The sequence below is a fragment of the Peromyscus californicus genome, unplaced genomic scaffold (genome assembly GCF_007827085.1).
Source record: "Peromyscus californicus insignis strain IS unplaced genomic scaffold, ASM782708v3 Scaffold_20__1_contigs__length_68692818, whole genome shotgun sequence".
In the NCBI taxonomy this organism is placed as follows: domain Eukaryota; kingdom Metazoa; phylum Chordata; class Mammalia; order Rodentia; family Cricetidae; genus Peromyscus; species Peromyscus californicus.
In genome coordinates, this window is record NW_026294503.1 from 4311943 (window position 1) to 4384031 (window position 72089).

The window sequence follows — 72089 nt, forward strand, 5'->3', positions numbered from 1 at the left end:
AAGCTCCTAATGTACCTTGGCATTTTCATATCCCTTACCACCCTCAGTCGAAATGCACCAACCGCTCTTTAAAATCTATTCTTATTAAGATGTCACAGAAACTTCACCTTGACTGGGTGAAATTATTGCCTCTAGCTCTTTTCAGGCTCCGGACCCTTCCCAATCAACGCCTTTCAATCGCTCTGTTTGAGCTCACGTATGGGAGGTTGGTTCTAATCCCGGGGCCTCCTCTTACAACCTCCACCTCTCCCTGAGCACTTGCTTACCTCTCTACTCCATCACCTCTGCCCTCTCTGTGGAACTTCGCTGACCATTCCTTGCCTCAGCCATGTGACAATTCTTGCCCACCCTCAATCCACACTGGGGACCAGGTTCTTCCTTCCCCTCCAGGCCAGCACCCCTCACCCCTTTCCCCTAAATGGCAGGGACCCTTCAAGGTAATTCTGGTAACCCCCACAGCTGCTAAGCTCGAGGGCTTTCCGCACTGGACTCACCTGTCTCACCTGAACCCTTTTGCCCTACCCTCACCCCAGGGGAGGCCTTTTATCTGACCCTCACTCCTCACATGCAGTGATGCAAACAGGGCCCTGCTCTCTAAAGTTCCAGAGGACATGGGGATCAACTGCCTTGTCACCAATTCTAGAAGAATGAGGTTTCATCCCCAACCGTACTCAGTCCCACTGGATTGGGAACCCCATGTTTTTTCTTCTTCCTGATTCCCTCTCCAAGTTTTCTGTCTTTACTGACCTTATTTTGCTTCATCAGCTTTCCTTTGTGTCTCTAATAACACATTCAAATTTCTAATTAATTACTCAGCTAATCGTTCCGGACCACCATCAGCCATAAAACCAGAGACACAAGGACCATCAAATATACCCAGGTGGTAAGAAGCAGTAACAGTCCAGAGCATTCACACTCCCAGACACAAAAGGGTCTGGACTCTGCAAAAATAGACTGTTAAATGCCCTCAGCAATTGATCACCTGTGTCTCCTGGATGCCAAAATAATAAAGGAAATAGGGGCCTTAAGGTTTGTCTCAGATGAAGATAAAAAGCCTAATTGATAATAATAAAAAAAGGCATGTTCCAGATTTCTCTCTCTCTCTCTCTCTCTCTCTCTCTCTCTCTCTCTCTCTCTTACACTAACCAATAAAATTCTGATAGCAGAGTACTAAACATTATAATATCATGGCTACCAGCTCAAAATTTTAAGTTCCCTATGCTTCTTAATACACTTAAAATTTGTCTCCTTCATAAAGTTAAAAATTCTTCAGAGCTCCAGAGCCAGCTTGGATCCACCTGGACAGGTCAGATCCACTTCAAATAAGTATCATTCAAACTTTCCTGGTCCCGGGACCCCTCAGGAGCCCCTTCAAGGTAAATTTTTTCTAAACTTCCTTTTCTGCCTCACCAGCCCCTTGTCAGATCCAAACAGCCAGATCCAAGTGGCGATGGACGGTTCCACAGGGCCCAAAGCAGCTGAAGGGAATCAGCGACCTAGAACGTCCGATTACCTCAAAAAGCCCCCTTCCCTACCCCTCAAAATCAACCAGTGCCCACCGAATCAGCTGGAAGCAGTTCCAGGAGACATGGTGACCCCATTCCCGCTCACCTGCCCGCTCTAACTCCTAATTTTTACAATAACAAGAAGTGTGGAATGTTATAATTCCCAGCCACCCCCAACCCCAGCTACATGACCGCACATTCGCTGTCCATCAGTCAGGCAGAATGCTTAGTCATCCCAGGGCCTGGCGTCCTACGTAATCTGTGTGCTACATGACCACATAATCTGTGCGCAGTGTGATCACATAATCTATGTGCATGTGTGACGTAGCTACGTAAGCCCATATGTTAGGAGGGGGACCTATAAAGGCAGATTCCACCTGTTCCCTGACCCTTTTTTCCACATCATTCATTTCTAGTAGGCCTATTGCGCATTCCCTCTTTACCCTCATCTAATAAAAACTCTTACAGTGGGTTTCGTAGTACCTCGCATTTTCTCTCACATGGTAAATAGCACTGAAAATAAACAACACTTGCTGCTTGCAAAGACTGAAGTTCAAGTCCCAGACTCCATGTCAGGCAGTTCACTCATTAATCACCTCAATCTATCACCAGGAGATCCAGTGCTCTCACTGCCTTAGTGGGCCTCTGCACTTGTTTTCTCTCTCTCTCTCTCTCTCTCTCTCTCTCTCTCTCTCTCTCACACACACACACACACACACACACACACACACACACACACACACACATGATTTAAAAAATGAAATGAATCTTTAAAATACGTGAACAAACAAGAAGAGATACAAAGCCATGCACTGGTAAGGCATTATTGGAGACTGAAACATTGGGCACATTTCATTCTCAACCGACAAGCATCTGTGCAACAGCAAAGACTCAGTTGTTGTGGGGTATTGGATCACACTGTATGAAAATGTGTCGCCGTTTTATTATGACTGGTTTAATAAAGAGCCATTTTATTATGATTGGTTTAATAAAGAGCTGTGTGGTGGTATTTTACTTGTACTGAAATGTGATTTTAATTGTATGTTAATAAATAAAGTTGTCTGGGGGTCAGAGCTATTAGAGCCATAGCAAGTACATGGCGGTGGTGGTGCACGCCTTTAAGGACCTGGAGGGCGGTACATTCAGGCAGTGACGAGGCAGTCACATGTTTGGGTTTACAACCAATGAGAAGACAGAACAGCTAGACTATATAAAGACACACACAGGAAGTAGGTCCCCCTTTTCGGAGAGCTCTCTTGGCTGAAGAGGATCCCTGAATCAGGAAGGGTGAGGCTCTTAGCTCTGACCTCTTGGCTTTCTTCTCTGAATCGGCTCTGTGTTTCTTATTTAATAAGACCGTTGGTTACATCTACAGAGCTGAATGGCCAACAACTAGGCAGGAGGGTTTAGGCAGAGGGAGGAACTCTGGGTTAGAATCTGGATGCACAGGAGACGCCAGAAATACATGGAGGGAGTCGGACATATAGAATGAAGGAGAGGTAGAGAGCCGTACGGCAGAATGTAGAGTAATAGAAACAGGTTAATTTGAATTATAAGAGCTGGTTGGGAACAAGCCTAAGCTAAGACCAAGATTTCATAATTAATAACAAGTCTCTGTGTCATTATTTGGGGGCTGACGGTCCAAAAGAAAGTCCAACAAGAAAGACCCACTGCACTCAGTGATGTTGGGCTGGGAGCTGCGAATACAAGATAGAACATAGAGAGGGACATCGAAGCAGGGGACACTGAGTGACACAGGAAGACATGACAGGGGCATGCGACAGAGCTAGGCGTTCAAAATGGAGCACAGGGGGACATCCAATCTGGGTTTCTTTCCAAGGACAGCGTGCTGACCAAGGTTTTTTGGTTTTAAGGAATAAACATGTGTAACTTGGGTGTCTTACTGTGAGGAGCCAGGGACTGGGAAGACTGGAGAGGAACAGCGGGCACCCCCCTCCTCACCCTCTCCTTCCCTTCCCCTCCCCCACCTTCATTCCCCAAACCGTCTGGCCTCCTTGGCCAGCTCCTCAGCATGTGAATGACCCCAAAGCGGCTGCCATGGCCTCAAGCCTAAGCTGACAAACTCAGTTCGTCCTCTTTTTAGTTTTTGGTTTGCTCACTGTCTCACCACCGTTTATGGAATCAACACACACCCTGGAAACGGTAGATGGATCAACACGGGTCTCCGGTCCAAGCCACCCAAGTCATTAGCCATCCAGTGGCCACTGCTGGCTCGAGCTCAGTGACCATCTCTGGCTAATCAGCAGAGTGCTTTGGTCCATGAAACTCTCGTCTCCAGAGGTCAATTTGGGTCTGGCACGTTACAGGGCAGTGTTTTCTGCTCTGGTTTTTGTTTTGTTTTGTTTTTGTTTGTTTGTTTGTTGTTGTTGTTTTCAATCTGAAGAAGAAACAGCCACTAGAGAAAGGAGGGGCTGGAGGGGCTGGAGGGATGGTGTGGCGGGTCACACAGCTTGCTGCCCAAGCCTGAGGTCAGGAGTTTGGATCCTAGCCCCACATAAAAAGCCCAATATGAACCTAGTGGTTCATGCCTTTACTTCCAGCACTTGGGTGGCAGAGGCAGGCAGATCTCTGTGAGTTCGAGGCCAGCCTGGTCTACAAAGTGAGTTCCAGGACAGCCAGGGCTATTACACAGAGAAACTCTGCCTCATAAAACAAACACACAAAAAGCCCAGAGTGGCTGTGTTTGCCCACTACAGGGCTTAGACAGGGGGATGACCTAGCTCCAGGTTCACAGAGAGGGAATAAGGTGGAGTGGTGGAGGACACCCAACATCTTCCTCTGCTTGCTCTCTCTCTCTCTCTCTCTCTCCCTCTCTCTCTCTCTCTCTCTCTCTCACACACACACACACACACACACACACACACACACACACGGAAATGCAGAAGGTAGCAGATACCACGGATTACCTGGAGTGTGAAAGGAAAGTTCGTGGCAGCCCGAGGCACCTTGAGAGGTTCAGTAAGGGCAGGGCCTGCAGCCAGAGGCGCTGTCGGAACAGTAGAGTGGCAGGCTGCAGCGGGCACCAAGTACGATGGCAATGTCCAATGCCAGCCAGCCTCACTAGAAAACTCCGAGGTCTCATTCTGTGTGTGTGTTCTCTGAGGGGTCTCTCCCAGGCCTCCCTGGCCTTTCTTTACTCAGTGAACAGTTCTGAGGCACTAGGAGAGGTCGGGCCAGGTTCAGGGGGCACCTCAGGCCCCCTGTGAGGGGTCAGCCTAGTTTTTCTGTAGCTGCTGCTCGGATCTTAGGGAACTCAATCCATCTGAGGGGGTCCGGAAACTTGTGTTGTCCTTCTTGACCCTTCTGGATTCAGGGAAAGGAGGAAGCAGCTTGAGCCTGTCACAGGGCTGCAGAGACTTCCAGAGGAGCAGGCACTGAGAATGGGGGTGGGGGGGGGGGTTCCGACAGGATTTCCCAACGGCAATGGTTCTACCCTTGGGGAGAGGGACCGCTGCGCCTTGTGTGCAGATGACTCACTGAGCACCTCTCCATCAGGTCTGTCTGCAGCAGTGTGGGTATGGGACGGGGTGCAGAGGAGGAAGGCTGCTTATCAAGCATCTCATGAGTCCTGCCACTGCTCATACTGTCTTATTTAATTATATCAAGTACTTCCCAAGGCTTGGTCGCCAGATGCTCTGGTTCCCTGGTCCACATTTGGATCTACTCAGTGATCAGTTCCCTTCCCACTTAGTCCATGGAAAGCTCTGTCAGAAATGAGCAATCAAAGAATGGAAATAAAGCACTCAGGGTAGCTAGCACATCCTCCCAGCAGGTTACAGGCTGTTGTAGGCGTGCCCAGAATCAGCATCGGGCACCTCAGGCACCAGCTGTGTGGTCTCTGAACTCCTGACATATGCTCAGAACCATGAGGTAAGCGCTGCATTTTACAGCTTTACTGTAGCAAAACTCTAACATTTTAATATTGAGTATGTGTCAAATAATATTTTTATTGCATTTATGTGATGAGTCAAATAATATTTTTATTGCATTTATGTGATGATCAATCTGAGTTTGTCAACTGGATTGGATCTGGAATCAACGAAGAGAGGGGTCTCAGGCAGGTCGGCAAGGGCATTCGCAGAAGGATTAACTGAGAGGTCAGGCCTCTCCTGAGTGCATGACTTCCGGCTTTGGCCCAAGTGTGTCTACCCCAGCTGCTGTGCTGTGCCCCACCATCAGAATGAAGCTCGTTAGCCCTTCTAACACTAACTGAAGACCAGCAGTGCTCCGGAAATCCTCCAGGACTTCCATGCCAGAATGGGGCCACCGAGGCACTCGGCCTCATACACTTAGCAGCTCCCAGGTTGTCTGTTGCACGAATCCTAAACTGGTTTTAATAAAAACCCGGAGCCAGATATTGGGGTAAAAGCTGAAAGATCAGAGGAAACAAGCCACAGCCGCTTCTCACCTCACCAACGCCTCAGCCAAAAAGAGAAGATCCTGTCTCCATGACTCCTCAGACTCAGCCTCTCAGTCCTCAGCCAAAAGGAACTAATTCCTGTCTCCTCCTGTTTATATTCCTTTCTCTGCCCAGCCATATCACTTCCTGTCTGGTGGTTGGGATCACAACCTTCCTAGTGCTGGGATTAAAGGCGTGTGACTCCATGTGCTGGAATTAAAGGTGTGTACCACCACTGCCTGGCTGTTTCTCTTTTAAACTGGATTAATCCCATGTAGTCTAGTGTGGCTTTGAACTCAGAGATCCAGAGGGATCTTTGCCTCCCCAAGTGCTACAATTAAAGGTGTGTGCCACCACTGCCTGACCTCTGTGGCTAATTCTGTGGCTGGCTGTCCCCTGATCTTCAGGCAAGTTTAATTAGAGTACAACAAAATATCACCTCATTTTCCCTTTTTTGTCTAAAATAATAAAAGAAGATTTTAACTAATATAAGAAAAACTATATACAATAAATACAATAACTATATACAATATATACAGTCAAGAATTACATTAACAATGTCCAGTCCATTAACATTTGACAAATTCAGAGAAAATACTCCATTATTTGGTGAGTCCAAAATGTTGGACCTAATTCACTTTCTAACTTGTATTACCAGTTGTATACTATCTTCTGATGTCTTTCAAACTTATACCCTTTACACATCTTTAGTGACTTTCTGAATTTGTTAACAAGGAAAACTTTAACTATCTAATCTTCATTTCCCTCAGAGACCTGAGAAAGAAGTAATATTACCTAAGTAAACAGGAAGTGCAAGCAAGTGACTTCCAAAAAATGTGAGAAATGACAGAAACAGCTAGCTGCCTGGACAGTCACTCAAGGTTCATCTGCAACGTTGGGGCATCCATCTTTGACCTACAGGCCTAGCATGTCTGACAGACTTATCTGTGGAGCAGGATATTCTGAAGGACTGTCCTACCTTGTCTTGGCAAGGTTTGGCAGTCCTTTCTTTTGTGTCCTGCTTGTCCATTTGGACAGCATACTGTCAGCAGTCGATGTAAGGACATTTTCTTGTCCACTGGCTAACTTTTGCCACAAAGAAAGTAAACTCAGTAAGGAGTTTCTTTGATGCCTATCATCTTCTCTGAAGTAAATTGGTGCTGCCAGGAGCAGACATGTCTCATTGTCATAAAAAAAAAAAGAATCTATGTTATTAAAACATCTTAAATGCCATAGTAGTCACCTCTCCAGTGTGGAGGCTGCTATTCATTAGTGTTGAAAGAGAACTGGATAGTGTGATAGAACACTTCCCCAGATGTTATGTGAATGAATGACGCACCAAAGGGTTGAATTAATGGACTGGGCAGTTCATGAACAAGTAGATAAACGAATAAATACATGATCCTTATATCAGACAGGTAGTTGCACTTGGTAATTTCTTCTGGGAGGCAGAACAGTTTACTGACAGAGCGTGTGAGCCCTTCACAAACGCTGAAATCTGGAAGTGACAGTTGCTTTTTCTGACATTTCTTCTGAGCACACTGACCAGGGTTCATGAAACAGGGACCCCCTTCTTTTAGTGGTGACTTCCTGGAGCTTTCTGTTGACAGAGAAGATGGGGCAGAAGTGGCAATGATGCCATCTGTCACACCAGAGCCTTTCCATCAAGCCAGTTCCCACTTGTCACATCAACTGTTAAGACTGACTTATATACAAGAGCTATGGAGGACCCCTGGGGGCCAGAGCTCATTCTCCTCTGGGACTACTTTGATGGTTTCTCTGTGCATCATTACCATCTTGGTACTCATCAGCTAAGACTGGCTGGGTGGGAAGGGACCACTGCAGGATGTGCTAATGATGGACTCCGCCATCTTCCTCTCTGGACACCCCAGGGCACTGAGCCCTTTCTTCCCCAGAGCAATGTGGTGTCGGTCATTCCTTTCGGAACACCCAGTGGCCTCTGTGTCTCCCCAGATCTAACCCTACCTGTCTCTTCATGCCCACCACCTTCTGACTCCACACACACACATCTCTGGTTTGTCCAGATGTGCCTTTTCCATTCCACTCCCTGGGCCACTATGATCCTGATGGAGCCATCAGAGGCTGCAGGCTGTAAACTGGGGTTTTTCAAGCCTGTCGTCACAGCCAGGGATTAGGAGTTTGACTCATGGGATGTGGGTGGCAGGTGCCATGCCTTCTCTTGGTGCAGCTGTCAAATGTGAAGGGATGGGCAGGCTTTGCTGTTTCTCATTCTGCTTTTATTAAAAAGATCCAACTGCAGTCCTCTGGACACTAGTGGGCATGCCCATGGTGGGCCGTTTTCTTCCAGGCTAAGAGTCACTGAGGTAAAAGACACTGGATTCTGGGGCTTCGTCAGTCTTTTTATTTAAGGTGGATGCCTTGAAACAGAGGCCTCAAGAACAGTAGCCAAGGCAGCACCTGCCTGGCGTCCCAGCCCCCAGGTCTACCCCTAGTCTCAGCTCCTACAATGCGGTGGAGGACGCCCGTTCCCAAGCTGTCCCCAGGGTCCTCTCAGCAGCTGAAGCAGAGCTTAGAAGGAAGAAGTTGTCACCTGTGCCAGCTCCAGGTGTCAGCCAGCAGGGGGAGAGACTAAGGCACGGTCTTCTCTAGTGGCCATGACACACATTTACCATCGTGCCATAAGCTCTTCAGAGAGAGCTCATGGAGACACAGCTCAAGCTGCAGAGTGCTTGTCTAGCATACTCACTGATGGGCTCGCTCCCCACGACTGCAGAAATGGGGTGTGGCAACACACGCTTATGATCCCAGCACTGCAGCCCGTGTGGAGGTCCGAGGACAGCTGGCCGGTGATGGTTCTCTCCTCCCACCATGTGGGGCCGGGACAGAATTCAGGTCAGGCTCTTTAGAAAACACGCTTACCTGATGAGCCATCCTGCCAGCCCTCTTACTCTATTTGTAGACAGATTCCCACTGAGGCCAAGGTCAGCCTTGAATTTGTGGCAATTTTCCGGCCTCTGCCTTCTGAGTGATAGAATCACAGGTTTGTGACACCTCACTTGGCTAAGTGTTTTTTTTGTTTTTAAATATTTTTTATGTATTCTGAGATTGTCATACAATTATACGATCAAATACATTTGACCACATCGGCCCACCACCATCTCCCCCGACTCCTCTCTACTGCCCCCATTCCCTCTCTTCTTCACGTCACTTTTAGTTATTAGCAATTCCAAATCCAACCAGCACGCTAGACACCATGAGGACACTTAGTTTCTGTGTTTATTTCCCCTCATCTCTGCACAATACCCATCTCCCCCTCGAAGCCCTCCCCGCTCCCCGTTAAGATTCCCCTTTCCTGTCCCACATGTCCTTTCGCTCACCCCGCCCCCCATCCTGCCTCCTCACCTCCAATGGCCCTCCCCAGTCTCCTGTCTAAGAGCATAAAAAGCGAGTGAGATCACTTCCTGGGTAAAATGGCTTGCCACAAGCCTGCCAACTTGAGTTCAATCCTGGAGTCCATGATAGAACCAACTTCCAAAAGTTGTCCTCTGACTTCTACATGCCTGCTGTAACACACACACACACACACACACACACACACACACACACACACACACACACACACACACACACACATTTTTGAAAGAGTGAATAAGAATTACTCTTTTGGAAAAAACAAAGCTACTGTTTGCTATCATCAGGCATGAAATACTTCCTTTCCTAAGAAAGTAAGCTTCTTTGTGGTTAGTGTTCTGCTTTAAAGGCCTTTGAAAGAAAACAGGGAAACAAATTGAGTGGGAACGGGGATGCGTTTTCTCAGTGGAGTGGGCTAACTGAGACACACTGCCCGGTTTCCCCAGCGAGGCAGCCGTGGCCGGGCAGACGTGTATCCAGTGACCTTTGTTCTTGTTTGTGTTCTCCGTCTTCCTCCATCCCAACCACACACAATCTTGTAGTTGAAGCTCTCCACCTGCTCAGCTGAGAGACTAATAAAAGTGGGGACCAAATCATGGACTCCACACAATCCCGCTGGCACAGTCCAGTCCCCAGCTCACTTTGGTCTACAGTTCTCTCTCCTGTGTGGCGCAGCAGCTGCAAGACTGCGGGCAGCTTCATCTCCAGGTCCTGAGCAGCCCTGCTCCTCCCTTACCTGTTACCCTGGAAGCTGTGAGTGAGAACAAGACTTATCTGAGTGGAACCAAAGAGACCTGGGCAGTTTCTCCTGTGTGTGTGTGTGTGTGTGTGTGTGTGTGTGTGTGTGTGTGTGTGTGTGTGTGTGTGTGTAGGACAGAGTTTGATGTTGTCTTCCTCCATCACCTCCATCTTATTTCACAAGCCAAGGTCTCTTTCTTCAGCCACACCACCATGGGCGTTCCTGATTTCTGGAGACAGGTAGGGTCCAGCTTGGCTAGTGCTTGGATAGGAGACACAATCTCACTGAACTGGCATAGTGATATGTTTTTCGGAAAATATCTCTTGATTTCATGGAGACTGAATTTTTCACAGACCTTGCCACCAGGTTAATAATATACCTGGAGATCTGCTAAGGCTATGTATTTAACCTGCTGTCCTACTGTGTGCTCTGCCTGTTTTAAGTTTAACCTTAAACTTAAACTTGCATTCCAACTTTTACACAAGCTCAATGCAGGGCTTTAATATTAAATTGTGTGCTCTTCCATACCCTTGACCCAGAATAATGAGTATGTTGTAATTATTTGCTGAAAGCAGCCAACAAATTGGAAGCAACTTATACAGCAAATGCCCACCACAAATGTTGAAAGCAACATGTAGATTATAGGTTGATAGAGTTGTTTGAATGTTATTAAGTCAGTTGGCATCAGTAATTTCTTCCCTTGTAAAATTGTTAAGAGATTTCTATTTTTTTTTTCTTGGCAGACTACCTCACCCAGGCATCCCGCAAAGTAGGTGGGTCGCCTTAGGGGGTAACCTTTACCCGCTCAAAAATTCTTCTCACATTAGCAGTGAGGACTCGGGCATCACCCCGAATCATTATTTTCCTTACTCATAAGTTTAAGGCATGAGATTTCTATTTAAAAAAAAAAAACCCATTCTTTTTCTTTTTCTTTTTTTCTTTCTTTCTTTTTTGTGTGTGTGTATGTGTTTGCTGTTCAATAAACAGAGCAAAGCCCTTTGCTAGGGGCCTGAACTCGTATGCGCGCGCGCACATACACACACACACACACACACACACACACACACACGCACACACACGCACGCACAGACATAGAGGTACAATGCAAAGACAACAGAGACCGAGAGATCAGACACACACACAATATTCAGACAGGCTGGTCTAGATACTAGACTACAGACAGATGAAGACAGGAGAGAAGTGGAGAATTCAAATCTGGGCTTGCTCTTGGTCAAATTAATGCAAAGGGAAGTTAGACGCTTCGTTTGTATTCCTTACCACACCACTGCTGCAGGGTTGTACAGTGTCTGCCTCGGACACCTCCATCTTATTTCATGAGGCAAGGTCTCTCCTCTTCGTCCATACCACCCTGGATGTGCCTATCTAATCTGAGCCCTGGAGCTAAGCTAGGTTGGGCCTGGTTAGTACTTGGATGGGAGACAAGGTGTCTCACTTAACTAGAAGACCAGTGGGCCCCAGGGACCCTCCTGTCTCTGTCTCCCCAATTCTAGGACTATGTTTTTACTTGAGTGCTGGGGATCTGAACTCAAGTTCTCATCTTTCAGAGGCAAGCACCTCACACACACCGAGTCATCTCCCTAGGGCCCTGGCAGATGTTTAAGCCAATCTTCTTAGTCACTTTCACGAACTGGTTCACCGATTTCTTGCTGATTCTCTTGGAAGGCACCTCCACTAGCTCCTGTTGACTCTCGGACCCTGCTGGGACCCCACCCCAGCAGCCGGCTCAAACCAAGCCCCTGGAAGACAAGTGCCAGTTGTCTCGATTCCAGGCTATTCAACCGGCACACATGCTTTGCCAACTCACATCTGGAAGGTCTACACTTAACCACTCCACCAGTGGCACAGTCGTCTAGCCACCATCAGTTTCCCACCAGCCTGAGCCCCACGGTTGCACAGGATTATGTCCTATGCTACTTTGTAAGGTGGTCCCAGTGGGCAGACCGGTGGTGGGGAGACATGTCTACCACGATAAAGCTTCCTCTCACCAAGTTCATTTCCAATTTTATGAACCCTTCAACCTTCCAGCCAAGACTCTTAAGGACTAATGTTTCCAAAAGTAACTGTCCATACACCTCTTCCAGATCTGGGGAAAAGTAAAACCAACAAAATGCTACCACACTTTGATCTGATCTGAAATGTTCAAGATGATGTACTCTTAACTCTCTCAAGTCAGACTTAAAAAATACAACAACAAAAAAACCCAATTCTGTTAAGTACAGATGTCTTAAGTGTTAAGAAGTCGATCCCAACACAGTGTGATAGGAGATAACTGTGATTTGGAGTGACCGCTTCCTCAAAAGGTTCAGAAGGGAAGAACCTTAAGATGGGCTCAATTCAAGCAAATGGTCTCCTAGTGTGCTGGAATTCCTCAGGACCACAGGAATAAAAACTCACTCTGCACCACCAGAGGTCCTTAAGGACCTTTCTGCTCCATCTTGAAGATGGCTGGGCACTTTTCACTCCAGGACTGTTTCATGAACCCATCTCAGTCCTCCGTCTGCCCACATCTCCAGTTCTTGCCGCCTGCCCTTCTGGAGGTAACCAGAAGGAGGGTCAGGACAACTGTAAAGTGTAAGGAGCAGGTTGGCAGTTTGTCAGTTTCCGTGAGTTTTGCATGTTCATTTTCCTGTCTGAACAAACTCGTTAACTATTTCTCCCGTTCTCTCTTCCGATGTTATTCTTAAGCACTCAAGCAAGCTTTTGCTTCCTCCTTCCTGTAACCTGCAATGCCTGGTGCTGCATTAATCATAACCATGTATCCTCTCTGGCTTTGTGTTTGGAAGCCCTCAGCACAGCCCCAATCACAAGACATTATTACTCATCACTCATTATCTACCTCTGACTCTTGCCTTAGCCTGCTCCTTGCTTCTTGTCTAAGTAAGGCATTCTCTATTAATACTATGCTTGCATTTCACGTCGTTGGTGGAAGAAACACACACATGGATAAACAAATGAATCATTCATTTAAAACTTTTTAAGATTCATGATGTACAGTCAGCTGAAGTTTTTAATTAAAAAATGTTTTCCATGTTTGGTCTGCAGGTTTGTCTAGGAACCACTTGCATGCCTGGCTCCCTCAGACACCAGGAGGGGTTATCAGATCCTCAAACTCGCTACAATTGTGAGCGGCCATGTGTGTGCTGGGATTCTAACCTGGGTCCTCTGGAGGACTAACCAGTGTTTTTAACCACTGAAGCATCTCTCCAACCATAGCTGCATTTTATAGAGACTTACTTTAAATGTTTCTTTAAATGGCTTTTCAAGACAGGGTTTCTCTGTGTAGCCCTGGCTGTCCTGGAACTTGCTCTGTAGACCAGGCTGGCCTCGAACTCAGAAATCTGCCTGCCTCTGCCTCTCAAGTGCTTTAACTATTTTTAATTCCGTTTGTGTATGTACAGGTGCTGGAGGACGCCAGTGGTTGTCGTCCTGGGGCTGGAGGTACAAGTAGTATGAACTATTAACTGCTGAGCTACCTCTCCAGCCTCAGAAGCAGTCTTTGCACACTACATTGTTACTAATATTTGATCATGTGTGGTTATAGTTGATTCTTGTTCACCACTGAAGATTAACAGAGTTAATTCTATTCTTTCAACAGGCATTTGGATGTTTCTAAGCTTTTCACTAAACCAGTCATAGTAGTTGTGAATGTGAACATGGAAGGTTCCTTGGCTTCTCATGCACACACACCAGGTTTCTAGGAGGCAGACCAACCAGCGGATTACTTGTTTGGAGTGTTCTAAATGTATTTTTAAACAAGAGCTGAACATTTTCTGTTTATATAAATGGTAAGACAGGGTTTTGCTATGTAGCCCAGGCTGTTCTCAAAATCTCCTGTCTCATCTTCCAGGGTGCTGGGGTTACAGGCCTCTCCTTCACCGAATGTATCTTACACGCTCACACTAACATATGTTTATATAAGCCCAGTGTTGTCTTTATTCACACTTCTAGATACTTTTTCATGTACTTGAAGGGCGACTGCTTTCAGATTCAAAGTACATTTCTAGCTAACACTTCTAAAGCTTTCCTTACACATCAGAGTCAGCAAGAACTGAACTTTCTGGCAATTTATTGCATGCATACAATTTTTAAAACGATGTCATACATGTGGGCAATGTATTTTGATTTAATTCATTCATTACTTACACCCTTCCCTCCCGCATTGAACCTCTTTTAAACTAGTCCCACCTCCCAGGTTCGTGGCTGTATATGCAACTGAGTTTAGTTAGGGTTGGTTGAATACTCACAGACAGGAGTCAGGCAACTTACCAGTGACTACACCACTGAGGAAAATCACTCCTGCCTCACAGCAACCCATTGCCAGTAGTGGGGCTCATAAGCCCCACCCCTTGACAAAAAGCTGGGGGCTGTTGTGCAGGTAACCCCAGCCGCTGCGGCCTTGCAATTGGAACCACCATGTGTCCAGCAGTTCCCGTCTTCCCTGCTCTCCAGCTGGAATGTATCATCTTAGTTTGTCTGCCCTACCCTCACCCTTTTTTGTGCCTGGCACAATGGAAGAAAACCTTAAATATCATTGCTGTTACGTTCCCAGACCTGTTAGAACTCCTGTCCCTCCAGCACAGAAGCAGCAGTGTTCCTCAAGTAATTCAGGGCCATTGACAACAAAGTTATTAAAGGTAATGGTAATAACTTTTACCATTACTCTTGGGGGAGAAACAACCCACTAAGCAAGTTTACAATTTCTTTTATGGACTATAGATTCTTCTCTCTGTAGAATTAGCCTTCCTTTAGCTCAATATACCTTATTTTCCCCCGAGTATCAGCTGCATTCCCTCAGCTCCTGAAGACTTTACAGCTATTTTTGACATAAATACCCACAAGTTTCACTAAAAATAACTTCCTGGGCTCTTACAAAAATTAGAAACTATTGAAGTGCAAGGAACAGGAATCTAATGCAGGTCCTCAGTCTGGAGCATTAGGAACCTCCACACCAGCATTTACGACGTTGAACATGAGCCTTGGTTCTCCTTTCTATAGCCACAACCCCAAAACTGGAGTACACATTTGTTTAAATTGTTTTGCTTTTTCAAGACAGTGTTTCTTTTGTATAGCCCCAGCTGTCCTCAAGAGATCCACCTGCTTCTGCCTCCCCAGTGCTGGGATTGAAGTCAAGTGACGGGGCCACCAGCCAGGAGTACACTCACTTTGCACGTGTACTTGTGGAGGTCAGAATCCGAAGTTCTCTCCTTCCACCATTTAGATTTCAGGGGTAGAAATTGGGTCATCAGGCTCAGTGCGCAGCACCTTTATTAACTGAGCCATCTTGACCATACAAATTCCTCTCATCTGGATACCATTCACTCCACCATACATCTCACACTGCTGACCACCGAACAGCAGCTGGCCCAAACCAACAACTGTTAGAATGCCTGGTGGGGACACTGACAAGAGGTTTTATGATTAGGGTACTTAAGCTTGGGTTTTCAGAAGTGTTCTGAACCAGATTCAACTGTAAAATACTTCCGGCCCTGGCATCACCTAGTTAAGTGTGAACAGACTAATTTCCGCACCCCCCCCCCCCCACATTGCTCCAGTAAACCGGGGCTTTCTGCAGTATCAGGTGGTGAGGTATTACCACAGGGCAAGCACGGTAGCTTCCCAACAGCTGGCTTATCCAGTCCTGACTAGTCCAGTAACACCATTTTAAATCACGTACCAGTGACGGGTCTTCTATAGACTACCGAGATCAGAGTACCCTGAAAGGACCCAGACCCATGCAGGCACCAGCGTCACGGAATCCAGAACAGCTTGCACCTGGTAGTTTCCCAAGGCCTGCTCAAACGAAACCCTTTCCCACACCCTAGTGTGCTCCCCTGGCAGTGCTAACGCACCACATACAAGTATCCCAAGAGCACTCCTGGGACACTCCTGCCACTGAATCCTTGGGTCAGTGTTCAATCACCGAGTTTCACTGTGAAGTTGGGGGTTAAGCTTTAAAAAGCGGTCTTGGCAAATCGCCAAGTATGCTTTAGAACTACTCTGTGAGACATAAAACACTTATTCCCCCGACTTTCTCACCCCATACCTCCTCTTCTTGGTAGTATGAGGAAGTAACAGCTGCCAACTGCCAAGGCCAGAGATCAAAATTCCTTTTACCTTAGCACAGAACCGCTGCTCCACTTCAAACAGTCCAACTCTGTCTTTTTAAAGGTATAACTCTGGTATCACACATACACACACACAAAAACACTGCTGGATTCCACAACGTCCTGGCTTTATGTTATATTAACAAAACAGACATGAAGCCTTGATTTGGGACAATTAGGGAAATAAGTTAAAAACAAATTTATTATTCAAATTCCAAGGGGTGGAAAATTTGAAGTTGCAAATCTTTCTTCATCTATTGGGCACTATTCATAAAAAACATCAATAACTAATAGCAGGTTAAGTATCACAATTTCAGAATCAAACTAATTTAGCAATGTCTAATGCATATGAATAGCCAATTAGGCAAACGTGACAGATTTCAGGTATCATTTGTAATTTACTTGAATGAGATGACATCCTGCTGTCCATAGCTTAATTCTCCTTGGCCTGGGAGCTGAGGCAAAGTCAAGGTAACTGAGTTGTGAATGAAGATGCACCATGGCACCACAAATGCATGTGATTTTCTTTCTCTTGAAAATACCCCCCCACCTCCACTGCACTTTTATCTGAATGCAGTATTTGGGACAATTTGTCCACAGGGCTGATGTTTCGGAATGTGATCAGATCATAGTGAAATAAGCCACAGAACAGTGCTTGGGATTTTTCTCACCCTCATCATTGAGACTCACTGCCTCCCATCATCAATATTTATTGAGCATTTACAGTGTACTAGGCACAATAGAACATACAGAAAACATTGTCCCTGCTCTTGAGGAGCTTACATTCTAAAAGAAAAAAAAATACACCTCTTTAAAATGGCATTTGTGTTTGGTGTTTTCTGTAAAGTACTGAGGAAATACTCGGTAGGTGTGAGCTTTGGGAATGACTTAGCCCCATCATTACTTGAGGAGAAGAAGAGGAAGAGGAAGGGTTTTCGAGGGAGACGGTGACAGACCATTCAGGGCAGGATTTCCAGGGAGATCAACACAAGCTCAACCAAGGAGAGCTGGGCTGGAGGAGGGAGGATGAGGGGAGGCTGTGGGGTGCAAGCAGAGGAAGCGGGCGGGGTTTCTTAGACACTGAGTGGAGCCAGAAAGATCATGCGGCCTTTTCCCAAATACACGGCCAACAAGTCGGAATGGTTGGTGACAAGACAGTAAAAAGGAAGTGATCCTGTGCACCTGACAAATAGAAATAAAGGGCTGGAAATCAAAGGCAGGCTGTAAGAGCATCAAGAAATTCTCAAAAACCAACAGCGATTTGGAAGCACAGAACCTAACAGTTAATGCTGCCCAGTGTCACAATGGGCCAAGAACATTGTGGCTTCCTAAGTTAGAAAACGCCGTAGACCAAAATTTTAAATGGAACACATTACCTTTTGCCAATCAATCTCCCCCCCTGCACCCAGAATAAAAGGTCCACTTCAATTTTGAAAGGGGCTAAGAAGGGGGAAGAATATGGGAACGTGGGCGAGAACGGTAGTTACATTAGCGTTTTTGTTGTTGTTAATTTTGCATTCAAAATTGGTGAAAGCCCATTAGCTGCCAAGAGGGAAGGAGACAATTTCCTTTAGAGAAGTCTCAAAACCAAGACTAATTTACATGAAAAGCTGTAGAGAAAAGTAGTTGAAAAATCCATTCATAAAACTTTTATTCCACTTACATGAACTTTAATACATGTGTTCTTAACAATTATGCTTGGATTGTTCATGAAAATTTCCTAAGACATTAAGACAAAGCTAGCCGTCATCTCAAGTCATTTCCCTGTTAACTATTTTTACAGCACATGCATGTTAGGCAAGTATCAAAAAAGAAAAATCACAAAAGCAAAAAAATAAAACAAAAAACAAAACAAAAAAAAGTTAAATACATGGGATTTTGTTTACCGCTGTGCTTGATACACATGGAGCAGTGAACACCAAGCAATTCATTTTTACTGCATCTTTACTTTTACATTTGTTCTTAGATTGCCTAAAACATTTAAATACAAATAAAATGTGTAGCAAAAATAATGAAAGCAAACAGCAGGTAACTTTACAAATAATGGAATGTGAACCGTTTCTGCCCTTATTGGAGTAAATTGGGTCACAACTTTATCTAAGGACCACTTCTGGAGCTGTGGCCAAGAGTGTGCACGCAGAGACACACAATCCCGAGGTGTATCCAAGGGGTGTGTGTGTGGGTGTGTACCACAGCCTCACAAGTGCTCCACACCTTAAAGTACCCACAACAACTACACTCATGACTGGAACCAACTATCCCTTTGATCCCCCACCAGCACAAACCAGTATGTAGGCAGTTTTCTTTGCTTAGACATGGAAGCAGTTTTAACACTGGCCCTTCTGAAGCCACAATGTACCCAAAGTACTATGCCAAACATGTGTAACTCGTGTAAAAATTCCACATCCCCATATTGGCCACCTCAAGATGAAAACAAGTAACTCCCTAAAGTTAACTGGCTCTACTCCCCTAATATTAAAACATAAAAACCACATGGGAAATATAGAAATTCAAATAGAAGGAACATAAACCTGTCATAAATCGTAAACAAAAAACTATTTGTGGGACAGCATGGATGACAAATGGTCTACTGTGTAAAGTTTAGAATGAGGCAGACAAAGGTTGGAGGGCCGGTTAGTTTTCCCCGCCTTCTCCTGCTTCTGCTTCGTCTCCTTGGGTGTCCGATGTCCACAACTGGTAAGAGAGGGAGACATTTTTTTCAGCATGCTTCAGATTGAAAAAGAAAAAAACAATCCCCCACCTTTCTTGCACACACATCAGCTGAAAAGCTTAAAAAGGATCCCTGAGAACAGCCTGACCTTAGGCAAGGCAGACTCACAGCACACCTATCTTTAAACAAAACAGATTCAGGTAACTAGTGGCTATTCATAAGAGAAAGAGGAAATCTTAGCCTTTTAGTCTCTAAGCCACAGGGCTTGCCAAGCCCAACAACCCACTCCTCAAAGTGTCCTCTCATCCCCATGAACACACAAACCCCATTCTCAAATATAGAAAAACAAATTCAAAATCCCCAACTATTAAACATTTAAAAACCAACACTCTAAAATTAATAGTTTTCAGGGAAGACTCTGATCATGGAAATGGATGAGATTACTCATGATGAAGGCACACACTTCTAAAAGTAGCAGTGGACCAATCAACTGAGCTAAACTGCACACTGAGCTTTACCTGACATTTCAAATGAGGAAAACCTTGTACTGGTAAGAATTACAATGAATGCTGAATAAATGTTATGGTTAGAACCAAATATTCTAACCCCCACCCCCCCAAAAAAGTGTTTCACAGTGTGACAGGATTATGGATTCCATTATTAACTTTTCATTATGGCAATAATGTTTCAATCGGCTAAAAGACAGCTTCTAAATTAGTCCAACTGCTTCAACATAAAAATATTTTAAGAAAAACACTTAAAAAGGATCAAGTAGAATTATAAACTGAAGAGTGATGGGAAAGAAACCCAACCTAACAGTATTGACCCTACTGTGTGGCCTAGAAAGCAGAGTCTAGGGTCATATAAAGTTAGCCAAATGACTCCGTGCAGCCTGTGTGCAAGCTCCAATTCAACAAGGAGAGATGAGTCTCCTGTCTCCCTGGTCCTAACTGTAAGGCTTCAGAATTCTGTGTCAAGCTCCCATGTTAGAAGGTGTAATGCGGAACAGCTCTTTTTGGTGGTGTCAAGCAGCCTGTGACAGCAGCCCATTAACGAGGCTCGGTGTAAACAGGAAGAGTGACAGGTTCAGAGCAGAGCCTTCTTCCCTTTCCTGCTCACTCACTGGCCGCTGTGCACTCTGCTGTACCCCCACCCCACAGCTGATGGATGAAGCACTAGGTCAGGAGTGTCACAGTACTAGACACCCAAGGGTCTACTTTAAATACCACATCCTCACACTTCAAAGTAAGAAAAAAAAAAAAATTGACATTAAGTCGTACATATTGTCCAGGCTGGCCTAGAATTCATTTCTCCTGCCTCAGCCTCCCCACTGGTGTTTGGCAAGGAAAATTGAGAGAGAAAAAAAAAAAAATTTTTTTTTTAGCAGTACTGAAGATTAAACTCAGGGCCTCACACACACTGGGTAAGCACTCTTCGATGAGCTAAATCTCCCTCAAAATATTCTTATTATTAAAAAATAGTTACAGTTGACATTTTCTTTCATTCGGGCTGGGGATACAGCTCAGTGGTAAAGCACCTTCCTAGTATGTACAAGGCCCTGAATTCCATCTCCAGCACACAGGGCAAGTCTTCAGTTCTACACTAGCCCTCATTTTTTCCATTTAAGTCTCTTAAGTTTATAGACAACCCCAACTGCATTGACTAAAATAATTCTAGTTATCTGGCAATAGACTAGAGTTGGAAGCGGAACACGTCAAAGGGTGGTCTAGGTCTCTAAGACAGAAATATTAGACTATACACACCCATTCCTACCTTTCCCTGACACACAGCAGATGCTGGATAACTTTTTTACCCAAGCCTCAAAACTTCAAATTTAATACTTATCTGAAGGGAAAACCCAGGAAGCCAACTGTAAGGCATAGGCTTTATTCGGGTCCCAAATTTAATAAATAAAAACAACTGAAATGAATTCTCAATCTGTATTAAGAATTGCTGGTTTCTTTTGGTTCATCTTCCACTCTTCAGCATAGCAATGCAGTAACTGCAACAACCTTCCCCAGGGGACTACAAACAGCACCTCGTCACACAGCACCTCATCACAGCCACACGAAAACGTGGGACAACTAAGGGACAAGAAAACCAACTTCAAAGCAATTTAAACACAGCCCCACGTTTCCTTCTCTTTTTTTGAGATAAAATCTTGCTGCGTAGCCCAGGTAGGCAGTCATTATGTAGTCCAGGCTAGCCTGTAACTTATGACCCCCCTTTCTCTACCCCAAGAAACCTGGATCCAGCTTTACTTGTGTTGATTAAGCACCCAACTCTGGGATGAAAAGGAAAACACTGCAGCAGTAGACAGGACACTGTCTTTAGCAGTTTCAGGAGACCATCAATAGTCCCTGTAGTAACAGTCCTCAAGCCCAGCACCTCTGGCCACCCCAGCACTGTCAGTGCTGCTAGTACTCACTGTCAAGTTGTCTCTCAGTAACTGCATTATTAGCGTGCTGTCTTTGTAGGACTCTTCACTTAATGTATCCAGTTCAGCAATGGCTTCGTCAAAAGCCTGCAAGTGCAAAAACAAGTACACTTCAGTACCCAGGTAATGAAGACTGCTTCCTTCCATTTCCTTCCATGTAACAGGTGAAATACGTACTGTTTTTGCAAGAGAGCAGGCTTTCTCTGGGGAGTTCAGAATCTCATAATAGAACACAGAGAAGTTAAGGGCCAGACCCAGTCTGATAGGATGTGTTGGTTGCATTTCCTTTTTGCTGATTTCAAATGCTTCTTGGTATGCTTGCTGTGACTGGTCCACAATTCCTGGGAAACAAATCACAGTAAAATGCACTTTCAAAGTCTGTGCTCCAGCTTTACTCCAGCCAAACCTTTCAAAAATCGCTGAAAAATGAAATCTAACAATCTCAAGCAAATTAGACTCTTTAAAACAAACAAAGTGGTGTCCCGGATCACACTAGCCACTCACTACTGTTGTGAGAAAAACAACTTGGAAGTGGGGGGCGGGGTGGAACGATGACTCGTATTCAGAGCACTGGCTGCTCTTCCAGTGGACCTGGGTTCAATTCCCAGCACCCTAACGACAGCTCACAACTGTCTGTAACTCCAGTCCCAGGGAACCTGACTGCACTGCTCTGACCTCCGAACACACACAAACTAAATACTAATACTGAGCAGTGCTGGAACCTCATTACCGGTCTACTTCCAGTGATTTCCTCATTCTGCTCTGGGGGCATTGGGATTCCTCATCTCACCTCTGCAAACAATGAGAAGACATTTCTTGTACACCAAGTGGCTTTTCAGGAAGCTTCAAGCTTAAAATCCAGCATAGGCAGAAGGCACAGCCGAACGAGCTCGACACAGCACACTACCTCAGTGCTCGAAGCAGCGGAAAGGACGGACGGGACTTCCAAGCTGGGTTCTCCACACAACCACTTTCTACAAGCTCAACTAAGCAAACCAACCTTACCTTTCTTGTCATCCCCAGCAGCAACCTCAGCCAGGTAACGGTAGTAGTCGCCCTTCATCTTCAAGTAGAAGACTTTGCTTTCTGCTTGCGAAGCATTGGGGATCAGGAACTTTTCCAAAAGAGACTTCAGAGGAAGAAAACAAAACAAGTGGTAAGAAGGTAACATTTACAAACCAAAGTGAAGAAGACTAAGTTAGAAAAGATTTCAAAACAAAAACTTCATTTTTCTAGTAACCCTAGTACTCCAGAGGACTGAGACAGGAGGACTGCCATGAATTTGAGACCAGCCTAGACTACAAACTGAGACTGTCTCAAAAATATAAATTAATCAATCAAGGCAGTGAAAAGGCTACAGATGTAAAAATTAATTCCTTTTTTAGTCTACAGATCATTACAAATGATAAAATTTCATTCTCTAGTTTTGCTTAAAATTATTAACTTAAAGCTTACCGGAATTGTCACTTACCAAATAAAACCAACCCTTTATAGCTGATTTAAAGCAAATATGCAATTGCATTGGAAGGAGAAAAGGAGAGCTAAGTAAATAAAACACTCTCACCAAACCTACTACCTTTTAGTAACTGTTACTGTGAAAATCAAAGTAAAGTCCATTTTCATCTGGGCTGAACCCCAAACAAGCCAACTCTTAAAAAGAGAAGTGGTACCTAAATTCCAGTTTCTAGTCTCTAAAGAGGCTTGAATGTTTGAACACCTATGTTCCAATGATGGGGGAGGTAAATGAATCAACTTTAAATCTTGCTACTCATTCTGTGTAGAAATAAAGGTCATAAAGACACAGTAACTCAGGTGGGCGGTGGTAGTATACACCTTTAATCCCAGCACTCAGGAGGCAGAGGCAGATGGATCTCTAGGAGTTCAAGGCCAGCCTGATGTACACAGGGAGTTCCAGGCCAGGCAAGGCTACACCAAGAAACCTTGTCTCAAAAAACCAACCAAACAAAAAGATAAAGTAACTTAAAAGTGACTCAGTTCTTCATGATGTAAGTTGGGCAGCCAGCATGGGCATCCTGTAGTCCTCTAACACTTGGAGCCAACACAGAAGAAGTCTCAGTTCAAGCAGAGTTTGGCTTACACACATGGAGACCCTGCCCTGCCTCAACACATAGCCCCATCCTTCAAATAAAAACCAACCACCCCAGCCGGGCGGTGGTGGCGCACGCCTTTAATCCCAGCACTCGGGAGGCAGAGCCAGGCGGATCTCTGTGAGTTCGAGGCCAGCCTGGACTACCAAGTGAGTTCCAGGAAAAGGCGCAAAGCTACACAGAGAAACCCTGTCTCGAAAAACCAAAAAAAAAAAAAAAAAAAAAAAAAAAAAAAAAACCAACCACCCCAAGGGTTGGAAATGTACTTCAGTGGCCTTGCACTTGCCTCACATAGTGACGGAATCAATCCCCAGTGTGTGTGATGAGTAGGATATAAAAACGTAAAGCCAAGTGTTGATAAAGGGTACTAAGAGTCAGCAACTGACTTATTAGTAACTTCTGTACCCCTAACAACTGATTAGGAGTGCAGTAACACAGAAGTACCACTTCCCAAATCTCAACTCTGAAGTAGGCATCTAACTTAAAGGTATTAACCAGAGCCAGAGAGAAGTATAAATGGTACACTCCTTAAACCTTCCAATAGCATAGTGGCACAAAATTACGTTTACAGGAGCTTTGGCTCATAATGCTGCAAATTACTATGGTAGACTTTCTTCAAACCTGACCTGCACCACTTTCTTGTCATTCAAATGAGGTAAAAATTTGCCCCCTATTTCCTTGAGTGCAGGCTAGATTTGCTGACTGGCTGATGCAGCAGGAATCAGCACAAGTGACTGTGGGTCTTGTTCTCTGCTAAACTTAAGGTCTCTGAAGTTCAACTGTCCTGTTGAGAGACAGGCCGGCCACTCTCAGCTACCTGGACACACACAAGCTTTTGGAGTCACTGGGTATTCCTGCCATAGCCAACATACTAGCTTAATCAAATGAACCAATATCATGTGAACAACTTGGCCAGCCAAGCCAGAGTTGTAAGGAAGAGTAAGCCAGCTTTAACAGTCATACAGAACAATTGATGAGTGAGACAGAAATTCTAGTATGAATTTGTCATAATATTTCGTATTTCAACAGTACACAGCGATGCATCTTTGGTATGTGTTTCCTACTCCCCCTCCCCATCTATAAAGTACAAACTACAACTATTCTCACAAATCTGAGTACTATCATGATGTATTTCCTCTGCCTCATTAATGTGTTATGTCCACTGAAAAGGAGAATGCAATTCCAAAATAAAGCAATACAACTAGAGAGGCCAATCAGGTACAAGGCTCAGTACCACACTGTATTTGGTGTGACCATGGATCAAGACGGGCACTGAGGACCTGGAGGCTATCAGGAGAAACAACTGCCATGAAAGGGTGGGAGGGTAACACACCACCTCCAACAGGGAAGAAAGACAGTTAAATGGAAAGCTGACCTGGAGGTGCATGCCTATAATCACAGCACTGAGACTGAGACAATCGGATGGAGGTAGCTTCGAGTACACAGTAAAATCCTTCCCTGTCATCACCCAAAAAGACCAGTTAAATAAACTAGTAGACAAGTGCTGGGTAGAGAATGAGTTCTCTAAAATTCAAAAGGATAACTTGGGTTTTTAAAAAGGAGATTAAAAACCAACATAGTCTTTTGCAAATCTAAACTCCAAATGCACTGCATGAGGTTAACACAAGAGGCAAGCGACTATCAAACTGACCAAAACCAATTACCTACTCAAGGACGCCATAGTAAAGACTACACTGACGGCAGCAGACAGGGAAGAGTAAGAACAAAGGATAAAGGGACGTTTAAAAGAGCAGCAAAGCAGGCAAGAGTTGTTTTTGAAAGTGCACATGCACACACAGAGGAAATTCTGTGAAACATCAACGCAATCTCCTAAAGTTTGCTCACTTACAATGTACCATGAAAGTAATGAGAACCCAATTTAAAAGGAGAGTGGAATAATGGGTAAGGTATAAGGGAAGTATATATACCACAATGAAGACTGAATGTCTGCGATTCATGTTTATGCCTCCAAGCTTTATGCTCACAATATCCCTTTGCACTCATTAAAAAGTTGTTGGAACACAAGACTACTTAGTAACAGTTTTTCCAGAGTTCTCATCATCACCACAACAAACATTGTCCTCCTTGAAGTGACTAACTCACTTCATTAATTTTCAGTATGTCTACGAAACACCCATTTGAATAACCATTGCTTGTCTGTCTCTGATATAAAAAGGAGGATCCTATGAACAAAAACAGCTAGTGTGATGCACAAAAGCCACACCTGTCTTTTCTGGACGTAACCACAGGTTTTTTTATAAATCAACAACAGTCAAAAACATTTGAAAAAGTTACAACTTACAATAGGCACCAACCAGCATGTACTGGGGCCTGGGAATCTACTCATGTGGACAGAGAGACCGTTGCATTTCTCACTCTTCTTCACAGAAAAAGCTGTCAATACAAGGGCTATTACAATTAATTTTCTAGTTCCAAGGATGATACAATATTTTTTAAAAAAATTAAACCTAGGAGTGAATAACACTTATTTTCTTTAGACAGTAAGTGCTAATGTCAAAAGAGCAGTGAGGCTGGGCCCCGATATTACAATCATGGGCTGCTTCCAGAGGACCCAGGTTCAATTCACAGCACCCACATGGTAGCTCCCCAGTTATTTCTAACTTGAGTTTCAAGGGATCTGGCACCCTTGCCTGCCTTCCAAGGACACCAGGCATATACATGGTGCACAAACATGCACACAGACAAAACACCCACAACACATAAAAATAAAAACTGGGGAGGGCAATGATGATTGCCTAAACTGCCATGAAAACAGTCATGACAGCACAGGACCACACAGTAAAAATGATTAACAAGTGCCTACTTACGTATCTCTTTCAAGAACAGTTACTTTCAAGTAAAATCCAGCAACTGTTCTTTACTGTCCACCCACCTCAAAAGAACAGGAAATTATTTTTTGTGCTAAAATACTTTTTTTTTTTTTATTTAAACACTACATTCTTCCTAAAGCTATTTTTTATCTCAAATGTTACCTACACTGCGTCTACTTCTAGACGCCCTAGTTTAAGGAGAACAAAGAAACAGCCTTTCTTCGGCAGCCAGGGATTAGACAATGTCACACTATAGAATACTGCACACACACCAAGAAGACTGAGGTATAAAATAAACCGGAAGACAAGAAAATGACAGGCTGGGTTTTTCACTTTTACCTCAGAGCAGGTCCAATTATTAAAACATAATTTTACTCCTTTTAACTTTTCACACATTCAACTTTGTTTTCAAAGTGAGAACCTTGATACTGTCCAAGCAGCGATCCTGCTTCAACCTCACCCGTAGGTCAGAACAACAGGCTCTAAACCAATTAACAACAATAAAAACCAAAACCAAAAACCTACCATGTTGCCTACATCTAAGATTCTCAAATATTAAATTGACTGAATTACAATGTATGCATAATTAACAGCTTAATCTAAAAAAAATGAAAGTTCAGAACAACCTTGAGTAGAGGAGTTTTTACTATCCCAGCATCTTAAAGACTTATTTCTCAAATATGAAAAAAAAATGAACCAATTCATCATTTAACTTTTTAAACAATTAATAGAAACTGAGGCTGATACTGTCAGATAATGAATGTCTCTGAAAACCTAACCTGCTCATTTAAAGCACAAGTCTGGGTGCCAGAGTAAGCACAAATGTTCACAAGCAGCAGTAACGCAGCAGTCCAAGCATTTCTAAGCCAGTTCCATGGTACTAGGAAAACGACTCTAGACCAAGAACAGCAAAGACCAGAGGTAGACAGTAGGAAGCAGGAAAGCTTGTCTGGAGGTTTGGCCTTAACCATCACCAAGACACACAATTAGGACACAAGTCTTCAGCCCAGTTCTCTCATTTCACTACAACATTAATGTCAAGTCTTTTCCATTTTACCCCAGGAATGTGTCTCAAATACACCGTTTTCCAACCCATTACTAACTCTCAGTTTCTTTGAAATTCAAGAGCACTGTCCCCCTTTCTTAAAGTCAAGTCATTTAGACCATACAACTTTTAACCAAGTAATAATTAGAGTTTACCCTTAAAAAAAAAAAACCAAAACCACTGGCTACTTTATACATTTAAAAACAGACTGCAAAGTGTTAGTGCAGGAACAGGACATCAGCTCATGCTTCCCAAGTGTGACTCACTCACTATAATACCACACCTGAGCCCCTGCCCCAAACACAGCCTCACTTCAAACGACGAGGAATTACAAATGCTGAACAATCCAGGAACAATCTGCAAAGCAAATGGGGAAAAGTACTAAACCATGAAAAAAGTTGGCCCAATTTAAGGATGTGAGTGAAGTATGTAAAATATGACCCTGTGCAGAATTCTGGAACCATCTACCAAGTATGATGGATGGTTCAATCTGTGAAATTTAAATAAGATTTATAGATTACTCAAATAGTTTGTGGATAAATTTTGTTAGATTCCTGGTTAAAATCATTATTTTAAAAACAATGGGGCTGGAGAGGTGGCTCAGTGAGGTTGCTCACAAACACCTGCAACTCCAGCCCCGGGGATACGCCTTCTGGCCTCCAAGGGTACCACCAAGCATGCCATGTGTGCAGACATAAAATTGAGCAAAAACACTCATACTGGAAAAAACAAAAAAACAAACCAACCAGGAGGGGTAAGATGGCTCACTGGCTAAAGGCCTTGTGCCAAGGCTGGTGACATGATTTCAGTTCCTAAGACCCCAGAGAAGGAACTGACTCTTGCCAATGTCCTCTGGTTTCAGTGCATGTGCTCAGACATACGTAGTCAAAAATTTTTTTTTTAGGAGAAACCCTTGCAAGCAGGAAGAGCTTCCAGAAGATGGGTTTAACAGTGTGCTTTGCTCTTTCTTCCCAATATTGTTTTACACTCTGTTTCAAATTTCCTAATTGAGCTGGTTATTTCTATATTAGCAGAAATAGCATACCAACAGTGATGATGGGCTTGTAAATATGAGATTTGGGAGGAAAGTTCTCACTTTGTCCTGAGAGTATTTCAGCAACTAGTCATCAAATTGTAATTACCACATTGGCACTTCACATAAAATGGTATTAGTAAGAACAAGCTCTTAGTAGGGTTGGTGCTTGTTCTCATAACCCTAGAACTCTGGAGGAAAACTGCTCCAAGTTTGAGGCCAGTCTGAATTTTGATATGAATTATGCCCTATTTCAAAAACAAAGGCTAGTATGGAAGTGCCAACACTTGGGAGGCAGAGGCAGGAGGACCAGGATTTCAAGGAGTGTGGGCTACACAAGACTTTAATCTTACATATGAAAACAAAACACACACCAAAAATCCCCCCAAAGCTAGTAAACTAAAACTGAAAATGTAGTTGAACTAACTTTAACGTGGCCTCAACAAATGTGAAAGAGCAAGCATCCAAAACCCATTCCTCCATTTTAGATCATGTCACCATGTCACAATACTAAAATATCCTCTCAACAGGAAGTCCAATCCCCAAGCACAACATGGTTCACATTTCTAGTCTTATTCTTTCCCAGCACTTTTACTTTATTCTGTAGACCTATCGAACTTCCCATTATTTCTAGGTCTCTTAAAATTTGAAATAAAAAGCTAAGCCATAAATTCATTGTAACAGGTCACTATTTTTGAATTTAGTCTTTTACTCCCCCTTGTGGCCAAAATGGCTTCAACTCCCCTCTGAATTGTAACCTCAGTAGCTTCAAACTACCCAACTTAGTGAAGGGCTCACAGGATGGTAAGGGCACAGTGGCTGCCTAGAGCTTATTTTAATGGGAACGTACAGCCACTGACGATGCTCTTACCCCCATGCAATGTTTGGTTTCCTACAGTAAAATCCTAAGTGCTGCACGAGGAAAGGCTCATCAACAGTTGCCTACCTTTAAAAGCCTGATATGAAGGAATGAAAAGTGATGAAAGGTTATGTTTTTGACTACTAACTCCAAAGCATTTTCCAACAATAAGCACACAGCACACCTTTATTTAAGCCAAAAAAAGATTTGATAAAGTAATCCCTTGGGTTGAGAAATGTTAAGGTCACCCTAAAATACCATAAAGTAGTTTATGCCCAAAATTAATAAGCAAGGTATCTATCTGCATAAAATTTAAGGCTTGACAGAATAGTTTTATACGGTTTTTAACAGGAAAAAAAAAAAAAGAAAAAACCCCGAGTGAAGAAGGGGAACTACTTGCCCCTGGGGAAACAATGGAGGAACACAGTCACCTGGAGGAACCACTGTTTAACAACCCCGTGAAGCTTCACACTTAGGCAAGAATACTGATTGAGGCCAGTCTGAACTACAGAATGAGATCTTGCCTCAAAGTAACAACCATCCAACAAACAGTACGACAAAAGCCCCACCCAAAATGTAACTGCTAATCAATATGGATAACAATCAGACACCTGACCAACTCACCAAACAGTACTTGCTAAAATTATTCCTTGAGCATGTTTTCTTTCCCTCTTTCCCCAGTCCTTTTCCAAAGTGGCATCAACCTTGGGCCTCATTAAAAAAAAGGTCCCATTACCAAATAATTCCATCATAAAGCTGTGTGCACACAGACAGAGGTCAACTTTAGATGTCTTCTACAGTTGCTCCCCCACACACCTTTTTTTTTGAGACAGGGTCTGTCAATAGACCTGGACCCCAGTTCAGCTGGGTGGCTGGCCAGTGAGCTTCAGGGATCTGCTAGTCTCCGACTCCTTGGAGTGAGGACTGTAGGCATGTGCCATGGTGGTCTGTCCAGCGTTTTAAGTAGGAGCTGGCCATCTGAATTTGGGTCTTCATGCTTACACAGCACGTTACCAACTGAGTCAGTCATCTTTCCAGCATTATCACACCGTTTTTAGAAATGTTTGTCTCAAACATTTTCTTTTTACAGTTCAATTTTCAAAGCCAAGGTTTTTTTTGGGTTTTTTTTTTTTTTAAAGATTTATTTATTTATTATGTATACAGTATTCTGCCTGCATGTATCCCTGCAGGCCAGAAGAGGGCGCCAGATCTCATTACAGATGGTTGTGAGCCTCCATGTGGTTGCTGGGAATTGAACTCAGGACCTTTGGAAGAGCAAGCAGTGCTCATAACCTCTGAGCCATCTCTCCAGCCCCCAAAGTCAAGGTTTTAATCACATGTAGCCAACTGACCACAAATTGGTTAGCTTCCTGCTTGGGGTACTGAGATTAGTGGAATGGTACCCCTAACAGAGTTTTTATTAAGTTTTTTTTTCCCCTTGAGACAGTTTCTTTAGCCTTGAACTAGTTATGTACTACAAGATGTTCTTCAACTTCCAGCCCTAAGATAAGTGCTAGGATTACAGGCATGCACATTGTTGCGAGTCTTTCTCTGTCCTGCCAGCTTAACCCATTTCTACATTCTGTCACAGGGCTCATCACACACACACTCCACCCCCCCGACACCCCCTGTACTGTACATGCTGCTTCCTCTGGCTTGGCAACTTTGCCTTTTCCCCAGAGTTCTCTCTCTGTCCGGAAGTCCCACCTATACCTCCTGCCTAGCTATTGGCTGTTTAGCTTTTTATTACACAAATCACAGCAATACATTTTCCCACAGTGTACAAATACCCCACAACACACCACTTTGCCCTTTAAGCTGTGCTGAGGATGACACCCAGGACTTCATGCTTATTACAGAAGCCCTTCCTTTACCAAATGAGCCACATCCCTAGCCAATACTTGAACTGGTTTTTAACCTGTTTTAACACACAACACAAATTCTCTAAATTCCCGATCAGCACTCCTTTAAAAAAATTTAACTTCAAAAAGCTGAAGCTGCTTCCCCTGCCTTATTTGTGCCCAAGCCCTTTTCCTCTCTAGTTTGAGACCTACAAGCAGAGGCTTCTTGTATTTCCTTTTTATGACATGGGGTTTATAAAATAACGGGCCAATGAATATTAACCCTAGGACAGTTGAGTCTGCATAGCCTCTTCCCATTTTGTCACTCCTTACCACAGACGGAAATGGAACAGAGTCACAGAAATTAACACAGCAATGCCCTCTGCAGGGCAGATCATGATCCTCATGAAAGACACAGAAATAGGATCTGATGAGAATCCCCTCGGATAAGAGCGAAGGACAACGAAGAGAAGTCATTAGCCAAAAGAGCATGGTTCTGATAAATACATCAAGCTTAAACACAACTAAGCTGTTTATTCTCAGTGTACTGAAGCCTGTGTACACAACACTGCTCTCAACTGCCAATTCTACTGTCACAGAAACAATTCCAAGGGTCTTCATCAGAGCCTCTGGGTTAAATGTGGTCCACGGATGTCACTGTAAACTTTATTTTTAAACTTACTTATTTTGTATATACATGTTCCGCCTACACGTATGTCTGTGCACCATGTGTATACTTGGTTAGAGGCTAGAACAAGGTTTCAGATCCCCTGGGACTGGAATTACAGATAGCTCTGAGCCACCATGTGGGTGACAGTAAAGAACTCGGGTCCTCCGGAAGAGCAGCCAGTGGCCCTTAACCACTGAGTCATCTCCCAGCTTAAGGACTTTCTCACAAAAGCAGTGTTACTTCAAACAGCCTTAGGAGTTAACCAATACCTGTCCCTCTCGACCCCCACATTTCTGACCATTTTCCTAGAGTCTATTTCTGGGTGTTTGTAGGTCTTGGTGGTAGGCAATGTGAGAGTAAGGGATCAGACGCCCTTGGGGTCGGAAAGATGAGAAGAGCAAAAGCTGACATCGGGGACGGCACCAAATGAAGCGAAGGGCTTCACAGGGGTTTGGCAAGTATGAGCAAATGTGCAGAACGAAAGTTTTATAAAAACTACTATAAGAAATGTACTGAACAATACTGAGAAAAGACAGTAAAAGCCTCAGTCCAAGTCAATGACCAGCCACAGCAGTAAAGTCTTTTTAGTGGCTGGAGAGATGGCTCAGTGGTTAAGAGCACTGGATGATCTTAGAGGGGACCTGGTTTCCTGTCCCAGCACCCACATGGCAGCTCACAACTGGAGTCTACAACTCCAGTCCCAGAGGACCTGAAACCCTCTTCTGGCCTCTTTGGGTACCAGACACACATGTGGTACAGATAGGCAGACAGGAAAAACACCCACACACATAAAATAATAACATCTTTTAAAGAAAGGTTATTATATTGTTTTTGTCCATTAAGATAAATCAGGACTTGGTGTAGTGCATCACCTTTAAGCAGGCATCTGTAAATTCTGAGGCCAGCCAGGGATACAGCCAGACCTTGGTTTAAAAAATTAAAAAAAAAAAAAAAATCTATGGTATGAGGGTCAGTGAGATGGCTCAGAGGGGTAAAGGCTAGAGGCCAAGTCTGACCACTTGACTCTAGAAGGAGAGAACAAGCTATCCCAGTTGTCCTGACTCCCCAAAGTACTACCTCAGCACACACATACACACACAAAAAAACTGAGTTTTAAAATGTATTAAAATGTTGATAACTCGCCGGGCGGTGGTGGCGCACGCCTTTAATCCCAGCACTCGGGAGGCAGAGCCAGGTGGATCTCTGTGAGTTCGAGGCCAGCCTGGTCTACCAAGTGAGTTCCAGGAAAAGGCGCAAAGCTACACAGAGAAACCCTGTCTCGAAAAACAAAACAAAACAAAAAAAAAAAATGTTGATAACTCAGAGCAAATTTATGCTTAGCAACACCATTTTCTATGTGGCAACACTGCAGTTCTAATGTAACAGGTACTGCCTAGGGGAGTGTCCTGGAGGAACCAGTGTGAAGGATGTGGAAAGGTGGAACAGTAAGCAGGGAACATGGAGGTTACCAGTCTGCAGAAGAGGATTAGGAGCAGCAATTTCAGTAATCTGGCTTTGAGCCAAGACAGCTAGCTGTCCTAAGATTCCTGCACACATGAGCTCCAGTTACCCTTCATTTGAGGTTGTCATAGTACAGAAGGGTTACGGCACTAAGACGGAAGACACACTAGAATCCCAAGCATCCTAGACAACTTAAGAAGCTTACTAGAATTTAGTTGACATTAGAACACCCTTAACTTTGAGTCTGGAAACCCCACACTTCAGCAAAAATCACCCCTTTTCTAGAACCAAAAAATGTATGTTTTTCAGTACTGTCAAGAACACAAAGGCCTTGTTATTTTCTAGGTTCTGCTCTCTTTATGTGCTAATCACTCAAAAGATTAAAATATGTATTAGATTCATGAGGGAAAAGCAATCCTAAGTCTTTCATAGGTTAAAGATGCCCCAGAAGTCAAGTCCCGTTCTGCAAAAAGCAATATTAGTACACAATTATTATTATTAGAGAGCTGAAGAAAATAGAAACTGTTTTATATTTTATTATAAAAATTATGGCACAAGCTAATCATCTGAAAGGAGGGAACCTTGACTAAGAAAATGTCTCCCTAAGATCATGCTGTAGGCAGGCGTGTAGGTCATTTTCTTAACTAGTGACTGATGGGGAAGGCCCAGCTTATTGTGGGTGGAGGGCCATGGCTGAGCGAGCCAGTAAGCAGCATCCCTCCTCCACAGCCTCTGCATCAGCTCCTGCCACGATTCAGTGAATGTGGGAGTGTAAGCCCAACAGACTTTCCTCACCAAGTTGTTCTGGTCCTAAGTGTTTCATTATAGCAACAGTAACCCAGGACAAAAACTGATACCAGGACAATGGGGTATTTCTGTGACAGACCAGACCATGTTGCTCTGGGGAGGATTGTGGAAGAACTTTGGAACGCTGGAAGAGAAAAGCCATTGAGTGTTCAAAGCTTGGTGAGGTGGGAGCTTGGAATAAAAGTGTTGAGAGAAATGCATATGATGGAGGCCTGTGAAGTTCCGGAGGGATGTCTGAGTTACTTCAAGACTATTAGAGGCACTGTATATTGCTATTGTGAATTAAGTGTCTGTGGTTTGTGTAAGCTGGGGATGAAGAGTCAGCTGTGATTAACAAGAGACCAGCACATTTAAGTGAAACCTTTTGCTTTCCTGGGACAATTGATGCTGATTAGCTGGAGCTGAGAAATTAGCAGCGACGAACAAGACACTAGCATTACTGAGGTGAAATAATGAGAGCACACAGGAACTGTGTTCCAGAGGTAGTCAAAGTGTACCATGAGCTGGCAGCTGAACTTGGTAGTCTAAGAGTCTCCAAGGAGGTACTGATTTTGAAGGAATCATGGACAGCAGCTGGGGCCTTGGCACTCTGAGGGGCCATTGGTGAATGTGCAGCCTCAGCAGCAGTTGAAGGCTGAGGATTGAAGGGGTCATGTAAAAAAGTTGAGGCTTGGCACCATGAGGAGAGCATATTGGTAAAAGTGCAGCCCAGATCCCCGAGTTTTGGAGATGCCAGTACCATGGAATAACCACCAAGGACAACAGCAGCAGCAGCTGGAGTAGAGCCAGAGAAATGACCCAAGCCCCTTGGAGGAGTTCAGAAGACTGTGAGCAAATCCTAGACATTAGGCATTGAGTTATTTATACTTTGGGTTTGGTTTTGCTTTGCTTTGATTGTGACTGTGCCCTGGCTCTTCCTTCTTAAAGTACTCAACTTATTTTTGATTTTACAGGAACTCACAGTTGAGAGACTTAACTTTGACAGATTTTGGAATTTTACAAAGACTTTGGATTTTGAGACTGAATTTTTAGAATGTGGGACTTTAAAATTTTGAAATGTTTATAATGGAATGTTGCTATTCATACGTGATCATAAAGGACGGGCTATGGCTTGACAGTGATGATTTTGTATCAAGTTGACAAGAGATCAATTGTCCTAACTAGTTTAACGTAAACTTATCACAAGCTGATCCAGGTATAGTGCACTTTCTTAATTAGTGACTGATAGGGGAGGGCCCAGTCCATTTTAGGTGGTGTTATCCAGGGCCTAAAAGCAGTGGTTCTCAACCTATGGGTAATGATCCCTGGGGGTAATGGGCCCCAAGACCATTGAAAAACACTGATCTTTACAATTCCTAACAGTAGCAAAATTAGTTAGGAAGCAGCATTGAAAACAATTTTATGGTTGGGGTTACCACATGAAACCATATTAAAAGGTCGAAGCATTGGAAACGGTTGAGAACCACTGTTCTGTAAGAAAGCAGGCTGAGCAAACCAGTAACCAGCATCCCTCTATGGTCTCTGTATCAGCTCTTGCCTCCAGTGTAAGCAAAAAAAAAAAGCCTTTCCTCCCTGAGTTGCTTTGGTCAAGGTGTTATCATAGCAAGGACACACCTCTATTTCTGTGAAACTGTTTTCAGAGGTTTGAACTGAACTGGGAACCTACCCTGAATGTGAGCATCACCACCATCCCATGAGTGGATCATGAACCTGACTACAGACACAATGGGATCAGAGGCTTTGCTCTGCTGCCACCATAATGGACTGTACCCTTAATGGTGAGCCCAAATAACCCTCCCTTCCCAAGGCTGCAGGAGAAAAGCAAAAATACAGCTTCCTGACATTTCTGTTGTTTGGGGGAAGAGGGTGTGCTGATAGGACTTCACTATGCAGCCTTGGCTGTCCTTGAACTCAGCCTGCCTCTGTCTCCCCAGTGCTGGGGTTAAAGGTGTGAGCCACTGCACCAAGTCCTAACTTTCTTGATAAGACAACCATTGTCACATTTTTACCTACTTCCCACAGGCAAAATTTGCGTCATTTTCTTTGTACAGGTTTTCCATGCCCTTTGAAATCCTTAATCCTATTATAATATTGTAATGAATCTTTCAAGGTCTGACCAGTGCCCATTTCTCTTCCTAGTCCCGTTGTCTCTTGGGAGAAATTATAGGTGCTCTACTGACTAATGTTGTAACAATGAGAGCAGCCCTTACAGAAGCCTCACCCAATTTGTTAAATTAACCAATATCACTTCATTGAGAAGAACGGTTAAGCTGATTTCATCAAAAACCCGAATGTCCAAAACTTGGGTAAGATGTCTGAGGCGAGCTGGGTTTCCCAACCACTCCATGTCCCTTAGTCCCTAAAAGCAACCACAAGCTTACCAAGAATGAACCCAGTGCTTACTGTGAAATTTACACTAGGCACGTCATTATACTGGCCATGATTATTCATTAATACTGAAATATTAAGTTCCTAATACAAATAACGACAAGATGTTCATGAACAAGTAAAGGATTAAAAAAAAATGTCACATTCTAAACTGATGGCCTATCAAACATTTAAGTTCTCATTTTAAATTCCATCTTATAGAAGATACAGTTTACGAAGATGAAATATGTTTCTGAACTGATCTATACAGAGAAAGCAAAGACCTGGATCCCATTTGAAAAACAGGCAATTGGACGCATATCTGTTTTAATTTACAACAAATGTTTAAAGCCAACTATGATTATACACTTGGACTATCAGTTAACCAAATAGGAAGCTTCTACTGTACCACTTTCAATGTACGTTTATCATGTATGACAATGATAAACTGACCTTAAAGGAAAAAAAAAAGCCTCTCTGTAAGCTAGTACAACACTGATGTAATTTATTTCTGACTCCTTGGATTCAAATGTGTAAGCCAGGAAGAAAGAAAATGTCTTTTCTGGGACAGGTTCAAGGGGTGATTCTAATATTCCCCCTTAGACTGTGAGACTCGTGGGGTTGTATTTCTCATTCTATTCTCACCTCAATTCACCTTCCCAATCACTGTTAGTGTTTTCACAAGTTTCCTCTACACAGGTCCATGTTCCGTCTACTTTACACATAACTCTAACCTCTTAGGTACTGCTTACCAAGAAAGAACAGGGAATGTGGCGCTCTTGGTCAAGTCATTGGTTGTTCAAATAAGTACCACCCTCCTTTCTAACTCATTTTCCTTTACCACGGTACATCATTTTCATTTTTACCTCAGACTCCCTAACTATGTAAAACTCCTCACTGAATGCTATCCCTTAAGATGAGGTTACCAAATGACCTAAAAAAGGCACTTCCCAATTACTCCATTACTCTTTCCTTTAAGGCACTATACCTACAATATCATCTTAGTTCTTTAAATGTTAAAATACCAAGAGCCACAAATCAAAGTCTTGTAAATAAATACATCTAGAAAGCAGTAAAGATGGGTTCCAACTACTGCAAAATTCTTGTGTCCTTATTCCAATAGAAATCACCTAGTGATTTTCAGCTAAAAATAAAGACTACATAGCAATTTTTAAAGTCTGAGACACATATTGACATAAGGAGAAAAAAAAAAAAAAAAGGCTGGGTGGTGGTGGCACACGCCTTTAATCCCAGCACTTATGAGGCAAAGCCAGGCGGATCTCCGTGAGTTCGAGGCCAGCCTGGTCTACATACAGAGTGAGATCCAGGACAGGCACCAAAACTACATAGAGAAACCCTGTCTAAAATGCTGCCTGGTTTTCTTACCTTGCTCCTCCACTAGTTAATAAATAGTAATTCTGAGGACTGAAGATAAAAATCTGCCCAGCAACTGCACCAAGCATCCCCACAATAGCCCCATGCTTAGCACACCTGTTATTCCTACTGAACTGTTTTCTTAGAAGGACTGAGTGTCCCACACTGTAAAATTGTAGTTTAAATTTTAAAAAAATCTTAAGCACTTTCCATACTATAATATAGGCTTTCTAGTATATAGTAATTCATTTGATTATGACTTACATAGACTACCCTATTGGGGGCTCTATCTTTTGGGTGTATGAAGAATTATCACTAGTGTTGGGGTCCTCTCACAAAGAAAGTTGGTCCAAGTATCTAGAAAGGAAGATTATATCAGATTCAATATTGCATAGTTTCCTAGTAACAGACAAGAAAGGAAAGACTGGAGTATGTCTTACGGAAGGAAAAAAAAATCCATGTTTGACAAATACACTAATGACCAATTCTATGTGGTAATACACCCAGCCTTCCCTTTTGGTATACTTTGTAAATGGTATGAACTAAGCATTTGACAATGCACACAACCAGAATGGATTGTTGAAGAGCTAGGAATATTTTTTCCTCAGCTAATACGATGCAGGTGATTAATAGAACAGTAAGTTGCAATCATCACTGATGCTACCAGCCAGTAACAGGAATTCATCAAGATTAGCTGCTCACTTTCTCAGAGAAAGAAACCACACCCATGATTCATAAAGCAAAATGGTGTACTTTTTTTCCTAAGAGAAGTATTTTAACTCTAAGTTTACTAGAAAGGAGGAAAAATTATTTCTAAGAAGGCATCACCTCTCTGAAAAACCCGGTGGACGTCCACAGAGGTATTTACTGAGCCTTCTCAAGTTGAAACACCAAACAGCCTTGGCATACCAGCATACTGCTGACCTGATTCTACTATCCTCTTTCCCAAAAAACTACTCAACAGTATCTGAGCATTTATGCTACAAAGCAGAGCTGTACTTCTGAAAAGACCAACAGCAGAGACAAAGCTTCTTTACAATCCTCTAAGTCACTTACACGGTAAAGACACTAAGCTTTCAAGGGAAACACTTCACGTCGGCCTTGTGAAAAGCTGGGCCCTCCTGAAGGAGGCACACGTGCAGGCAGGAAGTGAGAAGAAGCCATTCACAGACCCTTGAAGAGGCTATTGACAGCTAACTGCATCGTTCTCATTCATCTGTCCTCATTTATTCCTTCTTCGTAAGGAAAGCAAGAGGAGACAGCTGAGGCTGCTAGTTTTTCCTTAGGAAGAGCCTCAAGAATTCCAGAACTGTGGAACACATCCGAACACCTACCTGGAGTTGCAAACAAGCTCACAGAAGGTAAATGTTATAGCATGTCCCTTCTATCCCTAAAATGTTTTTGTCGTAGGAGAAATTACATCTGTTAAATACACCCTTTGAAGCCAAAATAAAAACCAATAGTTGGGAGGGAAAAAACCCCACAAAACCAACTAGGGCTTAATAAAACTAGTGATATGTAAATTAGCAAGGAAAGCACAAACAAACCCAACACATTTTTATTATGAAATGGATACTTTTCCAATTTTCAATGTTAATTAGCTAATTTTAACATACATAAATTATTTATCTTCAATATAGAACTTTCCAACCTTGGGAAAACAGCAGTTATAAAACCCTTTATTACATAAACAAACAAACAAAAATGTACCCAAAGCAGAAGTCACATAAGATTGTGGTTTCAGTTGTTTTTTATCTTAAAATGGATTCAATCTTTAAAAGCCTGAAATTTTTTGAAGGATTAAAAAAAAGTACAATTCAGGAATCAAAACTTTCCTATCAATAAAAAGTCTTAAGAGAATTCTAACTTGCCAGGTGTAGTGACTCCATTTGGGAGAATCGGACAGCAGGACCAACATGAGTTTTAAGGCTAGCCTGGATTATAAGATGGGTCCTGCCTCAGCAATTTAATTAGTTGTCCTTCTATTAGATTATCTCAATTTTCTGATTAAAAAAAAATGTTATTTTTAAAACAGGAAACTCACACAAACGTACCGTTTAATTCTCTTAGCTCAGAAGCACAGTACTTCAACACAGTAGGTGCCAAATACTTATGACACTCCTAGATCCTTCAGACTTAAGTTTGAGTTTATTCATAACCACCTTTCATTGTTTGTCAATGTTCAAAGTTGACTTCTAACACATAAATCCAAACAAGCAATTGCAAACCAGTTTTCTGCACAGTAGGCTCACTCTATTATCATAATGGCAAATCCAGAGAAGGGAAATGGATCTACAGTGAAGTCTCTACCACATTCCTTACATAAAACAAAATGTAAAATCCCTGTGTTCATCATATACATACATTTATGACTATCATCAGCTCTAGCACTACAGGAACACAAACCAGCAGTGGAATGGTTTGGTTTCTATCTAACCCGAACTAATTGACAAACATTATTGCATTTACTTTACAGAAATGATCCACTACTGTTCCAGCATCTTTTAAATGACAGATGGACAATTTCTCATTTACAACAGCCAGTTTTTAAAAGAAAAAGAAAATCCTGAGTTTGTTACAGCTAAAGCCGACGACTCTTACCAGCACATCATTGCAGATGTCTCTCAGCTCCGTCTCAATTTTCTCTCTGTATTCCCGAGCCATCTGCTGCTTTTTCTCAGCACCTTCCGTCTTTTGCTCAATACTTGAGACGACCCTCCAAGATGACCTACGGGCTCCTACAACATTTTTATAAGCAACAGAGAGAAGATTCCTCTCCTCATTAGATAACTCAGCACCTTGCTCAGTTACAGACTTCATGCAGGCTGCCATGTCATCATATCGCTCAGCCTGCTCGGCCAGTTTGGCCTTCTGCACCAGCTCATTTTTATCCATAACTGGATATTCTGCAAAGGGAAAAAAAAGGAATATTCAGAAAATTCCTACTAGAAAAGCTCACTGTACCTGCTGTAATAAGGTATTCTAGTATCTCAACTCTAGCTATGTTCAAAGAGTCACATGAGGAATTAATATGCAGGCCCCATCAACCAAAAAATTAGCATACCCTGCGCATTAACAGTGGCTTAGTACAACTGTGTAGACTCCAATTTCATGTAAGATCAAAGCATACACAGGCTAGGAGTGACCTCAAAGACCACCTTGAGGCGGTCCTCTCTCCTGTCACTGCTCAGCCTGCTGTCCCTTGCCATGTAGTCAATAAACTTGTGTCCTTAAAAAGCAAAACAAAAGAAAACCCCCATTTTCCTTGGTTAAAAGCTCAACTTGATCCCAATACCACTAAATGATCTGCACTTAAGCAGCTTTCTCGTGTGAGTGTGTGTGTGTGTGTGGGCAGAACACACCAGACTGGGACCTATAACGCCTATACACAGCTTTCAAGTTTCTACCTATTCTACCACACTTCCAGAATCATGAGTCATGTCAGCGTAATGTAATTCAGATATTCTAACCTTCATTCTATTTACTTATCAGCAGTGATTAAATTTTACTTATCATTTTCCCCAACCCCAGTCTAACATTTGCCAGCTGATTATAGAATGAAAATTACCTGAAGAAAATGACTAATCACTGCTTAAGATATCTTGAATATAAAACTACTAGCTCAAAACCAAATATATCTATCTATATGGAGTTATATGCACACTTACGTAGCACACTCTCATAACTCAATTCCTACTACATAGGCATGGGAGGATCCAAGTGCTTCCAATGTCATTATTGCAGTTTGGATGTAGAATCCCTGCATTATTTCTAGCAGTCACAACTCATTACTCAAGCTATTCCTATGTTTCCGCAGTTAATTTTCTTTCACGCAATTTTAAAGTTCCCTAGATCCCAATTTATTTCTTATTTTTTTCCTTAAACGATGTCAACAGCAAGATCGTAAATCATAGTGATCCCACAAAACAAATTTTAATGAAAGTCACAACCTGAATGCACTATTAAACAAAGTCCGAAGAAGCCACTGCCACCTACCATGGCAATTATCACACCCTTTCCTTTCCCTTTCCAGAAAGCACTACTCTATTTTCATAAATCAATGAGAAGCATCCTCAACTGACACATGCGTTGGGCTAAGCTCAATTCGAGGCACAGTACCTTCAGTGCATAACAATTTAAAATCTGGGAACCCACGCTCCCCCCGGGGGCTCGAAATCTAACATCAGAAATGGTCTCTGGTTAACGTTGCTCCCAATAAAAAAAAAGATGTACGCCCAGGACGAACGTTCGCGGGCCAGCCTCTGCCGTGGAAGGGGAAGTGGATTAGGTTTCTCGCAGGAAGACTAGTGTTCCCGGGCCTCGCCTCTAGACTGCGGGGAGACTCGCCGCACCCACTTAACCCTTGGCTGCCTGCGGCCGGCGGGTGGGGCAAACCGAAACCGCGCTTCGGTGACTTTAAAGCACTAGTCCTCGCGTCCGCGCCATCCGCAGCCACCTCCCCTCCTTGGCTCCGCCCAGGCTGGCGCCTCCGCGCTAGTCCCCGACTCTCTCTTTGTCATGGCGGAACTGTGTCAAGGAGCCCAACCTACTCCGACTGCGAACCCCCCCCCAACCCGAACAGAGGGAGGAGCAGTCCGCGCTCCCGCCCCGGCCCGGCCCGATGGCGGGGGGTGGGGGGAGCCGATCGCCCTCCCCGGGGGCCCCGATGCCAGCGGCGCCCGCAGAAGCGGAACCGCGGCCGCCCCGCGCCGGACACACCCCGCTCCCGCCCGGGCGGGGTCCCCTCGGCGGGTGTCCGCCCGGAGCCCCGCAGCCCCCGGCCGCGGGCGGAGGGGGAGGGGCGGGGCCCCACCCAGCCCGGCGCGGCCCCCGCCGCCGCCGCCGTGGGGCCGCGGCCCTCCCGAGGGTGCGCACCTCCCGCCGGGCCCCGGCCGCCGGCGACCCGGCGCCCCGGCGCCCCCATGCCGAGCCGCCGGCCGCGCCCCTCCCCCACCGCGCGCCCGCCGAGTCCGCTCGCCCGCTCGCTCGCTCGGGCACGGCCGGGCGCAGGAAGCCCAGCCCCGGGCCCCCCGGCGGGCCCCACCCCGGGGCCGCGCGCTCTCCCTGGCCGGGGGCCCCCGCGCGGGCGGCGGGGGAGGGGCGGCGGGGGCGCCGCGGGTGGGGGCGGCCTCACCTGCGCCACGGCCGAGTCACGGTCGCGGGCGGAAGCGGGGTGCCGGCGGGGGCGGACTGCGGTCGCCCTCGGCAGCGGGAGCCCCCGGGGTGGGGGGTGGGGGGGTCTCGCGCGTGGGCGCCCCATCCGCCGGCACCCCGGGGACCGGGGCCCGGGGCGGCGAGCACCCCGGCGGGCGGGACAGGAGCAAGCGGCCGGCCGGGGGCGGCGGTGGGCGCCTGCCCGGGCCCGGCGGGGACGAGCCGCCGCCCGGGTCCTCCTGGGGAGACCCGTCTCGGGCGGCCGGGCGGCTGCGGCCGAAGGGCGCGGAGGGCGGCCCGGGAGGCTCCTCACCTGTGTCCGGAGTGGGTGGCGGCACACGGACCCGGCTCGGCAGTCTCGGGGCGGCGGCGGTGGCGGCGGCGAGGCTGAGACTCTGTCCCTGATCTGGCTGCTCACAGGCTACAGCGGCTCCGCAGACACGGGGTTTCCTCCAATCACTAGCCCCGGCAGCAGGGGCACCACACGCACGATGACGTCAAACGCTGCTATGGCAACCGTTGATTGGTGCCCACAGCTCCCCGACCCAGCGCAACCGCCGCTCCCCGGCGCGCGCCCGCCCCTCCCGCCCCGCCCCGCCCGCCCGCCCGCGCCCGAGGCGAGCGGAGGAGAGCGCGTCCCCGCGCCGCGCCGCGCTCCCGACGCTGCCTTCACCACCCGCGTGCTCGGTTCGCTCCCCGCCGCCCCCGCGAGCCGCCCGCCCGCCCCTGCGGCCCGCGGAAGGAAGCCTCTCCCCGCCCCCACCTCTACTGGCGGGCACATCCGGGACCTTCGCATCTCCCACCACCCACCCCTCCCCTCCTGGCCGCCCTCTCTGCGCGCCGGTAATGGCGGCGGGCTGCGGGGCCCGGTGACGGCGGCTCTGCGGCCGGGGCATTGTGATCAGGCCCCCGGGAGCAGGGCAAGCGGCTCCTCCACCCTGGTCGCGGGGCGGGGCGGGGCGGCCGGGGCGCGGCCGCTCCCTCCCGCCGCCCGCTCTACCTGCTAGCGGCAGGAAGCGGCCTTCGACCTTTTAAGGCTTGGAAGGGCGCGAGGCTGGAAGAAGGAGAAGACGCCCTGCCCTGCCAGCCGCGAGCTCGGCGTCCGCGCCGGGATAGCCGCGGGGAACAATGGGTGGTCTCCGGAAGGAGCGGGGAAAGGCGTGGGGTAGCGGCTCGGACGTGGTGGTGGAAGCCTGGCCTGGGGCGGGACGGGGAGACAGGCTAGAGCACAGCGAGCCGTTCTTCGCGGGCTGCACGTTCACCCCCGAGGAGCTCTCATCGGGAGACCCTTCTCGGTCCTGGAAGCCACGTCTGCGAGAGGGGCTGTTCCAGGGCCCCAGCTGGCAGTGGGAGTGGGCCGCTGGCTGCAGGGGGAGCGGGGGCGTCTGGGCCCGGAAGAGGGGGAAGGAAAAGGGCGGAAATTGCAGGTGCCTGAACCCGCAAGGTCTCCACCCTGTAGACGGAAGTTGAAGGAGATGAGTTCTCAGTGTGAAGTATCTGCCCTTGCGCCCCTGAGCTAAAACACCTTTACTGAGCACCTGCTGGGGGCCTGCACTAAGCACAGCTGAAAAAAAGACAACCCTCAAATTCAGCCCAGAGCCCTCTAGAAGATTCCATGACAAGCTATTCTTCCCCTAACTCTGTATGTTGGATAAATTGACTGATCCACAAGCTTATTCTACAAATTATAATTTGCCTGAAATGACAGATAGATTGGGCGAGAGTTGCCAGTGACCAGTTCAATTTGGTGTCGTCACCACCACACCCCGCGCACCCCCCGAGTGCTAAACAGATGAGAAAATTAATGCAGGTTTTATTTCAAAGCTACTGAAGTCAACTTACTTTGGCTCTAATGTAGATTCTTTCAGGGAGTGACTCACTTAAAATGACTAATATTTCAAAAGCTTTCAGGTTTCCAGTTTTGTAGTGGGCGCTCGAATTTGACAGAAGGTACTAGGTTAAATCTTTTGTAAAATGGAAATGGCTGTTAATGTCTATAATACATGTCTATATGGAGTATACACCTCAGGGGAAGTTAAGAGATTTCTGTGCATAAATTGAAGGCTTGCTTTGGGAAATAGCTAATTTAGGCTTTTGCCTTGTGCGTTAAATAACAAGATTTCTTTGTTTTAATAAATCAATAGGGCTTTTAGGTTTTGCAAATGCAAACCAACATGTCCACTAGTAAAGGCATAATAAGGCTGCAAGGGGGCAAGATTTGCAATGAATGGTCCAAGTAACAAGTATTTAAAGAATAAGGAATGTCATGTAGCAATGGAGACTTTGACTAGCAGCCTGATGTGTTCTATTTTTTCTCTACTCAGGTCTTACTTCATCCATTTGATTGTCTCCTCTGTGCCCTGATAGCCACAGTAATAAAGCAGCAGCAATCATTATCTGGGGCTGAGGGGTGAATATGTGTGCACATAGACATGTGTGTGTGTCTTAGCATTGTTCCGTGCAGCGTTACTGTATTACATTTTGGGAACAATAAGGTGGTAGATGTCTTCAGTGTTCAAAGACTAGAGAAAAACAAAGTGAAATGCTATTAAAAGTGGTAGGTCTAAAGTTCAGAGATTAACGTGTGTTAGCCCGACACTAACAAGATATACATGATAGTACTAAGTATTTCTCCATTCCTGCCCGGAAGACTATAATGGTCTTTTGGGGTTATGTTACACAGTAAAATGAGAAAGAGCTCAAGTAAGCTCACATAAATCCATCATTCCGATTGGAAATCCATCTCAAGGGTGATCTTTGCAGTGTCATAATTCCAGCAGGTTATAATCTCCCCTCTGCATCACTTTAACTGAGTGAGGCATAGGCATAGGGCTTTGCAGTCAGAAGGGGGCTGACCTTGCTTTGTCATCCAGAAGTACGTTCTTTAGGTTACTAAACCGGACACACTGATTCCCAGTCCCATCAGATTGGTGCAGTGGTTGACAGTAAAGAGTAGGCTACAAATAGAGCTGTAGATTAGAATTATCCATACACGAATAAGTTGAAGTAAAAGCGAGACAGACACGCTGTCCACTCAACCCACTTCTCCGGTCGCCACAGTTGGGTCCTTATCTAGTCTCTTGGAGCTAGGTGAGGCCCACTGACCAGCTGCTAGTTAATGGGACATAAGTGTGTAGCCTTGGGAGTTTTGCCTTTATAAGCACTGACTAATGTAATTCAAATCCTAGGTATGGACCTGGCCGGTATCCATCGACCTGGCCAATATTTAATTAGGCTTGCTTCAAATTTGGCTCAAAAATTGTGGTTGTGGTCTTATTCTCCCCTAGTGGGAGTAATAATAACAACAAAACCAGGAAGGTTGTGAATTGGGTTAAGAAGTGGGGAGGCACTAGAGGGAATCAAACATGAAAACTTCAAAGAATAAATAAAAAACATTACTAAAAAAGTTAGGTAGAGAGTGCTGTGTAACAGACTTTTCCTGAGGAGATGCAACACAAGTCTACTCACCCCAGACAGGGAACCCATGACAGACCAAAGTACAATACCACAAAAGTCCAAGTTGGTGAATCAATGAGTTGTGGCTTGGGCAGGGATGAGGTGGATGGGAGGGTGTTCTTGTTTCAGGGTTTCTCTGTGTGTAACAATCCTGGCTGTCCTGGAACTTGTTCTGTAGACCAGGTTGGCCTTGAACTCTCGAACTTACAGAGATTGGCCTGTCTCTGCCTCTTGAGTGCTGGGAGTAAAGGAGTGTGCCACCACGCCCAGCTTGAATGGAAGAGCAACAGAAATGAGTCAAAGACAGCGCTTCTCCAAAGGTCAGCCCTGCATGGGGCCCAGAGAACACTGCACAGCCTGCATGCAGCCCAGCAACATGAAATGGGTCCTTTCCAGGTGACTAAACCTCTTTAAGACACTCTTAACTGCTGCTTTAGGGGCTGCTCTGCTGGTCTCTGCTTCTAGGCAACTTAGCTGTCTGTCTTCTTTGCAGCTTTATCAGTTTACTCTTCTGGGGAGTGGGGCCTAGTGAATCTGGTCAGTTTCAGGGACTTCCTGGAGCAGTTTTGACTTGTTTACCTTCTGTCTTAAGGAGTTTCCCTGCTAGATTGGATGTTTCACTCTAGCAGGAAGCTGCTGTACTGCAGAGCCACTGAGAAAGATGCCCCTGGTGATCTCTGGCTGTGGCCTCTACCCAAGCACACACATGTCCACTTGTACACACACACACACACACACACACACACACACACACACACACACACACACACACACACACACAATGGATCTGTTCATTTTACAAAGCTGTGGCAAAATGGCTGAAGTAAAGAAGGACTCGTTGATTTTGATTCACAGTTTCAAGGGTTTCAGTCCATCAACAGTTGGCCCTGTGGCTATGTGTCTGGCAGACAAGGTCTGTTGACCACTTAGCTGAGAAACAAGGAAAAAACAGGTTAGAGTCCCAACATCCTTGAGGGTGTGTGCTCACTTCATTTCACTGGGCTCCATCTCTCAGAAGAAAGAATATCCACTTTCCATTAATTAATTAATAAACATCATTTATAGCCTACACAGTCATTTATAGCCAGGTTGTCCTTGAACTCCTGACTCTCCTGCCTCCACCTCCCAAGAACTGGAATTACAGGAATAGGCCACCACAACTGTCATTTTCTCAAGCTCTTAATTTTACACTGTTAATAATAGAGTGTGTGTCTTGCATCCTATTGAGAACACAGACACTCTAAAACTCCTCACCCTGTTAGGTGGGAACTGAACCCAGGGCCTTGCTTTTGCTAGGCAAACATTCTGCTGCTGATCCAAATCCCTAGCCACTATAGTTTCTTGTTGGCCCATAGTGAAAGATACATGCTCTTCCTTGGAGTCTTCAGACAGAAAAGCATTCGGTTCCTTGTACTCTAGAATTGCTAGTGATTGTTTACCCATAATATGTCAGTGTGGGAAGTTCCTTCCAGAGGGTGAAATTCCCTCCGCCTGTCTTTGAGTACCATCTTAGAAACTGACTGACCTACAGTTAGAGGTGGGGCTAAGCATGAATGCCGGTACTCAGTGCTGGAATCCAGTAACAGCTTACATTTGTCACCTACTGAATGGGCTCCGTTACAGGGTCTTCCCCACTCCATTTGCCCATTTGTTTTCAATGAGGAGAATTTATGTTGCCAAGAATCAGAGGCTTTATGTGGTTCTTTAATCATTCCTGATAAATGTTTTAGCTGCTGTGGTCCACTCAACCCTATCTGCAGCTCTGTGTTCTGGGCTCTGTTCATCATGGCTTGGAACCAGCTGGAATTTCTGCTGTGACTTTTCCTAGAATTTACAAATGCTGATTCAGTAAATAGTTTGAAATTTAAACTCTCTCTCCTCTCTCTCTCTCTCTCTCTCTCTCTCTCTCTCTCTCTCTCTCTCTCTCTCTCTCTCTCTCTCTCTCTCTGTGTGTGTGTGTGTTTTGAGGCAGGGCTTCCAACAGGCATGATAGGAAACACTTTTAATCCCAGCAGTCAGGAGGCAGAGGTAGGCAGAGCTCAGTGAGTCCTAAGCCAGCTTGGTTTACACAGCAAGTTCCAGGACAGCTATAGCTGCATAGTGAAGACGGCAGGCAGACTTTTCCATCTAGACCATGGAGCAGCTCTGTCCCGCCAGCTGCTGCCCAAATAACCATTCAGAGACTTAATATTAATTATAAATGCTCATCTGATAGCTTAGGCTTGTTTTTAGCTAGCTCTTATAACTTAAATTCACCCATTTCTGTTCATCTATTGCTGCCCCAAGGCTCGTTTACCTCATGTACACTTCCCATCTGCTCGCTCTGCATCTCATGGCGTCTCCTCAATGCTCCTTAGACCCCACCCTTCTTCCCAGTGTTCTCTCCTCCCTGAAAATCCTGCCTAGCCATCGGCCAATCAGCTTTTTATTAGCCAATTAGAGTAATACATAGTCATGTGTACAGAAGAATTTCCACAGCAGAGGACACCCCTCCATAAAAAAGAAGGAAAAGAGAATTGAGATCTCATGTATCCCAAGCTGGCTGGAAAGTCACTATGTAGCATAGGGTGACCCAGAACTCTGAATCCTCATGCCTCTCTATCTCTGTAATGGGATTACAGTCATAGGCCACTATCCTTGTTTATTCCCAGCTGGGGATTGAACCCTTGACTTTGTATATAATAGGCAAACACTCTCCTTATTAAGCCATACCAAAGCCCACAGGGTCAGGTTTTGCCTGTTCCCTTTAGGTCCAAAAGGAAAGTATCAGTTTGTAATATCAGAGATTTGTCTGAATGCAGAAATCATTTCTATGGAGAGGTACTTATCCATGCAAAAATACCGAAGAAAGAAAAAGGAAGAATGGGGGAGGGGAAGCAGGAGGAACTACAAGTACCACCCTGATTGTTGGGTCCTCAAGGCAGGGGAGGTGGGCAGGAGCCCCTGCTTTCAAAAGCACAGTTATTTATAATTCAGAAGCTGTCAGTTTACCATTCAAAAGACAGTCCTGGAGAGGAAAAAATCAGCAAATTGAGTTTACTTCCTCCCCCTCTCCAGGCCTATGGCAGCCCGGAGTGCCCAAGATCAGTGAAGAGAATGCTTGGAATTCATTAAAGGTTTAAATGTATAATACACATACATACATACATACATATGTGTATAGCAGAAGAAATATTGTTTTATTTCTCCACTTTCTAGCAAAATAGGCATCTGGAAAGGAATTGAGCATCAGTGACTTTCTGGCAGTTTTCCTGGAACTTGACAGGAAAATTTTCCAAGGCCTGAGAGCAGACTCCATTTTCCTCCTTCCTCACTCTTCAGAACAATTTCTCTTAACATAAGGGTATTTTGAGGAGGAGTTCCCATTCTTTCTTGGCCATGCAAGCCTCAAAATTCCTGAACTATTTCAATATTTCAGCACCCAGATAGGAAATGTAAACAAAACCTATTATATAGGACATGCGATGGTTATTCTGGGCAAATCAGATGTGTTTTTACTTTTTTTGTGATTCACTTTCACACAATTCATACCTCAGATACTCGTTAAACATTTTTTTTTTTTTTAGTCCAACTAATACTGTTGGTCAGCTTCATACTTGGACCATCGAAAAGCCTGTAGGAAGGGATTCATTGATGAGTGGCCAGAGTAAGATAAGACGCACACAATTAAGGATTCCACTACTGCTGAAAGAACATCCTAAGCTCTTGGCAAGAAGAGGTCACCTTCCCTTTGTGGCTTTCCCATCCCAGCTGGCCTTATATATGCTTGAGACATAAATGATAAAGGCAGGCAGTCTCAGTAGAGCTGAGCGTGTAGGACGGACCGGACGAAGGTCAAGCTTTACAAAGGAAGCCCTCAGCTGCTGACGGAGAAGGCTGGGTTATCTTATTAGAGCAAGTTGATAGGACGGCGGCGAGAATAAAGAGAGGAACAAGCCCAGGGAAAGTCCCGCGGCCTGCAGATCTGCGTGAGCCCTCGGCTGTCACTTCCTCCTGTTTGTAGACACTGCTCAAAGGAGGTCAATAGTACTAGGATGGGGGGTGGGGTTCCAGAATGTCATCATAATGTCCAATGCTACCATGAATTATTGTATTTGAAATAAAGGATTCATTCTCATTTATTCTTAAGTGTTTATTGAATAGTTGTTTATATGTATCATACATCAGGTGCTGAGGTTGGAAGAACAGAAGAAGAGATACTTCTAGGATTGGGGATGAAGTTCAGTGGTGGAGTGCTTGGCCTCGAACACGCAAGGCCCTGGATTTGAACCCCACCCAAACCCCTCACCCAAACGCACTTCTAAATACCCACAAAATCATATTCTAGGAGGAAAACAAAATATAATAGCAAAGTCTTGGTACAAGTTAGTTGAATAAAATAAGTAAATTTTAAAAAGAAAACACTAGCATTTTCTCAATGACTATACTGTTATGTATGGATAATAACAAATAAATTTACACACTCCAAATAGTTAAACCCAGAAGTGAGAAGTACTTTGTATTAAGAAATCTGTGAAACTGGGCATGGTGGCTCATGCTGGGATTTGAAGGAGGATCAGAAGTTCAAGGTTATATCCTTTGCTGCACAGGGAGTCCAAGGCCTGCCTAAGGGCCCTGCCTCAATTTCTTTTTAAAGTCCAAATTTTATTTCTGTTTCTTTGGAAAGAACCATAACCTGAATTTGGTTACACATGAAGTGAGACCAGAAGTTTAAAAAAGAAATAAGACCTAAATAATTGGATTGCGTGTGAATACCGAGAGTAAATAGGACATTGTCTTTTTCTTTTTTCCAAGTATTTACCTGATTCAGGGGACAGACTGAAATGATAAATGTAAGTGGCTATTAAAATTCAAATGTTGTCTTCTAGTATATTTTTGGAAAATAGCAGATAAGGGATTGGCTGTAAAAACAAAGCCTACATTTATTTATTTTTATTTTTGAGAAGGTCTCACTCTGTGCCACGGCTGGAAGGCTGTCCTGGTCTTGCAGCAGGCCTCTCCCAAACACTAGAAAGCTAGGATTTTTAAAGCTAAAACTTAATCCCACTGCATAGATCACTGGCTTAGAAAATTTTCAAAAGGTGTATTTTCAAAAGTGCAGATCAATAATAAGGTTTAAATTATTTATAAGGCATTTTGTTTCATCCACTGTGTCTTTGTCTTAACGATTTAGCACCTATCCCAGCTTCTTGTAAAAATATTTTATAATTACTGAATAAATATGAGTAAATGAGTGTGGAATTTTTTTTTTTTTTTTTTTTTTTTTTTTTTTTTTTTTGGTTTTTTCGAGACAGGGTTTCTCTGTGTAGCTTTGCGCCTTTCCTGGATCTAGCTCTGTAGACCAGGCTGGCCTCGAACTCACAGAGATCCGCCTGCCTCTGCCTCCCGAGTGCTGGGATTAAAGGCGTGCGCCACCACCGCCCGGCTTAGTGTGGAATTTTTTTTAAAGGAAAGTCATATTTCTGGTTCAAATTTATGAAGAAATAGAAATGTGGGACTGAATTAAGAAATAGATGCAAGTATGGCCTGTGGATGAGTCAGCAAGCTCTTCCTAGATATCTCGTCCTTCCCTCTTGTATTAATAGATTCTGAGAGTCTCCAGGCACTTGGCTCTCTGCAATAAAGACCGCGTTTCTCAGCCTCTTGCCCCGTTGGGTGCACCATGTAAGGGATAGCCAGAAATACGAGAGCACAGTGCAGGAGGCCTCTGGGAGGTCGTCCTCAGCAGGAAGGGATGCACCGTGCTTGTCTTTACCCCTTCTAGCGGGCCAGATTGAGGACATAGTGTAGAGCCTGGTAGGCCCCTGGTCCGAGTCAGCCTATGAGGAAGTGGAGGTTAATGGTAAAGGAGGCCGGCTCCTCACACCGAGAAGTCATCACACTACTCTAGAGCTGTTGCTGGCTTCTGACTTGTTGGGTTGTCAATGAGCAGACATTTATAAAATGGAGACACTTCTTACTTGGGATTTAATTTTTCTCCCCATGACAGGGTTTCTCTGTGTAACTGCCCTGGCTGTCCTGGAACTCGCTTTGTAGACCAGGCTGGCCTCGAACTCACAGAGATCCGTCTGCCTCTGCCTCTCAATTAAAGGCAGGTGCCACTATGCCTGGCAAAAAATTTTAAAGTCTATTATTACTGTATGTATGTATGATGTGTGTATGAGAGCACACGTGGAGGTCAGAGGTCAACTCTGTGGAGTTGATTCTCTCCTTCCACCCTTATGTAGATTCCAACAATCAAACTCAGGTTGCCAGACGTTAGAGGCAAGTGCTTTTACCCTATGGCCTTTCTCTCCAGGCCTGGGATTTTATCTGTGGGTATGTGTTTTTTTGTTTGTTTGTTTGTTTGGTTGGTTTTTTTTTGTGTGTGTTACATGTATTTGTTAATGTAGGTATGTACATATATATATACAACATATGAGTGCTGGGAATTGAACCCGGGTCCTTGGGAAGAGCAGTCAGTGCTCTTGACCACAGAGCCATCTCTCCAGCCCCTTTGTTTTTATTTTGTTTTGTCTTTTGAGACAGGGTCTCATTCTGTAGCTCAAGCCAATTTGAAGCTCACTGTATAGTTAGGCCTTGGACTTGGGGATTCGTCTAACTCCTCACAAGTGCTGGGATTACTCCTGTGCCACCATGCCCAACTACTCTTGTTTTTTTCAGTAGAAATAGAATTTCACATAAATTAAATCATGTATTATAGTCTGTCTTCTACCCAACTTTTCTCTCTTTTTAAACTTTATTATTATTTTTTTTCTCTCAAGACAAGGTTTCTCTGTGTAACAAGCCCTGGCTGTCCTGGAACTCGCTTTGTAGACCAGGCTGACATTGAACTCACAGAGATTTGCCTGCCTCTTCTCCCAAATGCTGGGATTAAAAGCCTGTGCCTCCACTGCCCAGGTCACTCACTCACTCACTTGCTCTTCCTTCCTTCCTTCCTTCCTTCCTTCCTTCCTTCCTTCCTTCCTTCCTTCCTTCCTTCCTTCCTTCCTCCCTTTCTTTCTATCTTTGGTAGTTTTGTTTGTTTTCGTTTTCTTGAGATAGGATCTCACCGTGTAGTGAGCTAGCTTCAAGTCCACAATCCTTGTGTCAGGAACACAGGAACGTGGGCTAACTTGCAGAGCTCCCATCTGGCTTTTTTCATTTAGCATGATAATGCAGAGATCCCATGTGTCTTCCACCTGGCCCCTGGTGGTTGTACTGCAGTACTAAAGTACAATTTCACAACCAAGTTGCTGACATTGATGCAGTCAAGATTCAGATCATTCCCATCAGCCATCAGTCTTTTTTTTTGGCCACGCCCATTCCCACCCACCCCTATCCTTTCTCAACTCCTCCAGACACCACTCTGCCCCTCATTTCTAGTTTATCATCTGAAGAGTGTTTTATGAATGGAACCCTTTGGGGGATGGTTTGCTTCCTGTGCCGTTCTCTGGAGATTTACCTGTGTTGCTGCATACACAGGTTGTGATGTTTTTCTACTCTTTACTCTTTGGTCTTTGGGGGCCTGCCACCCCGCTCCCAAATAAATGCATAGAGTCTTACAATTTCTTAAGAATGCCTGGCCTTAGCTTGGCTTATTTCTAGCCAGCTTTTCTTAACTTAAATTAGCCCTTCTACCTTTTGCCTCCGGGCTTTTACCTTTCTCTTACTTCTGTATATCTTACTTTCACTCTTATTCCGTGGCTGGCTCTGTGCCTGGGTGGCTGGTCCCTAGCATACTCCTCTCCTTGTTCATGTTCTTTTTCTCTTTTGCTATTTATCCTCTCTGCCTGCCAGCCCCACCTATCCTTTCTCCTGCCTTGCTATTGGTCATTCAGCTCTTCATTAGATCATCATGTGTTTTAGACAGGCACAGTAACACAGCATCACAGAGTTAAACAAATGCAACATAAAGGAATGCAACACAGTGTTAAACAAATGCAACATAAAAGAATACAATACATGTTTGCATCATTAAAGAAATATTCTACAGCATAAGCAAATGCAACACATCTTAAAATAATATTCTACAACACATAAGTAATTTGAATTCTGAATAGCAGCCCATGGCATGGCTCTATCACAGTTTATGTAGCCATTCACAAGTTGAAGGTCATGGGTGGTTTCCAGCTTGGGGTGATTGCAAACAAAGCTACTATAGATATTTATGTGATGTTTTTCTGTGTGACTATAGGATTTGTTCAAGATAAATTTCTACTAGGATTTGAATGTAGACACATGAATGCTCTCCTTAGGCTCCTGGGTCTGAGTGCTTTGTCCATAACTAATGGCACTCTTTTTTTTTTTTTTTTTTTTTTTTTGGTTTTACAAGACAGGGTTTCTCTGTGTAGCTTTGTGCCTTTCCTGGAACTTGCTTTGGAGACCAGGCTGACCTTGAACTCACAGAGATCCGCCTGCCTCTGCCTCCCGAGTGCTGGGATTAAAGGCATGCGCCACCACCGCTCGGCGCTAATGGCACTCTTTGGGGAAGTCTTCGGGACTGTGGCCTCGTTAGCAGAAATGGATTACTGGGCGTGGGCCTTGAAGGTGATATCCACTTCTGGTTCCTGCCCAAGCTCTGTTCCTAAACCACCTTTATGTGAGGGCCTGCCACCTCAGGCTCCTGTGGCTGTGCATGGTACTGCCCCAGACATCATGATGGACCATCTCCCTAAAACTGTGAGCCAAAGCAAATACAATGCCCAAGAGTGTGATTGGTGGGTCCTGTGGTAAAAGTATGGGTGGCACGATTCTAACCAGCAATATGCAGGATCCAGTTGGTGCTATCACTATTTTTTTTTTTAAATTTTAGCCAACTAATAGGTGGTAACAGTTCCCTGTGGTTTAATTTTGCGTTTTCTGTTAGTGAATGATGTTAAACATCTTTCCATGTGTTGTCTTCTGTATCTGAAGAGATGTCTGTTCTTAAATGAATTTTTTTAAACTGTTGACATTTAAGAATTCTTTGCATATTCTTGTTTGGTTTGGATAGAAAATGTCCCTAAAGGCTCCCTATGTTGAAGGTTTGGTCCCCAGATGGTCCTGTTGTGGAAAGGTGTCTGGAGAATGACTAGTCACTGATGTATTCACAGCTGAAGCCCTCTTAGGAGGTGGACAGAAATGCAGAGAGTAGGTCACTGGCGGTCCTGACTCTTTGCTCCCTGTCTGCCTCCTGTCTACGGTGAGGTGAGCCTCTTTACTCTACCACGTGCTATCTGACAAGGTGTCTGCCCAGAAGCAAAAGAGCCCAGTGACCTTCACCTGAGACCTTGGGAACCATAGTCACAGTGTTCATTTCTCTCTTGTTGGTCACAGTAATGAGAAGCTGACTGATGTCATTCCGGAAACCAGACCTTTGTCATATATGTGGTTTACAAATGTCTTCTCTCATACTGTAGCTTATCTCTTAGACTTTTTTTTCTTTTTCTTTTCTTTAAACTTTTTTTTTTCTCGAGACAGGGTTTCTCTGTGTAGCTTTGCGCCTTTCCTGGAACTCACTCTGTAGACCAGGATGGCCTCGAACTCACAAAGATCCGCCTGCCTCTGCCTCCCGAGTTTTCTTTTAAACTTTTTGACAGTGTCTTCCACAGAGCAGACATTTTTAATTTTGATGAGATCTCATTTATTAACATTTCCTTTCAGAGGGGCTGGAGAAATGGCTCATGCAGATGACCTAGATGCGGTTCCCAACACCCGCATAGCACCTCACAAGCTTTCATAACCCCAGTTTCGTGTCCAGCTCCTCCAGCATTATTCTGAAGAGACTAGCCTTTCTGTATTCAATTGCTTTTTTGTCAAAAATCAGCAGGGCAGCTGGGGACACAGCTCAGTTGGCAGCACACTTGCCCAGTATACACAAGCCCTGGGTTCAACCTCCAGTACTTCATAAAACCAGGTATGGTGGCACACACCTGTAAGTCTAACATCCAATCGGTGGAGGCAGAAGGATTAACAGTTCAAGGCCTACCTCAGCTACATAGAGAGTGGGAAACCAGTCTGGGCTACATAAGAGCATGTCTCAAAATAAAATGAAATAAATGGTGCATCTAGTTCATTCCTGTTCATTCATTCCTGGTAGGGATAGACCACCATGTATTATCCACGTGGACATATGGTTGTTTTTAGCTTTATGCTACTATGAAGGTTCTGTGAACATGTGCATACCAGTTTTTGTATAGATACATCTTTTATTTTACATTTGATAGTGGACTTCAGGGTCATGTGGTAACTATACATTAAACACTTTAAGAAACTGCCAAGCTCTTCTCCAGTGTAGTGGTATCATTTCGCATTCTCACCAACAATATGGAGAATCCTACATCCTTACCAACACTTACATTGTATGTTTTATTATAGCTACCCTGGTGTGTATGTGTAGTCATGTAACTGTGATTTTAAAACATATTTCTCCAACTGGTGATCATGTTGGACATTCTTAGGAGTGTTTGTTTGCCATTTCCTTCCCCTACTTTTTATATCAATTAATTAATTTATTAACTTATCTATTTATTTTTTTGAGACAGGGTTTCTCTGTGTATCCCTGGCTGTCCTAACACTAGCTGGCCTCAAACTCACAAATGGCCAAGTGGTCTAAAGTGCCAGACTCAAGCTCAGCTTCCCTCATTTTTAATTGGGTTCTTTGCCTCATTAGTTGTGTTCTTGACACATCAAAGGAACAGAGTTTAAAGGAAGGAACATGACAGTAACTAAACACCATGCATTTACTGCTCAGCTTTTGGTAAATCCATGTGAGCATGAGGTCTTGGTCGGTAGTATCGCTGATTCAAGATGAACAGCTTGACTTCTTCAAACTAACATGTTACTATTTTAGTCAACAATTCTTCTGAATAATTTTCCTGATCCTTCTCCAATGTAGAATCATTTATCTCACTTTGAAAGCCCCAGTTTGGGGCTGGAGAGATGGCTCTGTGGTTAAGAGCACTGGATATTCTTCCAAAGAACCTGGGTTCAATTCCCAGCACCAACATGGCAGCTCACAACTGTCTATAACTCCAATTCCAGGCGATTTGACCCCTTCACACCAATGCACATAAAATAAGTTTAAATAAATTATTAAAAATAGAAAGCTTCAGCTTTTCCAGTGATGGGGATTCGTTAGTTCAGGAAGCAAATATTTTGTTGGATTCTTCTAATCATTTAAAAAACATCTTCGCCGGGCGGTGGTGGCGCACGCCTTTAATCCCAGCACTCGGGAGGCAGAGCCAGGCGGATCTCTGTGAGTTCGAGGCCAGCCTGGGCTACCAAGTGAGTTCCAGGAAAGGCACAAAGCTACACAGAGAAACCCTGTCTCGAAAAACCAAAAAAAAAAAAAAAAACCAAAACATCAAAACCGAACAAATTACAGCAATGCATGTCTATAATCCCAGTACCCTGGAGACAGAGGCAAAAGAATTGTTATAAATTTGAGGATAGCGAGCGTGGTCTTCAGAGCAAGTTTCAGGCCACCCAGTATTATATAGCCTCCAGAAATCGAATAAAGTAAAAATAGCATACGGTAAAATAAAGTAAACAACAACAACAAAAAGAAAAGATGAAGAATGGGTATGGTGTCACCAACCTGTAACCATCCCGGTACTGAGGCACTAGGGAGGCCGAGGCCTAAGGTCCAGAACAGTGGTTCTCAGCATGTGGGTCTCGACCCCTTTGGGGTCCTATATCAGATATTTACATTATTGACTGCAGCAAAATTACAGTCAAGTACTTTTATGGTTGGGGGTCACCACAGCATGAGGAACTTGCAGCGTTAGGAAGGTTGAGAATCACTGGTCTAAAATTTAAGGCCTGGTTGGGCCCTGACCCTGTGTTTAAAAAAATAAGAAGAAACAGAAAAAGAAAAGAGAGAAAAAAAATTCAAGCTTGGGCTTAAGTCTACAGGTCTGCGCGGTGCATCAACCTGGATCTGGGAAGACGTTTCCTCCCTCCCTCCCTCCCTCCCTCCCTCCCTCCCTCCCTCCCTCCCTCCCTTCTTCCCTTCCTTCCTTCCTTCCTTCCTTCCTTCCTTCCTTCCTTCCTTCCTTCCTTCTTGCAGGCATCTGAAACAGAGGTTGTAGCCAAGGCTGGTCTGGAACGTGCTGTGTAGTCCAAGCAGGCCTTAAACTTGCAGGGATGATCTTGCACCGGCCATCCAGGTGCTGATATTACAGGTGTGACCCACTGGGCCCCTCTTAGGAGATTTTTCTGAAGGACAGCAGTCTTGACAGGGTTTCTGACACCCTCAGGGAAGGTTAGAGGTTCCTCTTTGGAAGGTTAGGTTCTCCCAAAGGCAGCTGAGAAAGGTGGGGATAGAAATGTTTGCTGGGGATGATAACCCAAAAGCAAAAGAGTAGGGCACAGACTGACAGGTGCAGCCTCTGCAAGCCTGCCAGGCCAGCAGACTGCCTCCCTGGGTGCTCTGCTCAGGAGCCATAGCAGTCAACAGATTTCTCCATGAGGTGCTCTCTTCACTCAAGTGACATTGTATGTATCTTTCAGTAAGTGGGGGGTGGCTGCGCTTTTGCACAGTGTCCTGTTCGGTCACCATGGATCTCACCAAGAAGAATGTGACTGTTATAGTTTGGATATTCCTACCCGGTCCAGACTCATGTTCCAAGGTTTAAGAGGTGGGGTTGGGTAGGGCCTTTAAGAGCCAGGAAGTGGTGGGGCACACCTTTAATTCCAGCACTCGGGAGGCAGAGGCAGGTGGATCTCTGTGAGTTCTAGGCTATCCTGGTCTACAGAGTGAGTTTTCAGGACAGCTAAGGCTACACAGTGAAGCCCTGTCTTGAAAAACAAAACTGAAGAGGTGATTATATCCTGAGGGTCTGGACTCTGGGTTAATCACCAGAATGGGTCTGCTACAAAAGCCTCTCTAACTCCACCTGTTATATGCCTCCCTGTTGCCTTGCCCCGCCATCAGTAAGGAGGCTTTCATGGGATGTGGCTCCTTCCCCTTGGACCTCCCAGGCCCCAGAACCATGAGATGAGCAAACCTGTATTCTTTATACATTACCCAGCCTGCAGACTTGGGTTATAGCGACAGAAGACTGACCAAGGCAGTGACCTGGCTTGAGAGTTGAGGAGGATCCTGAAGAAGGCAACAGCTGGAGGCTGTTGCCAAGCACACTCCTCCAGCTAGACAGCAAGTCAGGTCTTGAAGAGGGCTCTGAGGGAGGCATGTCTGTGTCTGCCCCACGAGGGAGAAAGGGAAGAACAGGAGAGCTGTTTTAGAGAAGTCTTGACAAGTCTTGGTGATTGGACAGATACACAGCCTTGGACTAGAGCACCGCTCTCAGCTAGGGCAGCCTGGCTGAGACCTGGAGCTCCCACCACGCCCACAGCCGCCTTTACTGAAAGCAGCCCCATTAACTTCTGCAAACTGGCGTGGCTGGAGCCTCTGGGGTGACAGACAAACTGCCTTCCTCAGCTGCAACTGAGGGGGCTTGCCAAAGAACCCACAAACACAGCCCCCCACATGCGGCCTGGAGGTGGATTGATGGAAAGCTAACTTCTAATGGGGATGGAGAGGCTCAACATTTCTGGAAGACTCAAACACAAGCAAGAAGCTAAGCATGTGCTCAGACTGTACTCTGACACACACTAGGCTGCTCTCGCTCCCTCCTGCCTCACTGAGCTGTCCAGACCGCAGTGGGCCCTGGAAGTGAGTCGCTGGCAGAAGAGCCGTGTTGCTGAGTTCCTGCAGTAGACCTACCTCATCCTCCACCAGGGAGCTGGGATGCCACTTCCTTTAAGGCAGTGTCCCGTGAATTTGAAAACAATAATGCTGTCATTTCTTTCTTATAAAAGTGGGCAAAAAATAAGCACTGGCCTCTAAAGACCGTCCTTGCAGCAGCTTGTTTAGTTTTATTTTTCGAGTCTGGGTTTTCCTTATGTAGCCTAAGCAGATCTGGAACCCATGATCCTCCTGCCTCAGCCTCTGAGCTTTACAGGCATCTTCCACCACGCCCAGCTGCTGGGCGGCTCTCACAAGCCCATTGGTATCCAGCTCGCCTCTGCACTGTCTTGGCTGCTTTTCCCACAGCAACCGACATGTCTCTAATTTTAATGAAAGGCTCATCTGTCTGCCGCATTTTCATGGCATCCTAAAAATCTGTCAGAATACTCCATGTAGCTCACAGAATTTTTTTTCCTTAAAATAATATATTTTATTTTTTTTGTGCATCATTTACCCCCCTTCCATGCAGTTCCAAAAAAATATGGATGTCAGGAAGTGGATTTCTAGTTTTGCTTAGTCACGGAACAGCCCTGCCTGCTTTCAGCTGGCTCCACTCTTTCGCTTCTTCATCCAGCCTCGCCCCCATGAGGGGGCCTTTTGCTGTTAGTCACGGCTTCATACAATTAATCCAGTCATCCAAAAGGCCACATCTGATGCTCGTATATAACGAGAATAAGATAAAGATAAGGCAAGATAGACTAAGGGAGAAGTGCTTGCTTTGCAGAGAATTCTTTCACATTGAAGTACAAACTTCCACTTTAGCACTTCTCCAAGATGCTCTGAAGAACATGACTTTATACTATCAGAATTTACAGGTTACTCTCCTCAAAAAGTAGCCGTTGAGTTAAATAGACATAACATGCCCTAAAATACTTGGTCTGCATTCAAGGCCATCCCTAGCCACACAGCAATTTCAAGGGCAGCTTGGGCTACTCAGGCCCTGTTTCGAAAACACATTGTTCTGCATATTTGTAGATCACACACAGTGTAGCTTTGCCTTCTTGTTTTTTCTCACACATAGGTCCCCCCTTGTCCAAGAAGGGTACAGTCCCAGCTCTCCCCGAGGTGTGCCTGTACTACCAAACTCTTTATGTACTGTGTTTTCCTACACATAAACACCTATGAGAAAGCTTTATTAATGAAGTAGGTATTACGGTAGGAGATCCACAATAATAAGTAATAAAATATAATGATCTAACAATGAACTATAACAGAGGTTACATGAACATGGTCTCGCTCTCTTACGTTGTTGATCTGTGATCCCCCTTTTTCCTTCTTGTGATGATGTGAGAGGACACACGGTCAACAGAAGATAGGAAGTGAGGTGAGCGATAGGCATGGACACACACTGAGTACCGTGACAGGTGATCTGATAACTGAGTTGGTTGCTAAGTGACAAGTAGTATATAACAGCATGGAAAGACTGGACAGAGAGACAATGCACACCTCCAGGGCTGATATCCATACTACTCAGAATGATATACAATTTAAAGCTGACGAGTTGTTTGTGTCCTGCAGTTTTTCATTTGACATTTTCAGATCTCTGTGGACTACGGATAACTGAAACCATAAAAAGTGAAGTACATGTGGGCATGGACATAGCTAGTCTGTATGTCTTGAAATACTTTCAAGAGACTGAGAAAACATTGAGGTATAACTTAACTGACTCTGAAACCAAGGAACGAGCATCATAAGGACCTGTCATTCTGTGTCGCACAAGCAATAATGAGAAAAGCTTTTGCCAAAGGTAAGAGTTAGCACAAGCCGGGTGGTGGTGGCACACGCCTTTAATCTCAGCACTCGGGAGGCAGAGCCAGGTGGATCTCTGTGAGTTCGAGGCCAGCCTGGGCTACAGAGCAAGATCCAGGACAGGTTCCAATGCTACACAGAAAAACTCTGTCTCAAAAAAAAAAAAAAAAAAAGAGTTAGCACAGCTGTTGAGTATGCTAGTTATGGAAAGAAATATTGAGATGATTATGGTGGTGTGAAAGAAAATGGCCCCCAAAGGGAGTGGCACTATTAGGAGGTGTGGCTTTGGTGGAGGAAGTGTGTCACTGTGGGGACGGGCTTTAAGGTCTCTTTCGCTTAAGCTTCCCTCAGTGTGACAGTCAGTCAACTTCCTGTTGCCTGCAAGATGTAGCACTCTCAGCTCCAGCACCTTGTCTGCCTGCAGGCCTTCATGCTCCCCATCTTGATGATAACGAACCGATCCTCTGAATCTGTAAGGGAGCCACCCCAATTAAATGTCTTCTATACAGAGTTGTTGTGGTCATGGTGTCTCTTCACAGCAATGAAAACCCTAACCAAGACAACGGTGAAGCAGGTATTACTGCCCAAACTGGCTAAGGTAAAATAGAATCTTATCTTTCAAAACTAAAAGATAGAACATGTAATACAGTGAAAGGCCCCTCTCCCCAGAAAGGGAGTCACATAAATAATGTCAATTGATCTTTTACAAAGGAGCAAAACCACTAGGAAGCACAGGTGGTGTAGGCTCCAGACAGTGGTGAGCATGGTGGGCGCTTTGGTGGTGATATGTGCCCAGTGGGTGCCTGTGCCAGTGGGGCTCAGCTTACCTGTGGAAGGCCCTCATCTGCTCCGTGGCACTGCCTGGCATGGCGCGAGCTTGCTCAGCGTTTTCCTGAAGTCACGATGTGGAGAGCACAAGAGACCTGGGGAGTTTGTCACCTCCCTGGGTCTCTACATCAGGCCCCAAACCTTTCCCAGGGGAGATGGTAACTACACCCTCTTCCAAAACCCTCTTCTGACTGGCTATGAAGATAAGAGAAAAGAGCCTGGACCTTCACCCAGGCAGCTCTGGGGAAGCTGATTGGTACCATTATTCTGTGTGTGGACCAAAAAAGTGTATGTGTCATTAAGTTCAGCTTTCCTTGAATCAAATAGTGACCGTTATATGGATCTTCCATCCTTTGCTTATGGGAGGAGATAGCTTAACTAAATAAACTACAAAAAAAAGACAGAAAAGAAAGGACCATGAAGAAAAGACAGCCTTTTCAACAAAGGGTATTTTAAACAACTGTGTATCCTTGTGCCAAAAAAAAAAAGGACATAGACAATATAAGCTTTCTGTGTTTTGTTCAAATGGACTCAAAGTAGATTACAGATCAAAACATAAAATGTAAAACCATGAAAGTTTTAGAAGAGAACCTGAGCATAATATAAAGGTTTGGGGTCATTACAATGACTTTTTAGATACAAGAGCAAAGGCACAATCCACAGAGGAGGAATTAATAAATTGGAGGGTCACTAGAATTAAACATGTGTGCTCCATGAAAGGAATAGCACCGTTAGCAGAATGAAAAGATAAGCCCAGACTGGGAAGTATTCAAAAAGCAACAACAAATCGTTTCTGACAAAGGACTGTTATCCAAAATGTAACACTTAAAACTCAGTTGCAAGAGAACAACCTGATTTAGATATGGACTAAAAGCCTTAGAGTTTTTCTCCATTAGTCAGAGTCTCATGAGGCCGGTTGGCCTTGAACTCACTTCATAGCTGAGGATGTCCTTGAACTTTTGAGTGTCCTAGTGAATGAAACTACATCTCCTGAGTGCTAGAATTACAGGCACAAATGGACCAAACTTAGGGCTTCATGCATGCTAGGCAAATACTCTACCAGTTGAGCTCTGTCCCAGACCCCTGAGCAGATTGTTGTGGAGTATTCATTTAACGATGGGAAGATGTGTTGCATTCTTTTATGTTGCATTTGTTTAACTCTGCAAGGCTGTGTTCCTGTGCCTGCCTAAAACACCTGATGGTCTAATAAAGAGCTGAATGGTCAATAGTGAGGCAGGAGAGAGAAATAGGCAGAACTGCCAGGCAGAGAGGATAACCAGGAGGAGAAATCTAAGCTGGAGAGAAGGAAAAGGGAGGAGGGAGAAAAGGGGAAGGAGAGGAGGAGGCCAGGGGCCAGACACACAGCCAGCCATGGATAAAGAAGGAAAGAAATGTATATAGAATTTAGAAAGGTAAAAAGCCCAGAGGCAAACGTAGTTAAAGAGAAATGGGATAATTTAAGTTAGAAAAGCTGGCTAGAAACAAGCCAAACTAAGCCCGGGCATTCGTAAGTAAGAATAAGTCTCCATGTATTTATTTGGTAGCTGTGTGGTGATATATTGTGTACCCTGATAAAGCTTGACTGATAATCAGAGGACAGAGCCAGCCACTAGATTAAACATAGAGGCCAGGCAGTGGTGGCACACACCTTTAATCCCAGCACTTGAGATCTCATGCCTTTGCTACCAGTATTTGGGAAGCACGCAGGCCTTTAATCCCAGCACTAGGAAGGAAGTGACATGGCTGGGTGAAGAAAGTATATAAGGCATGAGGACAGGAACTAGAGCCTTTCCACTGAGGACGCAAGGCCTTTTCGGTAGAGGACTCAGAAGCTTGTCGTCTGAGGATTCATGGAGATAGGATCTCGCCTTCCATCCAGCCTGAGGATTCGAGTGGTGAGAAGTTCCACCAGTGGCTTGTTCCTTTGTCTCTCTGATCTTTCAGTGCTTACCCCAATATAAGCACTGAGTTTTTATTATAAGACCACTTAGAACTTGTGCAACAGAGCTGGATGGCAGGCCCCCAAAGAGTAAACAAAACAAAACAAAAACAAACAAACAAAAAACCCAACTACAACAGATATTTCTTCAAAGAAGATATATGCACAGCAAATGAGTAGAAGAAGAGATATCCAATATTGATGGGGGGAAATGTAACTCAGTAGAGTACTTACCTGGCATACAGGAAACCATAAGTTCAATTCCCAGTACAGGGCAGGGAACAGAGAGAGATGTCAAAGTATTATGTTATGTACAGGTGTACTTTTTGTAACCAAATACATTCTTTAAAAAAAATTATTCACTGCTTGGATTTTTAATAAAGTATTTTATAAGCATTATCATAGTTTTATACCAGCTTTGGACCCAACCAGAGTCCCTCTAATCATTCTTCAGTGAAGAATCAGCACTGTGGTTCTTAAACAAGGGTGATTTTGTGCTCCTTCAGACACGTGACACTGTCTGGAAGCAATTTGCCGAATTACAGCTTTGCTGGAGGGGGAGGGGCTGCTCCTGGCATCCACGGAATGGAGAGGGGTGGGAGTGGGGTGGAGGTAAGGGGGTGAGGAGGGTGATAACACTGCCACCGTGGCTGAGAACCCTGCTTGACCCTCAGCCTCAGCCGGAACTCAAGGGACAGAACTGAAGTCTTATGGCCCATTCATCCAAGCGAGCTACAGCCGAGGATGTGGAGGCTGTAATTTATGTTATTCTTCAGCTAATTCCCTCATTTCCTCACCTACTTGTTTAATAAGTGTTTACTCAATGTTAATATTTTTAAAATGTGACTGTGTATGAATACCTAAGTACCCACCAGCTCAAGACCACAGTCAACATGAATTTTCTTCACAGTTTCTATGGTCAGGGATTCGAGGCAGTTCAGCTGGTTGGTTCTGGTTCCAGATTTGTCATGAGGCTGCAGTCCTAGAATGTCAGTAAGGATGCAGTCATCTGGAGGCTGGGGTGGGTGGGGCTCTGCGTCCCAGGTGGTGCCTCACACAGCAGAGTGGATGACCTCAACTCCTTGTCACATGACACTTTCTTTCTAAAGCTGCTTTTCTCACAGCAGATGATTCACAAGAAAGCAAGGCAGAACCTGATGTTTTAAGAGCTTTATTTTATTATTTCATGTGTATGAGTGCTTTGCCTGGATGTGTGTTTGTGCATCAGGTGGGTGCCTGGGGCATGGCAAGGTCAGAAGGATGCGTCAGATCCCTTGGGTCTGGAGTTACAGACTGTTGTGAGCCACCTTGTAGGTTCTGGGAATCAAATCCCAGTCCTCGGCCACAGCAAGTGCTCTTAATCGCTGAGTCAGCTCTCCAGCCCCTGAGCCTGATATTTTGATGACTGCATCTTGGATGTCACATCCTGTCACTTTTGCAGTATTTCATGGGTTTTACAGGACAGTTCTATAGCTTGTAGGACAGGTATGAATAGAAGAAGCTGAAGAACCATGAGGAATTCTTGCAGTCTGGCTACCACACTGCCCCAGGGCATCCAGACACTGCTGTAGAGTGACAGGATTCACTGGCGATTCTGTGACAAATAAGGACTCAGTTCTCCTAGGCTCTTTCCTAATGGGGCACAGTTGAGGAATAGCTAACCTGACAAATGAACAAGGCAAGTTCTAGAAAGAGTGAAGCATTAGTGTAACAGAATGTAGAGGTGTGCTAATTTAGATGACAAGAGGAACTGACCCTGGGAATAAACAGTGACAGACTGGTCCAGACAGAAGGACCCTCAGGTACCAGTGATCAATAGTCATTGGTGAAACCTTGGCTTATGCCCAAGGGCTAAGTATGCAGAGAGATCAACAGAATGTGTTTCCTTTTACAACCAAAGCTTAGTCCTGCCCCTTTGAGACAGGAAGTAGTGGAGAGCTGTGATGTGAATACAAAATAATGCAAACACTTTATTACTGACTCCATGTTAATATTTTTAAAATGTGACTGCGTATGAATACCTAAGCACCCACCAGCTCAAGACCACAGTCCACATAAATTTTCTTCATAGTTTCTATGGGTCAGGGATTCAGAAGCAGTTCAGCTGCTTGGTTCTGGGTCTTGTTTACAAATGAGGAATTCCCCCAGTACCAAAAGACATACATGGGTAAGTCTACCTAGAGACATTTAACAAATATTCCTATCAATCTCAAGCTGGAAAACACCCAAATGTCAACCACCAGGAAGAGATAAGTCCTTCATCCTGTGGGATACTAGACAGCAACAAAAGAGAACAAACTACCTTTAGGTGGCAACGTGAGTGTCTCTCAAGGCATAACACGGAGAGAAAGAGCCTCACACTGACGAATACCTTCTGTGTGGTCCCACGTTGTCAAAGGTGAGGGGTAGACAAAATTAATTGATGGTGGCAGAGGTCAACAGTGATTTTCTGGGGTGCGGTGGGGGTGTGTTTTGACTTAGGAAGACTTAGGTGTTGTGAAAGCCAAAGTTACATTTTGTTTTAATTACTACGCCTTAGAGATCCAGGAAACAAAAATGCCTCTGATCTGCAAGCTGCTTGCCCAAGGACAGATAGTTCCTGAAATGCTGGAGGCTATTGTTTATGGGAGATAACAAGCCACATGTTTTCCCTCCCCTAAACAAGTTTGTTTGACCCATCTACACAGGATGTGCTTGATCACATGTGGGCAGGAGGTAGGTAGACAGAAATTATGTCAGGATGTATACTTGACCCTGATTGGACCTGACGTGAAATGCAATGAATTATGGGTTTCCTTCTTAAGCCCTTACAAAACTTGATTTGAGGCAGATTCTCAGGAACCTGGGTATGGATCTGGGCAAGCCCATCTGCTAGGCCAGTATTTAACTAAAGCTTGCTTCAAATCTGGCTTTAAACTATGGTAGCGGTCTTAGTCTCGATCAGTGGGCTTAACAGTGTTTTGATAAGGAGACTTTCTAAGGAATTAAACCTGGTATCTTGGGCTTGGGATGCAGCTCAGTGGTAGAGAGCGCTTACCTACTACGGTGAGGTCCTGAGTAGGCTCTGCAACAATGCATGCGAGGATGGGGTGGGGGGGATCCATCCCCTGATCTGGGTTGTTATGGCTGTATCCAGGGGTATATTTTCCCAATCTCAAGTAGTAAGCTACAAATAGAATTCTTTTTAAAAATTTATTTCATCCTCTATCATCTCTATTTTTTATTTGTTTATTTGTTGTGTGTGTATTTGTGTGTGTGGTGTGTGCACAAACTGTTAAGTCTTTGCACCCTGAAGGCCTCTCTGCTGATGCAGCAATCCTAATTAAGCCAAATCAGACCGAATTGGAAAAGCCCAGGTTTAATGGGTAAAGCATTCACGGGTGATTCCCTGGCCCCTCAGAGAGGAGATCGGGACGAGAGACTGGTGGAACCACGTGTCTGTTTTCTGGGATGCAGCTTATATCCCCTGTGGGAGTCGTCTTGAGCCTCTCTGGGGGAGGAGCTGTGTTTGGCGGACTTTGAAGGGGAAAGAGATAGGGGAGGGGGCTGAGGTGGATCTTCCACCAGAACATTCCAGACTCTTTGGGTTTAGGGATGCCAGGGTGCCAGGGGGTGAGGTGGAGCTCCCACCCAAACACAAACGTTCCATAGTGCACACATGGAGGGCTGAGGAGGAGAGATGGCAGGAGTCAGTGTTCTATCACAAAGTTTCAGAGCACTGAACTCAGGTCGTCAGACTTGGCAGCAAACTCCTTTACCTGCTGATCCCTCTCGCAGGCCCAGCATATATAATTCTTAACAGGGACAGCAGCACCAGGCCCAGGCTTACCTATGGTAACATCAGTTGTCGGAACACGGTCCAAGAGTGGAGTGTGAGGAGAATTCTGAATGCTTGTGAGAAGACTCCAAGAAAACAAGACAAGAGTCTTAGGACCTCAGTTTCTTCAGAACATGGAGTTGTTCTTAGAATCTGGTTTCAGGCCCCTCCCAGGTGTAGCAGATAGGAGTGAGTTTCCTTCAGATTATTCATCACAACTGGCTATTGTTATTTGTTTATATGTCTCTATGGAAAAGCATGGTTTTGTCCTGTGCAGCTTGCCTGCCACGTGTGGCCTGCCCTTGTGGTTGTCCACTTCACTCACGTGACTCCTCTTATAAACTGATGCTTTGAATGAAGTTGGCTATTGCATGAGACTTCAGTCTGCCTTGTTTATTGTTTCCATTCTCCCAGGTCCCACCACCTCTAGAGCAGTGAACAGCCATTGACTCAGAGGAAAGGCCCCCAAACCCAGCTAGAGCCCCAGGATTAGTCTCAAGAGTCCCAGATTTTATCTAGGGTTCAAGTTAGCCAAACACAGAAACTGAAGACCTGGAGGCCTCAGAAACCCATCCCCTCCCTGGACCAGTCCTCACACACACCTTCACTCAGGTCCCAGGAAGTCCACTCATGCCCAGCCGATCATGCCACTGTTCAGCTGCACAGCAACGTGGTTTCTGTCCGACTATACACCCTTTTGTTCTTTTCCTCTGCCCTAGAGAAAAGGTATTTGTTTCATATACTTAAATATATATTTGTGTGGCAAAGAAGAAAGAGATGCATTAAGTAGATGGCTTTGGTGGCTTGTAAAATGGCCTAAGTGCTTCTGCTAAGAGCTTTTTCAGAAGTAATGGAGAGTCAGCTAATGATTAGTCGCCCAGGCCGATACGTTTCAGGGAAGGAAATGGACTGGGCTCTTAGGAGTAGAAAAGTGTGGAAGTGGTCCCTCGTTGTTCTAAGTTCCTTCCAGATGTGGGACAGCTGGGAGTGGGGAGGTGGTAGTATTTATTGGCATCTAATTTGTGTTAAATTCAGTACTATTTTGTGTAGGAAAAGGCTTGGGGGAAACTGACCTGGTAACTAAATGCTCACTTATCTTTGTAGCTGGGCAAGGTCCCTGTCCTTAGCTGTTGGGAAGGACAGAAGTACAAGTTCTGATAATTGTCCTTGTGTCCTGACTGTAAGTGCTGTTTTGCTTTCCTAGGCTGAGGAGCTAAACTCTGTTGAATATTGCCTTGTTTTCTCTTCTTTTCAACTTTTGGACATCTCCACGGGCCTGTGTAATCATCTTTTGAGGAAGCAGGGCTCAGGGGAGGGGTCACATGTTCAAGGTCCTCCAGGAGAGCCAGAGAAGAGGTCCAGATCCCACACTGTACCAAGCTTTTTCTTTTAGGCCACCAGTCAGCTCCCAAATCATAACACGGAGACTGTGTTAATTTTGAATGCTCGGCCTTGCTTAGGCACGTTTCTGGCTAGCTCTTTTACCTTAAATTACCCTGTTTCTCTTTATCCACCTTTTGTCCCAGGACTTACTTCTTTTCTTACTTCTGTATATCTTGCTTTCACTGCTTCTCATGTCTGTCTGTCTTCTTGCCCTGGGCGTGTCCCTCCTCTCATTCTCCTCATTCTTTTCAAGCCTAGATTTCTCCTATTTATTCTCTCTGCCCACCAGCCCTGCCTATCCTTTCTCTGCCTAGCTATTGGCCGTTCAGCTCTTTATTAGACCAATCAGGTGCCTTAGGCAGGCAAGGTGAAACACATGCAACATAATCTTTACATAATTAAACACACATCCTTATATCATGAAGCAAATGCAACATAAACAAAAGTGACACACCTTTACACAGCTAAAGTAATATTCTGCAGCATCAACAAACGTAACACATCTTTACCTAGTTAAAATACTATTCCACAACAGCACACCAACACTAAACCCTTAAGCCCTTTCTGCCCACCTCTGGTGTCTAGACCAAGGCTTCCTTTTTTATTCTGAGGCACTGGGGACACTGTACATTTCCTTTCCTCCAAAACGAAAAGCCAAGCATTCCCAGATCAACTCCCAAAGCAACAAGCAATATGACAAGGTTTTGTTTCTGTTTGTTGTTTTTTATTTGTGTTATATTTTATTTATTGTGTGTATGTGTGTGAGTACACATGGTTGTGGACAGCGCACATGTGGGGATCAGCGACAATTTCTGCTCCTCGGTTCTCTCCTGCCGCCATGTGGGTTACAAGCATCAAAATGAAGTCAGTAGGCTGCAAGTGCCCTTACCCACTGAGCCATTGCCAGGGCCCCGGGCTTTGTTGAGAAAAGGTCTTGACATATAGTTTTGATTGGCCTGGGCTCCACTATGTAGCCAAGGCTGGCCTAGAACTTTGGTCTTAGCCTTCAGAGTGCTGAGATTATAGGTGCAAGCCACTATACCTATCTCGAAAGCTTTAGAGGTGGAGAATATCAAAATTTCTCCTTCTCGGCCAGTCTCCAGCTTCGCAGCAGCTGACCCACCTTTCCTGAGTTCCTTTTATTTGTCCGCTGCAATCCCATCACATTCTCTGAAATAGATTTTACACTCTCCCCACGCACTCTGGTCCACTAGAGGATTTCTATAATTTCGTAGCACGCCCAGCACAGTGCTTGAGAACTGCATGTGTCCTGAGTGTTAGAATACTAGGGATTAGGCAGTGGTTAAAACAGAAAAAGAGCCAGGCAGTGGTGGCACGCCTTTAATCCCAGCACTCAGGAGGCAGGGGCAGGTGGATCTCCAAGTTCAAGGTCAGCCTGGTCTACAAAGTTCCAGGACAGCCAAGGCTATAGAGAAACCCTGTCTCAAAAGAAAAAAAAAAAAAAAAGACTCCTTTGCAAGCTTGCATCTGAGCAGATAGGTGGCGTGTGTGTGTGTGTGTGTGTGTGTGTGTGTGTGTGTGTGTGTGTGTGTACACTGGTGATTAAATCAATGGGTAAAATATAGAGCATATCCAAGGTGACGAGTGACATAAAAAAAAAAAAGTAGCAAGGAAGGAGGTAGAAGGGGTGGCGGGTATGCCATTGAGGGCTTTGTTCTGTTTTCGATGTCCACTGGCTCCTGTGTCTTCTCCAGCATCACCTCCAGCCTGTAAGAGGTCTTGTCAATCCACCATCGTCCACACTGGCAGCCCCTGTGCAGCTGAGTGTCTGTTGGTTGAACATGGACCACTTCCTTGAGCTCATTGGTGTAGAAAACACTCGCGTTTAAAAGAAGTGTTCTTTGTACTGCTAAACAGCCCTTCCAAGGCGGAAGTGAGTGTTTATTCTCAGGGCGGGCTCTCTGCTCCCTATGGTCTTACTGGAACCTGGTGCACACTGGCAGTTTTGAGTGGCGCTTCTGCGGGAGCCCATAGTGAGCAAAAAATAGATGAACCCAGTCAGCAATGGTGAGACCTATCCTTTTTATGGAAGAGATGAGAAATTGGAAATTAGAAATAATACCTATGTCAGAAAAGGGGACAGAGGAAGCAGTGGGAAGGGACACGGAAGGAACAAGAGGAGAAGGACAGAAAGGGAACGAATTGGCGACTTCAAAACCCAGAGTGAGGACCGGAAAGCAGGCTGCAGGAAGATGAGACTTCAGGAGCTGGAGGAGGATCATGGGAAGGCAAGGAACGGCGAGGACTGTGGGACTGACCACGGGACGGCGAGGACTGTGGGACTGACCACGGGACGGGGAGGATTGTGGGACTGACCACGGGACAGGGAGGACTGTGGACCG

At 44.8% G+C, this 72089-nt stretch overlaps 1 protein-coding gene and 1 non-coding gene across 2 annotated transcripts; both read right to left on the bottom strand.

The window, feature by feature from the left end:
• Positions 1-10793: 10793 nt before the first annotated feature.
• LOC128117271 (U12 minor spliceosomal RNA) lies at positions 10794-10944 on the bottom strand. The gene has a single exon (XR_008220757.1). It is a non-coding gene; the product is annotated as a U12 minor spliceosomal RNA (small nuclear RNA).
• Positions 10945-16876: 5932 nt separating this feature from the next.
• Positions 16877-43303, bottom strand: Ywhaz (tyrosine 3-monooxygenase/tryptophan 5-monooxygenase activation protein zeta). The gene is made up of 6 exons (XM_052747632.1): positions 43154-43303; positions 40288-40592; positions 22296-22419; positions 21468-21631; positions 21282-21377; positions 16877-18876 (listed from the first exon to the last, which is right to left on the bottom strand). Exons 2-6 carry the CDS (start codon positions 40579-40581, stop codon positions 18817-18819), a joined length of 738 nt encoding a protein of 245 aa, XP_052603592.1. The 5' UTR covers positions 40582-40592; positions 43154-43303; the 3' UTR covers positions 16877-18816.
• Between the last annotated feature and the right edge of the window lie 28786 nt (positions 43304-72089).

Excerpts from the sequence above, each read along its gene's own strand:
- Ywhaz (XM_052747632.1), bottom strand. The coding sequence starts at position 40,581 with ATGGATAAAAATGAGCTGGTGCAGAAGGCCAAACTGGCCGAGCAGGCT. Across the intron at positions 22,420-40,287 it reads ACATCTGCAATGATGTGCTG|TCTCTTTTGGAAAAGTTCCT; the intron begins GTAAGAGTCGTC and ends CTTCCTCTGAAG. Across the intron at positions 21,632-22,295 it reads TGCTGGGGATGACAAGAAAG|GAATTGTGGACCAGTCACAG; the intron begins GTAAGGTTGGTT and ends TTTGTTTCCCAG.